Source organism: Hordeum vulgare, chromosome 7H (genome assembly GCF_904849725.1).
Source record: "Hordeum vulgare subsp. vulgare chromosome 7H, MorexV3_pseudomolecules_assembly, whole genome shotgun sequence".
In the NCBI taxonomy this organism is placed as follows: domain Eukaryota; kingdom Viridiplantae; phylum Streptophyta; class Magnoliopsida; order Poales; family Poaceae; genus Hordeum; species Hordeum vulgare.
The window spans coordinates 567,930,573-568,002,661 of NC_058524.1; the positions used below are offsets into that span (position 1 = coordinate 567,930,573).

Sequence of the window (72,089 nt, forward strand, 5' to 3'; positions counted from 1 at the left end):
TCTGGGCGTCGGTCTCGAGCTGTCACACCAGTATTACAAGGTATAAAATTGAGTAACACTCAGTGCCTAGCAACTGCGGAAGATAGAGAACAAATGAGTTCTGTCCCCTATGCTTCAGCCTAGGTTCTATCATGAATGCAATGTTGTGCACTAGACCAGACGTCAGCTTGGCCATAAGTATTGTAGGAAGGTTTCAGAGTAATCCAGGAGTGGATCACTGGACGGTGGTCAAGAATATTCTGAAGTACCTGAAAAGGACTAAGGAAATGTTTCTCGTTTATGGCGGTGACAAAGAGCTCGTCGTAAAAGGTTACGTCGACACAAGCGTTGACACCGGTTTGGATGATTCTAAGTCGCAAACCGGATACGTATTTATTCTTAATGGGGGTGCGGTAAGCTGGTGCAGTTCCAAGCAAAGCGTCGTAGCAGATTCTACATGTGAAGCGGAGTACATGGCTGCCTCGGAGGCAGCAAAAGAGGGTGTCTGGATGAAGCAGTTCATAACGGATCTTGGAGTTGTGCTGAGCGCACTAAATCCAATAACTCTTTTATGTGACAACACTGGTGTCATTGCTTTAGCAAACGAACCAAGGTTTCATAAGAATATCGGGCATATCAAATGACGCTTCAACCTCATCCGCGACTACGTCGAAGGAAAGGACGTGAATATTTGCAAAGTGCACACGGATCTGAATGTAGCAGACCCGCTGACTAAACCTCTTCCACGGGCAAAACAATGAAAACATAGATACATGTGTGGATACATAGACAAAACAATGTCCCTAGCAAGCTTCTAGTTGGCTAGCCAGTTGATCAATGATAGTCAAGGTTTTCTGACTATATGCAAGTGTTGTCACTTGATAACTGGATCATATCATTAGGAGAATCATGTGATGGACTAGACCCAAACTATGAACGTAGCATATTGATCGTGTCGTTTTATTGCTATTGTTTTCTGCGTGTCAAGTATTTGTTCCTATGACCATGAGATCACACAACTCACTGGCACCGGAGGAATACCTTGTGTGGATCAGACGTCACAACGTAACTGGGTGACTATAAAGTTGTTCTATAGGTATCTCCGAGGTCTCCGTTGAGTTAGTATGGATGAAGACTAGGATTTGTCACTCCGTGTGACAGAGAGCTATCTCGGGGCCCACTCGGTAATACAACATCACACACAAGCCTTACAAGCGATGTGACTAAGTGTAAGTCACGTGATCTTGTGTTACGGAACGATTAAAGAGACTTGCCGGTAACGAGATTGAAATAGGTATGCGGATACCGACGATCGAATCTCGGGCAAGTAACATACCTAAGGACAAAGGAAATGACATACGAGATTATATGAATCCTTGACACTGAGGTTCAACCGATAAGATCTTCGGAGAAGATGTAGGATCCAATATGGGCATCCGGGTCCCGCTATGGGATATTGACCGAGGAGTATCTCGGGTCATGTCTACATAGTTCTCAAACCCACAGGGTCTTCACACTTAAGGTTCGACGATGTTTTAGTATATTTGAGTTATATGTGTGGTTACGGAATGTTGTTCGGAGTCCCGGATGAGATCACAGACGTCACGAGGGTTTCCGAAATGGTCCGGAAATGAAGATTGATATATAGGATGGTTTCATTTGGTCACCAGAAAGTTTTGGGCAATTCCGGCAGTGTACCGGGAGTGACGAATGGGTTCCGGGAGTTCATCGGTAGGGACCCACCCACCCGGGAGTGAGCCCAAGGCCCTAGGGTGGCGCCACAAGTCCTTAGTGGGCTGGTGGAATCATCCCAAGGAGTCCATGGCGCCACATAAGAAAATACAAAAAGAAAAGAAAAAGAAAAAGGAAAGAGGGAGGTGGGAAGGAAGAGGATGACTCCTCCTTCCCAAACCAAATTGGAGGAGTCCTTCTCCTCCTCCCTGGCGGCCGGCGCACCCTTGAGGCCTTGTGCCTCAAGGCTAGCCCCTCCCCCTCCCTCCTATATATAGTGGTGGTTTAGGGCTTTTTGATACAAAACTTTGCTAGGTGGAACTCTAGCCTATACCACACAATTTCACCTCTAGATCGGATTTCTGCGGAGCTCGGGCGGAGCCCTGCAGGAGTAGATCATCACCACCACCGGAGCGTCGTCACGCTGCCAGAGAACTCATCTACTTCTCCGTCTTGCTTGTTGGATCAAGGAGGTCGAGATCATCGTCGAGATGTACGTGTGCTGAACGCGGAGGTACCGTCCGTTCGGCCCTAGATCAGAACGGATCGTGGGACGGATTGCGGGACGGTTCGTGGGACGGTTCGAAGGACGTGAAGACGTTACACTACATCAATCGCGTTTCTTAACGCTTCCTGCTGTGCGATCTACAAGGGTACGTAGATCCAAATCTCCACTCGTAGATGGACATCACCATGATAGGTCTTCGTATGCGTAGGAATTTTTTTTATTCCATGCAACGTTACCCAACAATGATGAGGTGGCAGGCCCATCACAGGCTGCTAGTGGGTCGCCTAGTCCACATGCACCAGATCCAAGCCTTGATCGTGAAGTCGTCGAGGGGGATTCGCCCGTATCAGTACGAAGTGGAGGATCTTCTGTGGCGCCGCCTGGAGCTCCCGCGACTACTGATTTGCATGAGCCAGAAAGTAATACACGTGTGACTGAGTCACAACGAGGCATTGTCAAACCTTTGGTGCCAAAGGATGGTACGGTCACGTATAAACATAATATCAAATTTGCAAACTTTGTTGCAACCAATGAACCAGAATATTTGAAAGAAGCACTAAATAATAAAATTTGGAGAAGTGTTATGAATGATGGATATTATGCCTTGATGAAAATGGTACATGGAATTTGGTCCCACCTAAGTCGGGGAGGAATGTTATTGATTGTAAGTTGGTATACAAAATCAAGAAGAAAGTTGATGGCACAATAGATAGATATAAAGCTAGTTAGTAGTTAAAGGGTTCAAACAACGCTATGGCACTGATTATGAGTACACCTTTAGTCCAGTAGTGAAAGTAGCTACTATTATACTTGTTCTATCTATTGATGTTTCCAGGAGATGGAGTCTTCGCCAAGTGGATGTACAGAATGCATTTTCACATGGCGTTCTCAAGGAAGAGGTCTATATGCGTCAACCACCTGGTTTTGGGAACAGTTCCAAGCCATATCATGTGTGCAGGGTGGACAAAGCCTTATATGGTCTGAAAGAGGCACCCAAAGCATGGTATTCAAGGTTGAGTCACAAATTGCAGCAATTGGTTTCCATCCATCAAAGGGGATACTTCATTGTTTTTCTTCAGAAGAGATAAGGTTACCATATTTATATTAATTTATTTTGATGACATAATTGTTCCTAGCTCCTCACAAGAAGCCACTTCAGCCTTGTTACGAAATTTAAGAAGTGAATTTAATTTCAAACACTCGGGAGAGTTACATTACTTTTAGGCATTTAAGTAAAGAAAATGCAAGACAGTATTTTGCTCACTCAAGAAAAGTATGCTTAAGATATACTAAAGAATGTAGCAATGAAGGATTGTAAACGTTCTAGCACACCCATGTCAACTAATGAAAAATTGTCCTTGTATGAGGGAAAATTACTAAGTCCAAAAGAAGGAACTAGGTACCGAAGCATAGTTGGAGCACTTCAGTATCTAACATTGACAAGACCTGATATATCATTTTCTGTTAATAAGATTTGTCAGTTTTTGCATGCACCTACTTCCTTACATTGGACAACAGTAAAAATTATTTTAAGACATATTCAAGGGAATGCTGCAACACGGTTGAAAATGTGTAAGTCTCCATCAACCACACTAAGTGCTTTTTCTGATACAGACTAGGCTAGATGTCCAGATGATAGAAAATCCACAGAAGGCTTTGTTGTTTTTCTTGGCTCTAATCTCATCTCATGGAACGCCATGGGGGTTTGACAAGAAACAAGCAACTATCTCACATTCTAGCACTGAAGCAGAATACAAATCCCTGGCAAATGCTGGCTTGTAGTGTTGAACTGTAGATAAACAACATACAGCTAAAATTTGGGTGGGAGTCTCTACTTTATGCTGGGTAATGGGCCATTTTTTGGAAAAGGAGGTTAAACCCCTGCCTCCACATCAGTCAATGCATGCAATCATCTTTATTAATTATTCCACAAATGTCTGACAACAGCATACATCAATCCACCCGAAGCCACCCCTCACACCTACAAACTCGATAATGTGGAGTGCTCTCACTCCCCATACCTAAAATTGGTGTCGTTGCCAACCCATCCACATAACGTATCGGGACCAACAACCACTGCAACATACCTAAAGCGCACACCACATGCACATGTTTTAGAAGCCACCATCATCATCGGACCATTGACCCATCTTCAGGACATCCTTGTCAGTCCGGACATTCGACGATGCCACCACGACGCCCAATGGTGCCACTGCCCTGCGCTCATCTATCCAGACATGAAGACTTTCAAATAACTGTCGTGCGTAGCACTTGTCAAACAGACATGACTCAGCGTAGCACGTGTCGGCCAGGCATGACTTGACAGCTCCACCAAATCTCCGTGCAAGACGAAGCCGCTCCACCTCCTGCATCTATCATCCAGTGCTACTCCACAAATGATGCTCCCAAGAGAGAAACAACATTGAAGTACCGTCATAGTCTGACCTAGAAGACCCGATCCTAGGGTTTCGCCCGAAGTAGTGCCCACCACCAGTGCAACTGTCAACGACCCACACAGTACCCATCACCACTCAACCCTTGAGACAACGCCTTCAAGAAGATCACGAGATCAAAGACGCCGCCGACGCCCAACAAATTTAGGGTTTTCACCCGAGAGGCAGGTAAGGGAAGTGGAGGAGTACACGAAGACCTACATCTCCAAGAAGAAAAGAGGCGCCCTTCAGCATAGTTGTCGGTGCGGCCTGCTAGGGCCGACCAAGGGGTTTCCCCGAATCTGGATCTCCTCACCAGTTTCAGCTGCGGTCACGGCCAGGGTCCCAGCAAGCAACGGTGGCACCGCCAGGAACCCACAGGAGAGAACCACACCCATCAAGGCTGGAGGACAATAGCAAGATCGACACCATTGGCCGCTAGAGCAGCAACGCCAGGTCCTGGTCCATCAAAGATCCATCAGCCGTCCGACCAGACCCCCAGCACCACGCCAGCCCCGCCGCTCGCCGTAGCATGGAGGGGTCTCGCCGGATGGGCCACCGCCCCAGATCCAATCGCTCTCTAGCGCAAGGAAGAGCAGCAAGGGCCCCACCGCCATAGTCCCCGGCTATGCCACGGGCTTTCCCAGCACCGGCCTCATGCAGCGACAAGAGAGGGAGGGAGAGGAGGTGGCTACGCCGGTGATGGGAGGGGGGTCGCCCGGAGTTGCTCGAGAGCGCTGGACCGTTGGTCTATGGGTGTGACAGCCCGATGCCGACGTTCCAGAAGATTCCCCTTTTCTTTCCGTTTCCGCCGTGTGGCTATTTTATTTTGTTGGTTGCATCATCATATAGTTTGCATCGTCGCATCATGCATGACATCATGTCATCTGTGTTTTTTCGGTGTTGCTTGTTGCTCCGTGTTGTTAGGTGTTAGTGCTTTGTGAGTGTGACGTCGTTTGTTGGCGTGATGAGAATGCGTGTGTGAGAGCCACCGCTAAACCCTTTTGCACCGAGGACCTAAAACCTTTACTCCCCTCCTCTCCTCTTTTATGTGTTTTTGCGGTTGCTAAGATTTCCCGTTTTAAACCTCTACATAAAAAGGGTTTGTCTTCTTCTTTTCAATAAAAGGGTCCTTTTATTAAATGTGGGGGTAACCCTTGGGTTTTATTTTAATTCTCCTTTTGTTTTATTTTAAAACCATCTCATTTTCTTTTCGCTTTTATAGAGCCTTTATTTTAATCTTTAAATAAAAAAGGTTTAATTTTATTCTCTTGTTAAAAAGGGTTTTTTTCTTAAAAGGGTTTCATTTTTATTTGTTTTAAAATGCCCAAGCTATTTTATAGTTGGGGTATTTTTTTTTCAAAAAGCCAAAAGTATTTTTCTATTTTGTTAAAACCTTTTTCATTTTTGTTGGGTTTTCTGTTTTTTAAAAAAAGGGAAAAAACCCAAGAAGAGAGAGGGAAGGAGGAGCCGGCCCAGACCCAGCCAGCCCTCCAACCCTAGCACGACCCCCTCCACTCTTGATCTCTCCTCTGGTTCCCCATGATTCCCTCCCGACCAGCGCCGCCAACACCAGGGAAGCAGCTCCTCGCGCCCATCTCCCATGGCTTCGGCTACCAGTGCCATGGCCTCCTCCGTGGTTGTCTGGTTCCAGCATGAGTCCTCCTTGTCGACACCATCAAGGAGCGCCTCAACCTCCTCTCGCGCCGTTCTTCTCCTCGACCAGGCCGCGCCTCCATGTCCATTCCATTGGCCTCATCGGCTGGAACGCCAGAGCAGCTGTTGCTAGCGACTGAAGCCCTGGCCTCGACCCGTCGCAGCGAGCTCCCCTGCCCGAGCCGATCGTCCTCACCCGGCCGGCGACCTCAACCCGGCCGCTGCCTCCATCAAAATCCACCTGTCGTCTCCACCGCCCTGGCTGTCCCCGGTCGCCGCCGCCAACCCCCGTGAGACGTCGTCCGCCTCGCCCCTCCCCGTACCAAGCTCCCTGCCGGAGACCGAGCTCGCGTGGCCGCCGTCTTCCGCGGCTCCCGCGCCCCGCCATCGCCTGCGTCGTGCCGCCGCGCCGTTCCCCTCGGGGATCCCCTCCAGGCCCCCTTGACCCGAGCGCGTCGCCGCCAAGCTCCCTCCAGGCCGACCTCCTCCTGCCGAGTTGTTGCCTTGCTGCGTCGCTGTTGCCCCTGCTTTAGCGTTTTGCTTGCTGCTGCCATGTGATGTTGCTGCCTGAAGCTGTTGCTGCTGTTGCTGCAGTTAGCTTGCGATTGCTGCTTACTGCTGAAGTTGCTGCCCGGCTGCTAGTTGCTAGGCCGCTGTCGCTGCTAGTTGCCGTGCCTGCTAGTTGCTGCTGTTGCGTTGTGCTGTATGTTGTTACTGTTGACGGATGGTTGGTGTGCTTGCTGTTAGCTGGCCGTAGCTGCAAGCCGTCGCTATTTGTTGCCTTGCTGATGTAGCGTGCCAGCTTGCCTTGTTGTTGCCACGTGCCTTTGCTGCTAGAGTGTTGCTGCTAGATGCTAGCCGCTGCTGCCAGCTAATGTAGCTTGCTGCCGCATCGTTGCTGTGGTGTTGACTGTCGTCGCCGCTTGTTGTTGCCGTGCCCGGCTGCCTGTGGGAACGTCACCGCTTAGACCTTCCCCGCCTGCCGTGGTTCGTCGACAAGTTCGCCGAGAACCACGACATCCTCGACGTACCCCGAACATCGACGGAGACGTGATCGACTTCCGAGTTGAAGACCGTAACCGACGCGAAGACCGTGCACCGACGACAAGAGAACGACTACCGTCGACGAGACCGTGTACTACTACTTCCACGACGACCACTACTTCCACGACATCCCCTATGACCCGATCCTCTCCGATTCGCACGCGTCGAAGGTATAACGATGAGACGTGTCATGTACCGATTGCATGTTGTATGAGATGAATGTATGTTTGTGCAGTATATTATCCCGTTGCACGCTGTCTTCTTTCCGTCGAGCCTCGACACATGGGAACCCGATATACAGGATCACCCCATTCTTTATTTAACGTTCTCGCACGTTTCATATACGTTGGCACGATATCTCGACGAGTTGTCGGGATAGGAACATTGTCGTGGCATCGTTTCCGTTTTGCCGCCATGGTTCCCTCTCGCTCGCCGGGGCGACACATGTTTTCCTTCTCTTCTTACCCGTGATATTTGAACTCCCATGCATGACGCGTTCATGCCATATACATCTTGTGTTGCATGTTCTTGTGCCATAGCTCCGATCTATGCTCCGCGTGTTAACCGAGTAGGATGTCATGTAGGATCATCGCTTCACGCCTTGCCTTGCTAACAACAGTTTAAAATTGTCGTGTAAATAATCGGGAGTAAATTAAATAATTAATCGTGGAGTTTCGTCGATATGCAACCCGTTGCATATCGAGCTTCATTTAATGTGTAGTGTTTGCGTGAGGTGATTTGCCATCCCATCCCGTGCATTTTGATCTGATCATGCATCATAGAAGGTTATGCATCATGTCTTGCTTTTGTCGTGGTGAATATTTGTGTTGATGTTTGTTTCCGGTTTACCCGTCTTGATAGAGTTCCGCAAGCGTGTCGGAATGTGAGGACCCGTTCGACTACGTTGGTTCGCTGACTTCACAAAGTTGTTCTTCTTCCAAGCGGGATCTCAGGAAAGATGACCATTTGCCCAGATACCATTACTATCATTGCCATGCTAGTTTTATCGGTTCTATCATTTATGTCTCGTTGCCTACCACATGTTAAATATCAGTCTCTCAATCGTGCCATGATAACCTTCAACCTGTTCGACCTAGCAAACCACTGATTGGCTATGTTACCGCTTGCTTAACCATGTCGTTAACGTTGCTAGTTGCACGTGCAGTTGCTTCCATGTCATAACATGGGTTCCTTGTCATATCACCATATTTAATGCTATTTAATTTAATGCACCTATATACTTGGTAAAAGGTGGAAGGCTCGGCCTTTCTAGCCTGGTGTTTTGTTCCACCTTTGCCCCCTTAGTTTCGGCTACCGGTGTTATGTTCCATAAATGAGCGCTCCTAACACGATCGGGGTTGTTATGGGGACCCCCTTGATAATTTGTTTTAGATTAAAGCTGGTCCGGCAAGGCCCAACATTGGTTCTACATTTTCCCAACATAATAATTTTGTTAATATTGAAATTCATAGGGCGTCATGAACCCGAGGAGTAATTTTACATAAACAGGGGGGCCAGTGCTGATGGTGTTGGTCCCAAACGGTCTGCCTGCGGGGCCACCACGGGGAAACTCGAGGTTTGGCACCCGTGGCTAGTTCCATCCGTCGTGTCCTGAGAACGAGATACGCGGCTCCTATCGGGATTGTCGACACGCCGGGCGGCCTTGCTGGATTAGTTTTACCTTTGACGAGATATCTTGTGCATCGGGATTCCGGTGATGCTTTGGGTAATCTCAGAGTTGAGGTTTTCCACTAGGGAATCCGACGAGATCGCGAGCTTCGTGATTGAGGATTTCTATGCGGCTTGTGGTAATTTGTGATGGACTAGTTGGAGCACCCCTGCAGGGTTAAATCTTTTCGGAAAGCCGTGCCCGCGGTTATGTGGCAACGTGGAAACTTTGTTTAACACTGGTTCTAGATAACCTGAAGTTAACTTAATTAAAATAAGCCAACTGTCTGCGTAACCGTGACTGTCTCTTTCGTGAGTTCCTTCTCCGATCGAGGACACGGTGGGGTTATGTCTGACGTAGGTAGATGTTCAGGATCATTCATTTGATCATCAGTAGTTCACGTCCGTTATGCGTAGATCTTCCCCCTCTTATTTCTTGTACTCGTAAGTTTAGCCACCAAATATATGCTTAGCCGCTGCAGCAACCTCACCACTTACCATACCTCACCCATTAAGCTTTGCTAGTCTTGATACCTTTGGAAATGAGATTGCTGATTCCCCCGTGGCTCACAAATTACTACAACACCAGTTGCAGGTATATGTAAAGGTTACTTGACGCGAGCGCGTTGATTGTTCATTTGGAGTTGCTTCTTCTTCTTCTTTTTCTTCGTCGATCTAGGATGGGTTTAAGGCCGGCAGCCTGGGATAGCAAGGATGGACGGCGTTCTTCTTTTGTCGTTTGTTTTCGTCCGTAGTCGGACCCTGCTCTTACTCTGGATGATTATGTAATATACTGATGTGACTCTGATGTAGCTTGTGGCGAGTGTAAGCCAACTCTTTATATATCTCTTCTTTTCAGTACATGTACTTGTAACGATATCCATTCTTGCGACACGACGAGATGCGCTTCTATCCCGGACGAGGCCTTCGTGCCAAATTGAGGATAGGGTCGCATCTTGGGCGTGACAATGGGGCATGATCTTAATGAGTTAATTTTTAACAACATACGTGATTTACTTTTTGGTAGGTTATCTTCTTGGTTTATCGATAGATATGTATGTGGTACTGACTGCAATATGTGGAAACGCGACATTATTTGACCTTTGGGTGCAACTAGTCGAAGATGGCAACTCAAGATGTATGCAACAGACAAGCTTGAGCGAGCTTTTATTGTTTTTTGGGGGGAGGGGCAGGGGGCAAACAAAACAACCGGTGCTAAATGCAACGTGGGACACCGTGTGGCACCCCCGTTCCTATGGAGGCCTTGGAGTGTTAAACACGAGAAAAATGCTAGGGATCTCAGGCTACATTCGCTTTGGTTTGAACGGAAAGAACCAACAAAAATGAGGGTTAACTGGAGTAATCCTTATGACACCCAAAACTGATTTTTTTTCTATGGTTCCACAAACATCATCATCGTTAACGGCATGATAACAGCCTTTTGGGATTCCCCTTGGGTGCATGACCGCAAGCTCAAGGACACAACCCCACTAATTTATGAAGTATTCAGTAGAAAATATTGGAAAGTGAGGGAATCACTAAAGGAAGAAGAATAGGTCTCCAACGTCAAAATCTCTTCCACCTTCTCCTTCAAACATTTTTGCCAACTTGTAGAGCTTTGGACAACTATCCAAGATTGCTATCTATTGGAGGCGAAATATGACATTACTTGGACACACGGGGGGTGGTTTGTTAATCCCTTAGAATGATTAGCTCGTCATGGAACATGTGATATGGAAAACTTGGACACCTCCTAAGGTGAAGTTCTTTGCTTGGTTGGCGACACGAAATAGCATTTGGACCATCGATAGATTGGCCAAACGAAGGTGGCCAAAATGTGGCACTTGCCCGCTTTCAAAAGAGATCTAGAATCAATTGACCATCTACTATTGAAATGTCGGTACACCTTAAGATTGTGGCGCTTAATTAAAGCTTGGCTCGGAATTTCTCACATAATACTTTCACATGGCATTTCAGACGATCCCTCAGAGATTGGTTTATCCGAAAGATCGAAATGGCCAGCCCAAATAGGAAGGCCCATGGCCTCCCTAACCATGCTTATCTCATGGTCATCTGGAGTGAGAGGAACGTGGGTGTCTTCTCGACAACATTAAGTAGTAAGCCTCACTTTGGTTGGCCGCGAGCAGTAAGAAACTAGGGGCAATCATGCGGGGAGAGTAGTTTGTTTATTGTATTAGGGGGTGTAATTTTGTAACACAAACTCTTCTCTACTCCTCTCTTAATTTTAACAATTGGACGAAAGTCTAACAATAGGATTTGTGAGACATGAGGTGTGGTATGTAATCCTTATTGGTGGTAGCATGTAATCTATTTATTACAGCCCGTTGGAGATGTGGTTCCATTGTGCTTTAATTTTCTGCCACTCTTAGTATGATACTTTACAATTTGCAACAATATGGCCGTGTGTATACCCAACATAAAGGGCGGCGATTTGCCCTCATTTTCAGGAAAAACATAAACAAAATTGTAATGTTATTATGCCGTTGTATACCTTCATCTTATTCTCAGCACAAAGAAATTATGAAAAGAAATTTAAGTGGATTGTAGAAATACAATATTTCTATTTGAACCGGTGATCAAAATTGTTCTTGTTTCTTCTTTGAACGTTCATTTAATATAATCAAATTTTGGTCCATAATGGTACCAAGACAATAATTCCTCATTCCTATTTTTTAACTTTTCTATGAATCAAAGAGGGGCCTAAATTCGTCTACCTCTATCACATAATATCAGCACATATGTAGGCGGCACAAAATTAAATGATATCAATCAAATGGATTAATGAATGTTTTCACAAGATACTCCCTATAGATTTAGAGGACAATACCAAAAATTCATGTTCGTATTTTTCCAAGATTTAAAGTTTATACATGTAAAAGATGTCTAGAACATGCAAATGCAAAATTTGGTAACGTATATTGAACATTTATGGTTCCTACTAACTTTCATTAACTAACTTATTTTTTTGGGTCGCGTTGGCATAGCCCATGGCTTTAGTAGTTATGGTGCTCTTTTTTTAAGTTCAATAACCCTGTTTAAAAGTTCCAATAAAATCAAAAACAAATCTGTAGAAACTTGTATGTGTTCACTACGGATCCTTGAAATTTTGTTCGAAAAAATGTAATTTGTAAGGTATATAAAAAAATAATATTCCGTCCCAAAAACAAACAAAAAAGGCCCATTTGAAAACACATATATATCTTTCTTTTCTACACTGCACATGAATGTAATATGTTATGAAATTTTGCACATGCGTGATATACGTGTTTGTGTGTGTGCGTGCACGCGTGCGTGTGTATGCTGTGTGTGGGTGTGCGTGCAAAAAAAATATGCTGCAGAAAATGTTTTTTGGTGCCCGGTTAGCATTTGTAATTTTCACGTATATCTGGCACTAATTAGTGTTTCCCACACTTAGGCCCTGTTTGGAATCACAATAGATTATAATAATCTGGATTATGAAGATAAATTATATAATCTGGTTTCTAAAAATAATCTAGATGGACATGTTTGGAGGCCAGATTATATAAACTGTAATCCAGGTTTTATATTGTACAATGACATGTGTGCCCTCTGTTTTTTAGCTGCAAAGGTAATAATCTAGGTGGGCACGTTTGAAGGACGGTGGCGGTGGCAATAGGTAATTATCTTCAAGTTTTCAAGGGTAATGAGTCATTAGTAATCTATAATCTGATTTTAGCCGGGGCAGAGTAGATTATGAGTTTTTAATAATCTGTCCATCTAGCTTTTATAAACTGCACTATAATCTGTCCTGTTTGAGGACATAATAGATTATAAAAATCGGATTTTATAATCTGGGTGGTTCCAAACAGGGCCTTAGATGAATCACTAGTTTACGTGATATCCAGGTGTAAGCTTAGCAAATGTTAACCTTGCTAAGGACAACTATAATATGTCTAGTATTCCAAAGTACAGTCTGAAGATTAGTTATCCAAGATAAATAGACAACCTAAGGCACAAATTCAGGTGGGGTGTATGTTGTATGTTGTGCTATTTCAAATTGTTGTAATGATCCTGTGTTTAAATTAAGCCTTTCAAATTTTCGGCAATTTATCATATGGCTACCCTGTGGATCTATGCAAAGGTGAACGATGTCATGTATGTTAGGTGCATTCATTTGAAGATGGTAGTACAAACTATGTTCAACCGATTTAGATGGTCGTCTATCAATAGGAATATGATGCGTGCAACACAAGTGTATAGTGTGATCTCTTTGGCGATTGCTCGAACTGATATGGGAGTTTGTTTTTCAGTCCCTTTGTACTGATAATAAATGAAGATTATTATGTGCATTAGTCAATCGGAAATTAGATTGCTCGGGTTTCCCTCTTTTTAGAAAGAGAAGTTAGATTCTGCCGGAGATTAATAAAGAACAGATTGAGAATAACAAGCACAAAGCAGTTACCATAGCAATGGCCGGCTCCGGAGCACTGGCTACGTCTTGTGTCGACCATGGTTGTGTCGTCGCTGGGGAGCTGCTGGCAATAGGGCACAGCGCTGCATTTCTTAATCATTTGTTTGAGACGCTTGAGCCCCAAAGCGGGCAGCTCCTCCTTCATCCCCTGCATATATCTCTTGTACTCCTTGGTGAATTTCATGGCTACAATGGAAGACAAGACCCATCACCAGATCGAGATTATGGAAGGAGAACAGAGTTGGTGCACAGCAAGCGATTAGGGACAGTTTAATACCTGGCTGCTTAGCGGCTTAACTGAATTTAGGAAGAGTAATCAGCAGATTACAACGGCACCCTTGTATTTCATAACGCTAGCTTGTATTTCAGAAGAAGCAGGCCATTGCATTTGAATGTCAACGCCAGGTTGTATTTGGAAGAAGAGGCAGGCCCTTGTTGCAAGATCAACGGCTGCGTTGGATGTCCACATTATGTTGTTTATCGAAAGGATGTATGGCGGCAAATATAAAAAGAAAGCATGGATAAGCTTGCGCAATGCTAAGAGTACCTCCAACAGGGACGCTAAAAAATGCGCGGTTTTAACGCACGTGGGACGGAAACGTGCGCTCCAGCGAATGCTGTAAATTAACGCGCGTTGCAAATGATTGCGTGCGGGCGGGAGAAAGCGGACGGCCGCGCGTTAGATTTGGCGCACCGCTTCCGGCGTGCCTATAAATTGCGGCGCTCGCCACGCAGCTGCCCATCACCCTCTTCACTGCCACGCGCGCTCTGACGCTTCCTCTGCTGCTCCGCCACCAACGCGCCCCCACCGAGCCACCACGCCGCCGCGCCGCCGTGGATCTTTGGGCTGCACAGGCGTCCGTGCACGCCCCTTCGGCGTCTACTATGCCGAGATCCGGCCCGGCGACGTCCGCCTCGGCCTCGGCACGTTCTAGACTGCGCACGAGGCCGCCCGCGCGTACGACGCGGGGGTGTGGCACAGTGAGGCCTCGCGCGCAGATGAACTTCCACGACGTCTACACGCACGAGCAGGCGCGGGTCGTCGCCCCTCCGCCTCGTCTGATAACAGACCAGGACCGTGAGGACCACCGTCGGCGGCAGCGTCGCCTCCTCATCGCCGAGGAGGACGAGCGATCCATGGCGGAATGGCGCCGGCGCCACCCAAAGGACGTCGCCGCCGAGAACGCCTTCTGGGCGGAGAGGGCGGCAAGGCGCCACGAAGAGCGGGATGATAGGCGTCGGCGCAAGGCACTAGCCATATCGCAGTGCGAGGTCGTCAACAACGGTGGGACGTCGTTCTTCGGGAATGACGATGAACGTTGGGATAATATTTGCCTCAATACCTCGGACACCGAGGATGATGGTGATGATGATGAGGAGGACGACAGCGAGTAGGTTCTAGTAGTTGCATCGTAGTTTTTATCTAGTTGCACCGTAGTTTCTTATCTATCTATGCCATGTATCGTTTTATCTATGTATTCTGAAATATCTATGTATCATTTTATCTATCTATTTATGAAATATCTATGTATATCTATGTATTGTGCGAGAGTGCACGCGCTATATTTTAACGCGCCTGCTGGAGCTAGGCGCGCGCTGCATTTTACAGCGGCCGCTGAAACCAGCAGTAGTCGCCGCGCCAAAACAGACGAACGACGCGCCGCAAATTCATTTTTAACGCGCCGCGCATTGGGCGGCTGTTGAAGATGCTAGCTGCCAATGAAACTTCCAAGTAATATGAATGAACAGATCGACCGCACTGTTGTGTATATATATATTACCTACATTAAAGCTGCTAAGCAGAGAGCCACCAGGCGCTGGCTTCCCCCGGCCGCCACGTGCCCCGGCAGTAATCCAAACAATGCACCCCGATAAACAATAATATTTGACAAACAGTACCCTTTGTGAATAGTCTTTCTTTTTTTTAAAGAAATAGTGTCCTCTGTTTTCCCCCTTTTTTAACCTCTCTTTTTTCAAAATTAAAATTTAGAAGTTAAAATTTAAAAAAACATTTCTCCGAGTTTCTAAAACAAATATTACACCACTTTTCTGTAACAAATACTAATTTTTTATTTTCTTACCTTCTTTATTTTTAAAACCCCTTCTAAAAATAATCAAAAAGTTAAATATTATTAAAAAAACAATTTGTGGCCGGGGCTCTCCCCTGCACGACATCTTCTTTAAAACTAAAATTAAGGAGATAAAAAGACAAAACAAAAAGAACCCTGCGATGAACAATGACACTTATTTTTTTTCTTTTCCTTAAATATTAAAAACAAATCTAATTTGTGGCCGGGGCTCTCCCCTGCGTGACATCTTCTTTAAAATTAAAATTAAGGAAATAAAAAGACAAAACAAAAATGAACCCTGTGATGAACAATAAGCCTTATTTTTTTTGTTTTCCTTTTAAAATTCCCCTCTTTTTCTAAATTAAAATTTTAAAATTAAAATTTTAAAAAAACGTTTCCCCAAGTTCTAATACAAATATTACACCACTTTTTAAAATTAAGGTGACAAAAATACCAAAAAATGAAAACAAATAAATACATCATTTTTCTACAAAATAGTAATAATAGTCAAACAGTAACTACGAGTGCGATGAACAATACCTCCCCCCCATGAACAACCTACCTCTTTTTTCTCCTTCTTCTTTAAAATTCAAATTAAAGAGATAAAATTCCAAAGAAAAATGAAAACATATATTATTTCTTTTTCCCCTTCTTATTTAAAATTCAAATTAAGGAGATAAAATTCCCAAAAAAATGAAAACATATATTATTTCTCCTTTTTCCCCCTTCTTCATTGAAATTTAAATTATTAAGATTACAAAATTACCAATTTTCCCCTTCTTCTTTAAAACTTCAAATTACCAACAAAAATTGGAAACAAACATTACATCACTTTTTTGTTAAATAGTAATTACAGTCAAAAATAAGCTATGGTTACAACGAATCCACATTTTTCCTCCTTTAAAATTAAACTTAAAAAGCTAAATTTACAAAAAAAACAAATATTAGATCACTTTTTTACAAATAATAATAATAGGTAAACGGCAACTATAACTAACCAATAATTATGACAAACAATTTTTCACACTTCTTTCCAAGTGAAAAGATAATATTACCAAAAAAAATATGAAAACAAATATTACATAAAAAAAAATTTGCTAAATGGCGGGCTTTAACTTGGGTGCCCTACTAGCCCCTGACAAGAGCAACAAAAATAGCTAGTGTTGGGAATGCAGCACGCGTTCAAAGAGTGTGTCGGGTGTGGGTGTGCTGAGTGATCGCGTCGAGTCATAGTCTTGCCATAGTCCGACTTGTGTATGGGCACAGCTCGACTTACAGGCTGTGTACATGCGTGTGTGAGTGTGTCTCTGTTGGCGAGAGTAGCGGTAGATTGCGTGGCGATCGGGTGCAGCCGGCTGCGTAGGACGTGTTTGTGCGCGTCGTGGGCACACCGGGCTTGCAGATCGTGGGCGTTGGATAGTGGAGCGCCGCTCGTGCGTGCGCATACACGTATAAGTCTTATTTTATGTATTTTTTTCAAGAGTATGTCAACAACGTACTATATTTTCATAGAAGGCAGAAGACAATTACAAAGGACCACAACTTGCTGCGAACAGCAAGTGTAACATAAACTCCAGACCCGAGCTTATCCGAAGACAATCAACGCAAATGCTACAACCACAACACAAAGGAACTAGCCCTAAACAGAACAACCAAGCCGCGTCTCGACCAACAACTGTCACCTCGAAGAGCAACAGCTTCAACCGGACGTCCCTTGCCAACGCACCAAATACCCTTGAATGTCTAAAAGAAGATGGCGAGTGGGTGGCGGGACTCAGTCGATCCAGAGAAAAGCCATCGTCTTGGAGTCACCAGCACCGGTGTACATTGCGCCCAAGTAGCTCTACTCAGACCAATGGAAGGCACCGAAGAACCATAACACATAACCATTGGGCCAAGTCTCTAGACACCATGCTTCCATCAGAGGAACGACGCTAAGACACCGCCATCGCTGGTCCGAGAATGAACTAGGCTTTCGCCTCGAGACAACAACCCAAGCTAGGAGGAAGAGATGCCGGCACACCCTAGCGACGCCACCAAGGAGGGAACCGACACCCGCAGGCGTCGTCGCCTCCAACATCGTCCGAAGACGGGCAAGATTTTCATCCGTGTCGAACATGTCCAACCCTACCCATCGGATTGAGGCACACAGTCTGTGATGGGTCACTCCGCCGTCGCCGCAGCACCTCCGCCATCATGACTAGAACGTTGCAGCACAGCACACCAACCCTGCACGGCCGAAGGCAAGCAACCCGACCTCCATCTCCCGCTCGGTTAAGAAAAGATCGTAGCTTTAGACCAGATTCATGGCAGCACGCCAGGGCAGACTGCCCAGCACACAGCTACAAACGATGCCAATCCAGGCACGCGGCCACACAACATATGGCCCAAGGACCCGGTGCTACTTCTCAAACAACAGTGCCAAAAATTGACACGTTGACGGAGACTTGCTTGCGTTGGTTTTTCCCTTGAAGAGGAAAAGGTGATGCAGCACAGGAGCATTAAGTATTCCCTCAGTTTGAGAACCAAGGTATCAATCCAGTAGGAGAATATCGTCAAGTCCAGAGTACCTGCGCAAACACAAAAGAGCTTGCATCCAACGCTATAAAGGGGTTGTCAATCCCTTCAAGATTGATTGCAAAGTGAGATCTGAAGGTGGAAAGTGCAACGAAGTAAAAGAGTAAGGCTGAAAATATGGTGTGAAGTAGATCCGGGGGCCATAGTGTTCACTAGAGGCTTCTCTCAAAATAGCAAATATTACGGTGGGTGAACAAATTACTGTCGAGCAATTGATAGAACCGCACAAAGTCATGACGATATCTAAGGCAATGATCATACATATAGGCATCACGTCCGAGACAAGTAGACCGATACTTTCTGCATCTACTACTATTACTCCACACATCGACCGCTATCCAGCATGCATCTAGTGTATTGAGTTCATGACGAACAGAGTAACGCCTTAAGCAAGATGACATGATGTAGAGGGATAAACTCAAACCAATTATGAAAACCCCATCTTTTTACCCTTGATGGCAACAACACGATGCGTGCCTCGCTACCCCTTCTGTCACTGGGTGAGGTCACTGATAACCCACAAGTGTAGGGGATCGCAACAATTTTCGAGGGTAGAGTATTCAACCCAAATTTATTGATTCGACACGAAGGGAAGTGAAAGAATATTCTCAAGTATTAGCAGCTGAGTTTGTCAATTTCAACCACACCTGAAAGATTAGTGTCTGCAAGCAAAGTATCAGTAGCAAAGTAGTATGATAGCAACGGTGCTAGAAAAGGGTCTGTTGATGGCAGACTATTCCTAACTTGTTGTATCAATGGCGCCTAGAAAATAGCACGTTGACGGGGAACTATTCTTCCCCGGCAACGGTGTCGGAAAAGTCTTGCAGCAGGTAACAGCAAAGTAGCGAGTAACAACAGTAGTGACAGCAGCAGCAAGTAACAACAATAGCAATAGTAGGAAGGAACAGAAGTAACCAGTAGCAGCAGAGTAACAGCAGTAGTAAAAGACTCGTAGGCAGTGGATCGGTGATGGATGAGTAAGACGGATGTGATTCATCATGTAATAGCTATAACACGGAGAGAAATGTAACTAGCTCCCGTTCGTCAATCTAATGTAGGCATGTATTCCGTATGTAGTCATACGTGCTTAGGGAAAAGAACTTGCATGACATCTATTGTCCATCCCTCCCGTGGCAGCGGGGTCCTAATGGAAACTACGGGATATTAAGGTTCTCCTTTTAATAAAGAACCGAACCAACGCATTAACACTTGGTGAATACATGAACTCCTCATACTATGGTCATCTCCGGGAGTGGTTCCGGCTATTGTCACTCCGGGGTTGCCGGGTCATAACACATAGTAGGTGACTACAACTTGCAAGATAGGATCTAAAACACACATATATTGGCGACAACATAATAGGTTCAGATCTGAAATCATGGCACTCGGGCCCTAGTGACAAGCATTAAGCATGGCAAAGTAGTAGCAACATCAATCTCAGAACATAGTGGATACTAGGGATCGATCCCCATCAAAACTAACTCGATTACATGATAGATCTCATCCAACTCATCACCGTCCAGCAAGCCTACGATGAGATTACTCACGAACGATGAAGAGCATCATGGAATTGAAGATGGAGGAAGGTTGATGATGACGATGGCGACGATTTCCCCTCTCCGGAGCCCAAAACGGACTCCAGATCTGCCCTCCAGATGAAGAACAGGAGGTGGCGGCGCCTCCGTATCGTAAAACGCGATGAATCCTCCTCTCTGATTTTTTTTCCGGGCGAGACGGAAGATATAGAGCTGAGTTTGGAGGCGGTGGTGCCACGTGGGCCCCACAAGCCCTAACGGTGCGGCCAGGGGGGGTGGCCGCGGCCTATGGGCTTCTGGCCCACTCGCACACTTCCTCCCGTGGATCTTTGCGCAGTCTTTTTCATTTATTCCAGAAAAATTCTCCGTAAATTTTCAAGACATTCCGAGAACTTTTATTTCTACACAAGAACAACACCATGGCAATTCTGCTGAAAACAGTGTCAGTCCGGGTTAGTTCCATTCAAATCATGCAAATTAGAGTCCAAAACAAGGGCAAAAGAGTTCGGAAAAGTAGATACGATGGAGACGTATCAACTCCCCCAACCTTAAAGCCTTTCTTGTCCTCAAGCAATTCAGTTGACAAACTGAAAGAGATAAAAGGAAAACTTTGACGAACTCTGTTTGATCTTGTTGTTGCAACTATGTCTAACTCATATTCAGAGTTTCAGCAAGATCACAAGCAAACCACATAAGCAAATGACATCTTGGTCACACGGTAAACTCATATGAATGGCATAATCAACTAGAGAGCAAATAATAATAAGCCTCAAGTGTCAACACTTCAATCAAAACAACATGAAGCAGTACGAATAGATGGTATCTCGCTAGCTCTTTCATAGACCGCAAAACATAAATGCAGAGCACCTTCAAAGACCAAGGGCTGACTAAACATTGTAATTCAAGGCAATGAAGATCCAGTCACAGTCATACTCAACACATTTAAAAGCAAAGCATAAAAATGAGAGAGGTGCTCTCTAATTGGTGCTTTTATAAGAGGAGGATGACTCAACAGGAACATAAATAGACAAGCCCTTCGCAGAGGGAAGCATTGATTTGCAGAGGTGCCAGAGCTCAAGCTTTCAAAACAGAGATAATAATTTTGGGTGGCATGCTTTCATTGTCAACGCAATGACTAAGAGTTTTCAACATCTTCCACGCTACATATGCTATAGGCGGTTCCCAAACAGAAAAGTAAACTTTTGACTCCCCCACCACCAATCAATCACACTCCACAGCAAGCCGAGTCCTCGGGTACCGTCCATACCAACATCAATCCTGGGGGAGTTTTGTTTGTAATTATCTTTTCGATTTGAGCATGGAACCGGGAATTCCAATTATCGGCCCCTTTCTCGTGAATGATAGTGAATAAACACATATCGAGGATAACACGCCTAGCATGGAAGATACCAATAGCCCCCTGTCACCACATGAGCGGTTCGGGCATGCAAAACAAATTATTTATTGAAGATTTAAAGAGTGGCACATGCAAATTTACTTGGAACGGCAGGTAGATACTGCACATAGGTAGGTATTGTGGACTCATATGGCACAATTTGGGTTTATGGAGGTGGATTCACAAGCAGTATTCCTGCTTAGTACAAGTGAAGGCTAGCAAAAGACTGGGAAGCGACCAACTAGAGAGCGACAACAGTCATCAAAATGCATTGAGATTAACTAACATTGAGTGCAAGCATGAGTAGGACATAAATCACCATGAACATGAACATCATAGAGGCTATGTTGATTTTGTTTCAACTACATGTGTGAACATGCGCCAAGTCAAGCCACTTGAAACATTCAAAGGAGGATACCATCCTATCATACTACATCATAGTCATCTCAACATTCATGTGGGCATCCAAGTCAAACCATTATAAGCTCGTAGCTAAGTAAGCATGGCATACGCAACTATGATCTCTAAGTTGTCACTGCAAACATGTTTCTCTCACAACAAAGCTGAACTTGGAACAGTGAGCTAGTCATATTTACAAAAACAAAATAGACCGAGTTCATACCAGCTTTTCCAAGCTCAGTCACTTCATCATATATCGTCATTATTGCCTTTCACTTGCACGACCGAACGATGTGAACAATAATAAGCGTGCTCGTGCATTGGACTAAAGCTGGTATCTACAGGCAAACACAAAGGAGAAGACAAAGTAGTATGGCTCTTTGAAAGCTAAACAGGTATGCATGCAAGAGCCACTAAACATTGTAACCATGGTCTTCTACCTTGACCCAAAGAAAAAGAAAACTATCTACACGGGAAAGCTCCCAACAAGCAAAAGAAGAAAATAAAATCTTTTTGGTTCTTCTCAAACTAGACAGACACACGAAAAGAAAACGAGAAAAATAAAATAAACTAGCATGGATGATACAGTGGCAAAGTGTGAACACCGGCTAACAAAGTGAAAGCATAAGCAAGAATGTAAAGTCGGTGAGAACACGTACTCCCCCAAGCTTAGGCTTTTGGCATAAGTTGGTTTACTCCCAAGGAGGGAAATAACCAGCTCCGGGGTACTTTTCAACCGGACGCTAATACATAAAACAGGGAAAACTAAACTAAATCTATCATTTTTCTTCTAAGCAACCTAGAGTGAAAGCTTGGAACAGAGGTTTGTGACTCCTCGATTCATCCATCTCATGGTCATCGATAGAAAATCCGCCAATGAGGTTGATCAAGTCTCCTCGACAAACCTTTTCGAATCGCAAAAGAAGACGGAGAATTTTCGAATAGTCACTAGGTCACTGTTGCTGGCTACGCCTATAGGGATTTCCTTGGCAAATATGCAAAGGATTCCCCCGCGGCCTTGGAGCCTTGCGTTGGTGTTCCCTTGAAGAGGAAAGGGTGATGTAGCACAGCGACGTTAGTATTTCCCTCAGTTTGAGAACCAAGGTATCAATCCAGTAGGAGGATCGCGTCAAGTCACAAGTACCTGCACAAACACAAAGAGCTTGCACCCAACGCTATGAAGGGGTTGTCAATCCCTTATAGATTGTTTGCAAAGTGAGAACTGAAAGCAAAAATTAAACAAAGCAAAGTAAAACTAAAAGCGGAGATGATAATTATGAATAGACCCGGGGGCCGTAGTGTTCACTAGTGGCTTCTCTCATGAAAGCAAGTAGACGGTGGGTGAACGAATTACTGTCGAGCAAGAACCGCGCAAAGTCATGACATTATCTATGGCAATGATCATACGTATAGGCATCACGTCCAAAACAAGTAGACCGATACTTTCTGTATCTACTACTATTACTCCACACGTCGACCGCTATCCAGCATGCATCTAGTGTATTGAGTTCATAAGAACAGAGTAACGCCTTAAGCAAGATGACATGATGTAGATGGACAATCTCAAATCTATGATGAAAGCCCATCTAGTTACCCTTAATGGCAACAACACGATGCGTGCCTTGCTGCCCCTTCTGTCACTGGGAAAGGTCACCGCACGGTATGAACCCAAAACCAAGCACTTCTCCCATTGCAAGAATCATAGATCTAGTTGGCCAAACAAAACCCAAGACTCGGACATACTTACAAGGATATCAAATCATGCATATAAGAAATCAGCAAAGACTCAAATATAATTCATAGATAATCTGATCACAAATCCATAATTCATCGGATCTCCACAAACACACCGCCAAAGAGGATTACATCAGATAGATCTCCATGAAGATCATGGAGAACTTTGTATTGAAGATCCAAGAGAGAGAAAAAGCCATCTATCTACTAACTACGGACCCGTAGGTCTGAAGTGGACTACTCACGAGTCATTGGAGAGGAAATGATGTTGATGTAGAAGCCCTCCAGCTCCAAAGTCCCCTCCGGCAGGGCACCGAGAAGGGTCTCCAGATGAGATCTCGTGGAAACGGAAGCTTGCGGCGGCCAAAAAGTGGTTTCGTGGACGCCCTTATTTTTTCTGGGATTTTAGGGAATAAATAGGCCAAAGGGCTAGGGCAGGGGAGCTCCAGGGGGGCCACAAGCCTAGTAGCCGCGGCCCCCTGGCCGCGGCTACAGGGCTTGTGGGCTCCATGTGGGCCTCCTGCCTTGGCCCTCAAGTCCCCCGATCTTCTTCTGTTCTGGAAAAATTCATTTCCGGGATTTTATTCTGTTTGGACTCCGTTCCAAAATCAGATCTGAAAAGAGTCAAAAACACAGAAAAAACAGGAACTGGCACTTGGCACTGAATTAATAAGTTAGTCCCAAAAAAGATATAAAAGCTATATAAAACATCCAAAGTTGACAAGATAACAGCATGAAACCATCAAAAATTATAGATACGTTTGAGACGTATCAAGCATCCCCAAGCTTAACTCCTGCTCGTCCTCGAGTAGGGAAGTGATAAAGAATGAATTTTTGATGTTTTCATGCTACCTAGCGTAGATTTCCTTTGTAACTCCTCTTATGTGACATGAGTGTTCAGATCCGTTAGATTCAAAACAATAGTTTGCTATTGACGTGGAGACAATAATACTTCAAGCAAACTAGCAAGGTAATCATGAACTTTCAAAATAACAAGGCCAAAATAAAGTTATCCCTACAAAATCATATAGTCTCGCTATGCTCTATCATCCTTGGACAACGAATTTAAATCATGCACAACCTCGGTATTGCCGAAGTAATTGTTTTCACACCTTTACTTTCTCAACCATTTTCAACTCTCACGCAATACATGAGCGTGAGCCATGGTTTTAGCACTATAAGTGGAATGGAGTGTGGTGGAGGTTGCAAGGCAAAAAAGGAGAAGATGGTCACATTTACTAGGTATATCAATGAGTTGTGGAGATGCTCATCAATAGATATCAATGTGAATGAGTAGGGATTGCCATACAAATGATGCACTAGAGCTAAGAGTAAGTGAAAGCTCTTTAAAGAAAACTGGTGGGTGTGCATCCAACTTGCTTGCTCACGAAGACCTAAGGCAATTTTGAGGAAGCCCATCATTGGAATATACAAGCCAAGTTATATAATGAAAATTTCCCATGCTATATGGTGGTGACAAAACGAGAGACTCTCAACCATGAAGATCATGGTGCTTAATATGAAGCACAAGTGTGGAAAGGAGATAGTAGAATTGTCCCTTCTCTCTTTTTCTCTCATTTTTTTGGTGGGCTCTTTGGCCTCTTTTTTTTGGTGGGCATCTTCGGCCTCTTTTTTTTTGGTGGGCATCTTCACTGGCTCTTTTATTTCCTCACATGGGACAATGCTCCATCAATGATGATCATCACACTTACAACTCAAAACTTAGAGCAATGATGACTCTATATGAAATGCCTTCGGTAGTGTACCGTGACAATGATCTAGCATGGCATAGACATCAATGAAAACATCATGCTAGCTATATTATGATCATGCAATGGCAATGTAGAAGATGTGGCACATGTCATGGTGGTAGTTGCATGGCAATATATCTCGGAATGGCTTTGAAAAAGCCATAGTAGGTAAGTATGGTGGCTGTTTTTTTGGGGGAACGTCGCATGGGAAACAAAAAATTTCCTACGCGCAAGAAGACCTATCATGGTGATGTCCATCTACGAGAGGGGATATTCGATCTACGTACCCTTGTAGATCGCACAGCAGAAGCATTAAGAAACGCGGTTGATGTAGCGGAACGTCCTCACGTCCCTCGATCCGCCCCGCGAACCGTCCCGCGATCCGTCCCACGATCTAGTGCCGAACGGACGGCACCTCCGCGTTCAGCACACGTACAGCTCGACGATGATCTCGGCCTTCTTGATCCAGCAAGAGAGACGGAGAGGTAGATGAGTTCTCCGGCAGCGTGACGGCGCTCCGGAGGTTGGTGGTGATCTAATCTCAGCAGGGCTCCGCCCGAGCTCCGCAGAAACGCGATCTAGAGGTAAAACCGTGGAGATATGTGGTCGGGCTGCCGTGGCAAAGTTGTTTCAAATCAGCCCTAAAACCTCCGTATATATAGGTGGGAGAGGGGGGGGGCTTGCCTTGGGGCTGAAGGAGCCCCAAGGGGTTCGGCCGAGCCAAGGGGGGGAGTCTTCCCCTTCCAAACCGAATCCAACTAGGTTTGTCCTTCCCCTTTTTCCCACCTCCTCTTTTTTCTCTTTGATTTTATTCCTATGGCGCATAGGGCCTTCTTGGGCTGTCCCACCAGCCCACTAAGGGCTGGTGCGCCACCCCCAAGGCCTATGGGCTTCCGCGGGGTGGGTTACCCCCCCCCCCCCCCCGGTGAACACCCGGAACCCATTCGTCATTCCCGGTAACTCCGAAAACCTTCCGGTAATCAAATGAGGTCATCCTATATATCAATCTTCGTTTCCGGACCATTCCGGAAACACTCGTGACGTCTGTGATCTCATCCGGGACTCCGAACAACATTAGGTAACCAACCATATAACTCAAATACGCATAAAACAACGTCGAACCTTAAGTGTGCAGACCCTGCGGGTTCGAGAACTATGCAGACATGACCCGAGTGACTCCTCAGTCAATATCCAATAGCGGGACCTGGATGCCCATATTGGATCCCACATATTCTACGAAGATCTTATCGTTTGAACCTCAGTGCCAAGGATTCATATAATCCCGTATGACATTCCCTTTGTCCTTCGGTATGTTACTTGCCCGAGATTCGATCGTCATTATCCGCATACCTATTTCAATCTCGTTTACCGACAAGTCTCTTTACTCGTTTCGTAATACAAGATCCCGCAACTTACACTAAGTCACTTTGCTTGCAAGGCTTGTGTGTGATGTTGTATTACCGAGTGGGCCCCGAGATACCTCTCCATCACACGGAGTGACAAATCCCAGTCTCGATCCATACTAACTCAACGAACACCTTCGGAGATACCTGTAGAGCATCTTTATAGTCACCCAGTTACGTTGTGACGTTTGATACACACAAAGCATTCCTCCGGTGTCAGTGAGTTATATGATCTCATGGTCATAGGAACAAATACTTGACACGCAGAAAACAGTAGCAACAAAATGACCCGATCAACATGCTACGTCTATTAGTTTGGGTCTAGTCCATCACGTGATTCTCCTAATGACGTGATCGAGTTATCAAGCAACAACACCTTGTTCATAATCAGAAGACCCTGACTATCTTTGATCAACTGGCTAGCCAACTAGAGGCTTGCTAGGGACAGTGTTTTGTCTATGTATCCACACATGTATATAAGTCTTCATTCAATACAATTATAGCATGGATAATAAACGATTATTTTGATACAGGAATTATAATAATAACTATATTTATTATTGCCTCTAGGGCATAATTCCAACAGTCTCCCACTTGCACTAGAGTCAATAATCTAGCCCTCACATCATCATGCGAATTACATTGTAATAAATCTAACACCCATACAGTTCTGGTGTTGATCATGCTTTGCCCGTGGAAGAGGTTTAGTCAGCGGGTCTGCTACATTCAGATCCGTGTGCACTTTGCATATATTTACGTCCTCCCCTTCGACGTAGTCGCGGATGAGGTTGAAGCGTCGTTTGATGTGTCTGGTCTTCTTGTGAAACCGTGGTTCCTTTGCTAAGGCAATGGCACCCGTGTTGTCACAGAACAAGGTTATTGGATTCAGTGCGCTTGGCACCACTCCATGATCCGTCATGAACTGCTTCATCCAGACACCCTCCTTAGCCGCCTCCGAGGCAGCCATGTAGTCCGCTTCACATGTAGAATTTGCTACGACGCTTTGCTTGGAACTGCACCGGCTTACCGCACCCCCATTAAGAATAAATACGTATCCGGTCTGCGACTTAGAGTCGTCCGGATTTGTGTCAAAGCTTGCATCGACGTAACCCTTTATGGCGAGCTCTTCGTCACCTCCATAGACGAGAAACATCTCCTTAGTCCTTTTCAGGTACTTCAGGATATTCTTGACCGCCGTCCAGTGATCCACTCCTGGATTACTCTGGAACCTGCCTGCCATACTTATGGCCAGGCTAACGTCCGGTCTTGTGCACAACATTGCATACATGATAGAACCTATGGCTGAAGCATAGGGGACGGTGCTCATATGCTCTCTATCCTCATCAGTTGCTGGGCACTGAGTCTTACTCAATCTCGTACCTTGTAAAACTGGCAAGAACCCTTTCTTGGACTGTTCCATTTTGAACCTCTTCAAAACTTTATCAAGGTACGTGCTTTGTGAAAGTCCTATCAGGCGTTTTGATCTATCCCTGTAGATCTTAATGCCTAGAATGTAAGCAGCTTCTCCTAGGTCCTTCATAGAGAAACTTTTATTCAAGTAATCCTTTATGCTCTCCAAAAACTCTATGTTGTTTCCAATCAGCAATATGTCATCCACATATAATATTAGAAACGCCACAGAGCTCCCACTCACTTTCTTGTAAATACAAGATTCTCCAACCACTTGTATAAACCCAAATGCTTTGATCACCTCATCAAAGCGTTTGTTCCAACTCCGAGATGCTTGCACCAGTCCATAAATGGATCGCTGGAGCTTGCACACCTTGTTAGCATTCTTAGGATCGACAAAACCTTCGGGTTGCATCATATACAACTCTTCCTTAAGGAAACCGTTAAGGAACGCCGTTTTGACATCCATCTGCCAGATTTCATAATCGAAAAATGCAGCTATTGCTAACATGATTCTGACGGACTTAAGCATCGCTACGGGTGAGAATGTCTCATTGTAGTCAACTCCTTGAACTTGTGAAAAACCCTTTGCCACAAGTCGAGCTTTATAAACGGTCACATTGCCGTCAGCGTCCGTCTTCTTCTTAAAGATCCATTTGTTCTGAATAGCCTTGCGGCCCTCAGGTAGTACTTCCAAAGTCCACACTTTGTTCTCATACATGGATCCTATCTCGGACTTCATGGCCTCTAGCCATTTGTTGGAATCTGGGCCCACCATTGCTTCTTCATAATTTGCAGGTTCATTGTTGTCTAACAACATGATTGACAAAACGGGATTACCGTACCACTCTGGAGCAGCACGTGGTCTCGTCGACCTGCGTGGTTGACAGGAACTTGAACCGGAGTTTCATGATCATCATCATTAACTTCCTCCTCAACCGGCATCACAACGACAGAGGTTTCCCCTTGCCCTGCGCCACCATCTAGAGGGATGAGAGGTTCGACAACCTCATCAAGTTCTATCTTCCTCCCACTCAATTCTCTCGAGAGAAATTCCTTCTCGAGAAAAGCTCCGTTTTTAGCAACAAACACTTTGCCCTCGGATTTGAGATAGAAGGTGTACCCAACTGTCTCTTTTGGGTAACCTATGAAGATGCACTTTTCCGCTTTGTGTTCCAGCTTTTCAGGCAGAAGCTTTTTGACATAAGCATCACATCCCCAAACTTTAAGAAACGACAACTTTGGCCTTTTGCCATACCACACTTCGTATGGTGTCATCTCAACGGATTTTGATGGTGCCCTATTTAAAGTGAATGCAGCTGTGTCTAATGCATAACCCCAAAATGATAACGGCGAATCGTTAAGAGACATCATAGATCGCACCATCTCTAATAAAGTACGATTACGACGTTCGGACACACCATTACGCTGTGGTGTTCCAGGCGGTGTCAACTGTGAAACAATTCCACATTGTCTTACGTGAGCACCAAACTCAAAACTCAGATATTCACCCCCACGATCAGACCGTAGGAACTTGATCTTCTTGTTACGATGATTTTCAACTTCACTCTGAAATTGCTTGAACTTTTCAAATGTTTCAGACTTGTGCTTCATTAAGTAGACATAACCATATCTACTCAAATTGCAAGTGAAGGTGAGAAAATAACGATATCCGCCGCGTGCCTCTACGCTCATCGGACCGCACACATCAGTATATATGATTTCCAACAAGTCACTGGCACGCTCCATTGTTCCGGAGAACGGAGTTTTAGTCATCTTGCCCATGAGGCATGGTTCGCACGTTTCAAGTGAATCAAAGTCAAGTGACTCCAAAAGTCCATCGGCATGGAGTTTCTTCATGCGTTTTACACCAATATGACCTAAGCGGCAGTGCCACAAAAAAATGGCGCTATCATTGTTAACTCTAACTCTTTTGGTCTCAATGTTATGTATATGTGTATCACTATCAAGATTCAATATGAACAATCCTCTCACATTGGGTGCATGACCATAAAAGATGTTACTCATAGAAATAGAACAACCATTATTCTCTGACTTAAAAGAGTAACCGTCTCGCAATAAACAAGATCCAGATATAATGTTCATGCTCAACGCAGGCACTAAATAACAATTATTCAAGTTCATAACTAATCCTGATGGTAACTGAAGTGAAACTGTGCCGACGGCGATAGCATCAACCTTGGAACCATTTCCTACGCGCATCGTCACTTCATCTTTCGCCAGCCTTCGTCTATTCCGCAATTCCTGTTTCGAGTTGCAAATATGAGCAACAGAACCGGTATCGAATACCGAGGCACTACTACGAGAGCCGGTTAAGTACACATCAATAACATGTATATCAAATATACCTGATTTTTCTTTGGCCGCCTTCTTATCAGCCAGATACTTGGGGCAGTTGCGCTTCGAGTGACCCATACCCTTGCAATAGTAGCACTCTGTTTCAGGCTTAGGTCCAGCTTTGGGTTTCTTCGTCGGATTGGCAATAGGCTTGCAGCTCTTCTTTGAATTACCCTTCTTGCCTTTGCCATTTCTCTTGAAACTAGTGGTGTTATTCACCATCAACACTTGATGCTCTTTACGGAGTTCAGACTCTGCGACTTTCAACATCGCAAACAACTCGCCGGGTGACTTGTTCATCCCTTTCATGTTGTAGTTGAACACAAAGCCCTTATAGCTTGGCGGCAGTGATTGAAGGATTCTGTCAGTGATAGCCTCTTGCGGGAGTTCAATCCCCAGCTCAGCTAGACGGTTTGAGTACCCAGACATTTTGAGCACATGTTCACTGACAGACGAATTCTCCTCCATCTTGCAAGCATAGAATTTATCGGAGGTCTCAGACCTCTCGATCCGGGCGTTCTTCTGAAAGATAAACTTCAACTCCTAGAACATCTCATATGTTCCATGACGCTCAAAGCGACGTTGAAGTCCCGGTTCTAAGCCATACAAGACTGCACATTGAACTACTGAGTAGTCCTCCTTACGTGTTAACCAAGCGTTCTTAACATCCTGGTCGGCCGTAGCGGGTGGTTCATCTCCTAGCGCAGCATTAAGGACACAATCCTTCTTCCCAGCTTGTAATATTGGCTTAAGATTACGAGCCCAGTCTACAAAGTTGCTTCCATCATCTTTCAACTTAGCTTTCTCTAGGAACGTATTAAAATTCAGGGTGACTGTCGCGTGAGCCATGATCTAGAACACAAATATATTCAAAGTGGACTTAGACTATGTTCAAGATAATTAGAGTTTAACTTAATCAATTTACTTGCTAAACTCCCACTCAAAAAGTACATCTCTCTAGTCATTTGAGTGGTTCATGACCCACTTACACTAGCTCAAGTCCGATCATCACGTGAGTTGAGTATAGTTTCAGTGGTAAGCATCCCTATGCTAATCATATCATCTATATGATTCATGATCGACCTTTCGGTCTCATGTGTTCCGAGGCCATGTCTGCACATGCTAGGCTCGTCAAGCTTAACCCGAGTGTTCCGCGTGTGCAACTGTTTTGCACCCGTTGTATGTGAACGTTGAGTCTATCACACCCGATCATCACGTGGTGTCTCGAAACGATGAACTGTAGCAACGGTGCACAGTCGGGGAGAACAAAATTTCGTCTTGAAATTTTAGTGAGAGATCACCTCATAATGCTACCGTCGTTCTAAGCAAAATAAGGTGCATAAAAGGATTAACATCACATGCAATTCATAAGTGACATGATATGGCCATCATCACGTGCTCCTTGATCTCCATCACCAAAGCACCGGCACGATCTTCTTGTCACCGGCACCACACCATGATCTCCATCAACGTGTCGCCATCGGGGTTGTCGTGCTACTCATGCTATTACTATTAAAGCTACATTCTAGCAAAATAGTAAACGCATCTACAAGCACAAACGTTAGTTTAAAGACAACCCTATGGCTCTTGCCGGTTGCCGTACCATCGACGTGCAAGTCGATATTATCTATTACAACATGATCATCTGATACATCCAATATATCGCATCACATCATTGGCCATATCACATCACAAGCATACCCTGCAGAAACAAGTTAGACGTCCTGTAATTTTGTTGTTGCATGTTTTACGTGGTGACCTTGGGTATCTAGTAGGATCGCATCTTACTTACGCAAACACCACAACGGGGATATATGAATCGCTATTTAACCTTATACAAGGACCTCCTCGGTCAAATCCGATTCAACTAAAGTTGGAGAAACCGATACTTGCCAGTCATCTTTGAGCAAGGGGGTTACTCGTAGCGATGAAACCAGTCTCTCGTAAGCGTACGAGTAATGTCGGTCCAAGCCGCTTCAATCCAACAATACCGCGGAATCAAGAAAAGACTAAGGAGGGCAGCAAAACGCACATCACCGCCCACAAAAACTTTTGTATTCTACTCGAGAAGACATCTACGCATGAACCTGGCTCTGATACCACTTTTGGGGAACGTCGCATGGGAAACAAAAAATTTCCTACGCGCACGAAGACCTATCATGGTGATGTCCATCTACGAGAGGGGATATTCGATCTACGTACCCTTGTAGATCGCACAGCAGAAGCGTTAAGAAACGCGGTTGATTTAGTGGAACGTCCTCACGTCCCTCGATCCGCCCCGCGAACCGTCCCGCGATCCGTTCCACGATCTAGTGTCGAACGGACGGCACCTCCGCGTTCAGCACACGTACAGCTCGACGATGATCTCGGCCTTCTTGATCCAGCAAGAGAGACGGAGAGTTATATGAGTTCTCCGGCAGTGTGACGGTGCTCCGGAGGTTGGTGGTGATCTAATCTCAGCAGGGCTCCGCCCGAGCTCCGCAGAAACGCGATCTAGAGGTAAAACCATGGAGATATGTGGTCGGGCTGCCGTGGCAAAGTTGTTTCAAATCAGCCCTAAACCCAAAGTTGTTTCAAATCAGCCCTAAAACTTCCAAAGTCCACACTTTGTTCTCATACATGGATCCTATCTCGGACTTCATGGCCTCTAGCCATTTGTTGGAATCTGGGCCCACCATTGCTTCTTCATGATTTGCAGGTTCATTGTTGTCTAACAACATGATTGACAAAACGGGATTACCGTACCACTCTGGAGCAGCACGTGGTCTCGTCGACCTGCGTGGTTCGACAGGAACTTGAACTGGAGTTTCATGATCATCATCATTAACTTTGTTGCTACTGCTGTCACTGCTGCTACTGGTTACTGTTGCTATTCCCGCTATCACCCTACTTTGCTACTGATACTTTCTTGTAGATACTAAGTCTTTCAGGTGTGGTTGAATTGACAACTCAACTGCTAATACTTGAGAATATTCTTTCGCTTCCCCTTGAGTCAAAACAATAAATTTGGGTTGAATACTCTACCCTCGTAAACTGTTGCGATCCCCTATACTTGTGGGTTATCAAGACCTTTTTCCGGCGCCGTTGCCGGGGAAGCATAGCTGTATTCTCTGGGTCACTTGGGATTTACGTCTGCTGGTCACTATAAAGAATCTTAGAGATCCAAGAACTAAAGTATTGCCCTCAACTACGAGGACAGGTAAGGAACTGCCATCTAGCTCTGCACTTGATTCACCTTCAATTATGAGTAAGTTTGCGACACCACCTCCTGCTAGAAATCCTCATATGTCGCATCTGCTTGATGATGCTGCTTCTGCTGCCCATGATGCTTATGATGATGCTATGATTGATACTGCTTTGCCTGATGATGCTATGCTTGATACTGCTTTGCCACTACGTGCTTTCCTTGATGCACAAATTGCTAGAGTTGCAGCTAGATGTGATGATACTTCTGAAACTTCTGATACTATTGAAGTAGAACCTGCTATTATGCCTGAATTGCCTGTTATGCCTGAGCATTATGTTATGGAGGGAGAGATAGCTGAGGATTTTCTTGCGTGTAAGGATAGCTATGATGTTGAGAATTTACTGTGCAAGTGGAAAGAGAAATTTCTGAACGCTAGGATGAAATACGACCCGAAGTTTGCTACTTCGCCTATCTTTGTGACCGATAAGGATTATGAATTCTCTGTCGACCCTGAGTTAATCACTCTGGTAAAATCTGATCCTTTTCACGGTTATGAGTCTGAAAGGGTCGTAGCACATCTTACCAAACTGCGCGATATAGCCACCCTATTCACTTGTGAGGAAAAGATCCGCGAGTACTATATCCTCAAGTTGTTTCCTTTCTCGCTAAAGGATGATGCTAAGACCTGGTTCACTTCTCTTGCTCCTGGTTGTGTGTGTAGCCCCCGGGATATGGTCTACTACTTCTCTGAAAAATATTTGCCTGCCCATAAGAAGCAAGCTGTCTTGCAGGAAATAAACAACTTTGCTCAAGCTGAAAAAGATAGTCTCCCACAAGCTTGGGGGAGGCTCGTCCAGCTGTTGAATGCTTTGCATGATCACCCTCTTGAGAAGAATGAAATACTTGATATCTTCTATAATGGACTTACCGATGCTTCCAAAGACCACCTAGATAGTTGTGCCGGTTGTGTTTTTAGGGAACGAACTGTAGAACAAGCTGAGATTCTACTAAATAACATCTTGTGCAATGAGAATGCTTGGACTATTCCCGAACCACCTCCTAAGCCAACTCCGAATAAAAGAGGTATTCTATTCCTCAGTCCTGAAGATATGCAAGAAGCTAAGAAATCTATGCGAGATAAAGGCATTAAATCTAAATATTTCAAAAATCTACCACCTATCGAAGAGATTCGTGGTCTTGATAACCCGATACAGGTAGTATAAGTAAATTCTCTGCGTAGGTTTGATGAGAGTGATATTCCTTTTGATAAACCCGCTAGCTTATGCTTGGATGAATTTGATAACTTTGTTGCCAAACAACAAAGTTTCAATGATTATGTTAGCAGACAATTGGAACAGAATGCTCGTATGCTTAGTCATTTAAGTGCTTGTTTGGACAGAAATGTCAATGATCTTAAGCTTCTGAGTAAACATGCCTCTATGGTTACCACTCAGGTAGAACAAGTACTTAAAGCTCAGAATGACTTGCTCAATGAGTTGAATGACAATTCTGTCAGAGTCGTCACTAGAGGCGGTAGAATGACTCAGGAACCTTTGTATCCTGAGGGTCATCCGAAGAGAATTGAACAAGATTCTCAAGGAGTTAGCACTGATGCACCTAGTCATCCTAGAAAGAAGAAGAAAGATGATAGGAACCTGCACGCTAGAAACCCTGTTGCTGCTACACCTGAGAGTCCAAACAATGTGTGTGTCTCTGATGCCGAAACACAATCTGGTGATGAACATGAGCCTAATGATAATACCAATAGTGATGTTCATGATGATGCTCAACCTAGCACTGATAAGGATGTGGAGATTGAACCTGATCTTGATAACCCACGGCCTAAGAATAAGAGATACGATAAGAACGACTTCACTGCTAGGAAGCATGGTAAAGAAAGGGAACCATGGGTTCAGAAACCCATGCCCTTTCCTCCCAAACCATCCAAGAAAAAGGATGATGAGGATTTTGAGCGATTTGTTGAAATGATCAGACCTGTCTTTCTGCAAATGCGTTTGACAGATATGCTCAAAATGTCTCTGTATACTAAGTACATGAAAGATATTGTGACTAACAAGAGGAGGATACCTGAGGTTGAGATTTCCACCATGCTCGCTAATTATACCTTCAAGGGTGGAACTCCTAAGAAACTAGGTGATCCCGGTGTGCCCACTATACCTTGCTCCATTAAAGGCAACTACGTTAGAACTGCTTTATGCGACCTTGGAGCCGGTGTTAGTGTTATGCCTCTCTCTCTTTATCGTAGACTTGAACTGGATATGTTGACACCCACTGAAATTTCTCTGCAAATGGTCGACAAATCAACGGCTTTCCCTATCGACATTTGCGAGGATGTGCCTGTTGTGGTTGCCAACGTCACTATCTTAACAGACTTTGTTATTCTGGGTATTCCCGAGGACGATGCCATGGCGGTCATCCTTGGAAGACCCTATTTAAACACTGCAGGGGCTGTTATAGATTGCAACAAAGGCAATGTCACTTTCCATGTCAACAGTAATGAGCATACGGTGCACTTTCCGAAGAAACAATATCGAGTACATTCCATCAATGCTATCGAAAAAACTTCATCAATTCTTATTGGGAGCTTTGAATGCCCTATTCCTCCTGTTAAGATGAAGTAGATTTGCTTGTTGGGGAGATTCACATCCCCATTGAGGTTACTGCTACTTCTCAAACAACAGCGCCAAAAATTGACATGTTGACGGAGACTTGCTTGCGTCGGTTTTTCCCTTGAAGAGGAAAGGGTAATGCAGCAAAGGAGCAGTAAGTATTTCCCTCAATTTGAGAACCAAGGTATCAATCCAGTAGAAGAATCTCGTCAAGTCCAGAGTACCTACACAAACACAAAGAGCTTGCACCCAACGCTATAAAGGGGTTGTCAATCCCTTCAAGATTGATTGGAAAGTGAGATCTGAAGGCGAAAAGGGCAACGAAGTAAAAGAGTAAGGCTGAAAATAAGGTGTGGAGTAGACCCGGGGGCCATAGTGTTCACTAGAGGCTTCTCTCAAAATAGCAAATATTACGGTGGGTGAACAAATTACTGTCGAGCAATTGATAGAACCGCGCAGAGTCATGATGATATCTAAGGCAATGATCATACATATAGGCATCACATCCGAGACAAGTAGACCGATACTTTCTGCATCTACTACTATTACTCCACACATCGACCGCTATCCAGCATGCATCTAGTGTATTGAGTTCATGACGAACAGAGTAACGCCTTAAGCAAGATGACATGATGTAGAGGGATAATCTCAAACCAATGATGAAAACCCCATCTTTTTACCCTTGATGGCAACAACACCATGCGTGCCTCGCTACCCCTTCTGTCACTGGGTGAGGTCACCGCACGGTATGAACCCAAAATTAAGCACTTCTCCCATTGCAAGAATCATAGATCTAGTTGGCCAGACAAAACCCACAACTCGAAGAGAATTACAAGGATATGAAATAATGCATAAGAGAGATCAGAAGAAACTCAAATAAGATTCATAGATAATCTGATCATAAATCCACAATTCATCGGATCTCGACAAACACACCGCAAAAGAAGATTACATCGGATAGATCTCCATGAAGATCATGGAGAACTTTGTATTGAAGATCCAAGAGAGAGAAGAAGCCATCTAGCTACTAGCTATGGACCCGTAGGTCTATGGTGAACTACTCACGCATCATCGGAGGGGTCATGGTGTTGATGAAGAAGCCCTCCGTGTCCGAATACCCCCTCCCGCACGGCATCAGAACGTGCCCCAGATGGCATCTTGCGGAGACAGAAGCTTGCGGCGGCGGAAAAGTACTTTCGATGATCTCCTCATTTTTTTTGGGATTTTACGGAATTTATAGGCGAAAGTCCTAGGGTAGAGGTGGCCTAGGGAGCCCACAAGCCTGGGAGGCGCGGGCCCCCTGGCCGCGGCTAGGGGGCTTGTGGGGTCCGTGCAGGCCCCCTGCCCTGATTCTCAGGCTTCCCAATCTTCTTCTGTTTCAGAAAATATGTTTTTGGCAGTTTCGTTCCGTTTGGACTCCGTTTAAAATCCTCCTCCGAAAGGGGTCAAAAACATGGAAAAAACAGGAACTGGCACTTGGCATTGAGTTAATAAGTTAGTCCCAAAAAAATATATAAAAGGCATGCAAAACATCAAAGTTTGACAAGATAATAGCATGCAACCATCAAAAATTATAGATACGTTGGAGAAGTATCAGTTACCTAGTGACTATTCGAAAATTCTCCGTTCTCTTTTGCGATTTGAAAAAGTTTATCAAGGAGACTTGATCAACCTCATTGATGGATTTCTTTCGATGACCATGAGATGGATGAATCGAGGAGTCACAAACCTCTGTTCCAAGCTTTCACTTTCGGTTGCTTAGAAGAAAAATGATAGATTTAGTTAGTTTTCCCAGTTTTCTGTTTTAGCATCCCGTGGAAAAGTACCGCGAAAATAAAAGTTCTCCGAACATCCTGAAAATCAAGTATGATTTTTTCTGGAATTGTTGAAAAATACTGAGACAAAGAGCTAGTCTGGGGGCTGCACCAGTGGGCCACAAGCCCTGGAGGCGCGGGCACCCCCCCCCCCTGGCCGCGCCTACCAGGCTTGTGGGGCCCACGTGCACCCCCTCCACTCATTCTAGCTCTCATATGCTTCTCCTACCTACAGAAAAAATCGTTTCGCAGCTCAAACCCGTGTTCTTGCTCTTCTTGCTCGGATTTTTGATCTCCTTGCTCAAAGCACCATCCTCCGAACTGTTTTGGGGAAATTGCTCCTTGGTAAGTGACTCCTCCATTGGTCCAATTAGATTTTCCTCTAGTGCCTTATACTTCGCGTATTTTTGCTACCTTGGTGACCCTGTTCTTTAGCTTTGCATGCTAATTTTAGCTGGTCCCAACTAGTTTTGATGCATAATATGTCCTTTAGGCACTTGTGGGAGTAGTTGCTACGAGTTTTGTTGAGCTTTGTTCACTTTTCCTTAGAGTCACTAAAAATTTCAGAAATTTTCAGAGATAGAAAGGGGTAAAGATGAGGAGGTTCTTAAGAGGCTCTTCAAGCCGTGACCCCAAGGATGATGGAAGTGAGAAGAAGCCCAAGTATCCGGTCCCTCGAGTCGCAGAAGTTCGAGTGTGCGAGTGCCCAAGCGATGTGTTCTTACGCGCCACCAGACTTTATGAGGACTTTTATTACTTGGTGGAGAACGCAGGCCTTACCGCCTTCGTTGAAGATAAGTGTCCGCAATACCTCCTCCTCACTAATATTTTCGTGCAAAGCTTTAACTTCTATCCGAGGAAGAATCCTCCTATGGTCGAGTTCAAATTATATGATATCCCCCAGCGCATGTCACTTCAGGATTTTTGCAATGTTTGCAAATTACCTTATGTTGGGGATATTCATGAACCTCGTCCACGGGACTTGGAAGCTTTCATAGATACAATTGTTGTACGAGAGGAGAGAGGAGTGTCTCGCGCTAGAGCTGCTAGCATTCATTTTCCCGTACTTCGGTACTTCTCACTTCTTGCGCTAGAGCTGCTAGCATTGATTGGTCGTGGGAAAGCTGGGTCCCTTAGTTCCCCATATCTTGTGGTCAAGCGCGAAGCCCTTTATAATGATAAAACTTATAGCTTGGGCGCTATAGTAGCTCAACGGTTGAACATGAACTGTTCTAAAGGTGTTATCTATGGAGGTATCTATGCTACTCGTCTTGCTAGACATTTTGAGATACCTATTAGACTGGACGAGGAAGAAGAGATTCTTCTTCCCGAGAGATATCTCGATTATGATAGGATGGTTCGCCATGACTTTCTTGATAGAGATATAAATAGAAGGATGATTTATAACCTGGTATTTAGTCAGGGTACTCGTGAGACTATTACTTTGCCTGCTCCTTCTTTGTTCAATCTTCATGCAGGCAGATACATTATTATGCCCTCGGACATCTACGCATATTGGGGCTTAGCCCAACCACAGGTGCCCGTGCCCGAGCCACCAGTCGAGTACCAGACGCCAGTTTATCAGTGGGAGCCAGAGGAGCTCACACAACAGTAGCATCCTCAGTCCACTCCGAAGTACCCCGGAGCTGGTTATTTCCGTCCATGGGAGTAGACCAACTTAGGCAAAAGCCTAAGCTTGGGGGAGTACGTGTTTCTCACCGACTTTACATTCTTGCTTATGCTTTCACTTTATTCGTCGGTGTTCACACTTTGCCACTGTATCATCCGTGCTAGTTTATTTTCTTTTTCTCGTTTTCTTTTCATGTGTCTGTCTAGTTTGAGAAAACCCAAAATGATTTTCGTTTTCTTCTTTTGCTTGTTGGGAGCTTTCCCATGTAAATAGTTTTATTTTTCTTTGGGTCAAGGTAGAAGACCATGGTTACAATGTTTAGTGGCTCTCGCATGCATACATGTTTAGTTGTCAAAGAGCCATATTACTTTGTCTTCTCCTTTGTGTTTGCCTGCAGATTCCAGCTTAGTCCAATGCACAAGCACTCTTATTATTGTTCACATCACTCGGTCGTGCAAGTGAAAGGCAATAATGACGATATATGATGAAGTGACTGAGCGTGGAAAAGCTGGTATGAACTCGATCTATTTTGTTTTTGTCAATATGACTAGCTCACTGTTTCTAGTTCAGCTTTGTTGTGAGAGAAACATGTTTGCAATGACAACTTCGAGATCATAGTTTCTCATGCCATGCTTAATTAGCTAGTAGCTTATAATGGTTTGCCTTGGATGCCAACATGAATTTTGAGATGACTATGATGTAGTATGATAGGATGGTATCCTCCTTTGAATGTTTCAAGTGGCTTGACTTGGCGCATGTTCACCCATGTAGTTGAAACAAAATCAACATAGCCTTTATGTTATTCATGTTCATGGTGATTTATGTCCTAATCATGCTTGCACTCAATGTTAGTTAATCTCAATGCATTTTGATGACTATTGTCGCTCTCTAGTTGGTCGCTTCCCAGTCTTTTGCTAGCCTTCACTTGTAATAAGCGGGAATACTGCTTGTGCATCCACTTCCATAAACCCAAAGTTGTTCCATATGAGTCCACCATACCTACCTTTATGCGGTATCTACCTGTCGTTCCAAGTAAATTTGCATGTGCCACTCTCTAAATCTTCAAGAAATAATCTGTCTTGCATGCCTGAACCGCTCATGTGGTGATAGGGGGCTATCAGTATCTTCCATGCTAGGCGTGTTATCCTCGATATGTGTTTATTCACTATCATTCACGAGAAAGGGGCCGGTAATTGGAATTCCCAGTTCCATGCTCAAATCGAAAAGAAATGGGGCCGGTATGGACGATACCCGAGGATTCGGCTAGCCGTGGAGTGTGATTGATTGGTGGTGGGGGAGTCAAAACTTTACTTTTCTGTTTGGGAACTGCCTATAGCATGTGTAGCGTGGAAGATGGTGAGAACTCTTAGTCATTGCGTTGACAATGAAAGCATGCCACCCAAAATTATTATCTCTGTTTTCAAAGCTTGAGCTCTGGCACCTCTGCAAATCAATGCTTCCCTCTGCGAAGGGCATGTCTATTTATGTTCCTATTGAGTCATCCTCCTCTTGTAAAAGCACCAATTAGAGAGCACCTCTGTCATTTTTATGCTTTGCTTTTAACTGTGTTGAGTATGACTGTGACTGCATCATTTTTGCCTTGAATTACAATGTTTAGTCAGCCCTTGGTCTTTGAAGGTGCTCTGCATTTATGTTTTGCGGTCTCAGAAAGAGCTAGCGAGATACCTTCTATTCGTACTTCTTCATGATTGTTTTGATTGAAGTGTTGACGTTTGAGACTTATTATTATTTGCTCGCTAGTTGATTATGCCATTGATATGAGTTTACCGTGAGACCTAGATGTCATTTTCTTATGTGGTTTGCTTGTGATCTTGCTGAAACTCCGGGTATGACGTTAGACATAGTTGCAACAACAAGATCAAACAGAGTTCGTCAAAGTTTTTCTTTTGTCTCTTTCAGTTTGTCAACGGAATTGCTTGAGGACAAGCAAGGCTTTAAGCTTGGGGGAGTTGATACGTCTTTGTCGTATCTACTTTTCCGAACTCTTTTGCCCTTGTTTTGGACTCTAATTTGCATGATTTGAATGGAACTAACCCGGACTAACGTTGTTTTCAGCAGAATTGCCATGGTGTTGTTTTTGCACAGAAATAAAAGTTCTTGGAATGACCTGAAAATTTACGGAGAATTTTTCTGGAATTAATGAAAAATACTGGAGCAAGAATCAGCAGAGGATGTGGAGCGTGGAGCCCACAAGCCCACCAGGCGCGGCCCCCCTGGTCACGCCTGGCAGGCTTGTGGAGCCCACGACGCTCCACCGCCTCCAATCTCAGCTCTATTTAGTCTGTCTCGCCCGGAAAAAAATCAGGGAGAAGAGTTCATTGCGTTTTATGATACGGAGGCGCCGCCACCTCCTGTTCTTCATCTGGAGGGCAGATCTAGAGTCCGTTTTGGGCTCCGGAGAGGGGAGATCGTCGCCATCGTCATCATCAACCTTCCTTCATCGCCAATTCCATGATGCTCTTGACCGTTCGTGAGTAATCTCATTGTAGGCTTGCTGGACAGTGATGGATTGGATGAGATCTATCATGTAATCGAGTTAGTTTTGACGGGGATTGATCCCTAGTATCCACTATGTTCTGAGATTGATGTTGCTACTACTTTTCCATGCTTAATGCTTGTCACTAGGGCCCGAGTGCCATGATTTCATATCTGAACCTATTATGTTGTCGCCAATATATGTGTGTTTTAGATCCTATCTTGCAAGTTGTAGTCACCTACTATGTGTTATGACCCGGCAACCCCGGAGTGACAATAGCCGGAACCACTCCCGGAGATGACCATAGTATGAGGAGTTCATGTATTCACCATGTGTTAATGCGTTGGTCCGGTTCTTTATTAAAAGGAGAACCTTAATATCACGTAGTTTCCATTAGGACTCCGCTGCCACGGGAGGGATGGACAATAGATGTCATGCAAGTTCTTTTCCCTGAGCACGTATGACTACATACGGAATACATGCCTACATTAGATTGATGAACTCGAGCTAGTTACTGATCTCTCCGTGTTATAACTGTAGCATGATGAATCACATCCGGCATAATCATCCATCACCGATCCAATGCCTACAAGTCCTTTACTACAGGTCCTTGCTATGTTACTTTGCTCCTACTGATGTCACTGCTGCTACTGGTTACTGTTGCTACTGCTGCTATCACCCTACTTTGCTACTGATACTTTCCTGCAGATACTAAGTCTTTCAGGTGTGGTTGAATTGACAACTCAACTGCTAATACTTGAGAATATTCTTTCGCTTCCCCTTGAGTCGAATTAATAAATTTGGGTTGAATACTCTACCCTCGAAAACTGTTGTGATCCCCTATACTTGTGGGTTATCAAAGTTTCATTCTGTTTGGACTCCGTTTAAAATCCTCCTCTGAAAAAAGGGTCAAAAACACGGAAAAAACAAGAACTGGCACTTGGCACTGAGTTAATAAGTTAGTCCCAAAAAGATATAAAAGGCATGCAAAACATCCAAAGTTTGACAGGATAATAGCATGAAACCATCAAAATTTATAGATACGTTGGAGATGTATCACCTGGCCCGGTCAGATCCGGAACGCACGCCACCACCGCCATCTCCCATCTCCGGCGCCAAGTGAGGGCACCACCGCATGCTTGACACCGCTGCTATACCCGACCGCTGCCGATGCAGCATCTCCTGGCTGGGCTCGCAGCGCCATGCCCACCTCCAGAACCCTCGCTGGCGCCACCTCGTCCCAGCCACGCCACAACCTCCAGGACCCTTCCCGGCGCCGCTCAGAGCCCGAACTCGTGCGCCAAGGCCTCCGCTGCTACTCCCCTGCCGAGCTCCGCCACTCCGCTACGCCCCCGGTCGTGCGCTGCCTGTTGGGGAACGTTGCATGGGAAACAAAAAATTTCCTACGCACACGAAGATCTATCACGGTGATGTTCATCTACCAGAGGGAGATTGGATCCACATACCCTTGTAGATCGCTAAGCGGAAGCGTTAATAAATGCGGTTGATGTAGGGGTACATCTTCATGATCCGTCCCTCGAACCGACCCACGATCCGTCCCACGAACCGTCTCGCAATCTGTCCCACGATCCGTTCCGATCTAGCGCCGAACGGACGGCACCTCCGTGTACAGCACACGTACAGCTCGATGACGATCTCGGCCTTCTTGATCCAGCAAGAGAGACGGAGAAGTAGATGAGTTCTCCGGCAGCGTGGTGGCGCGCCGGTGTTCGTGATGATCTATTCCTACAGGGCTTCGCCCAAGCTCCGCAGAAATCTAATCTAGAGGAAGAACTATGAGGTGTAGGTTTGAGTTGCACGTGGCAAAGTTGTGTCTCAAAAGCCCTAAACCTCTAGTATATATAGGAGGAGGGGAGAGGCAGCCTTGGCGCACCAAGGAAACCATCCTTGGGTCGGCCGAAGTGGGACGGAGGAGTCCTTCTCCAATCCCACTTGGATTAGGACTCCTTCCTTATTTTCCCACCTCTTTTGGTTTTTCCACTTTTTCTTCATGCGCTTTCTTTGGATGACTTTGTTAGCCCATTATACCTTATTTTACATCCAATAAACCCACGTAGACCCCTTGGGGCGTCGTGCATGTTGGGTAACGTAGCAAAAATTCAAAATTTTCCTACGCCATATTCAGATCTTCCTATGGAGAGACCAGCAACGAGAGAGGGGTGAGAGGATCTTCATACCTTTGAAGATCGCTAAGCGGAAGCGTTGCTAGAAAGTGGTTGATGGAGTCGTACTCGCTGCGATTCAGATCGCGGTGTGATTCTGATCTAGTGTTGAACCACGACACCTCCGTGTTCAACACATGTGCAGCCCTGTGACATCTCCCGCACCTTGATCCAGCAAGGAGGAGGGAGAGGTTGGGGAAGAGCTCCGGCAGCATGACGGCATGGTGACGATGGAGCATGAGGTCTCCCGGCAGGGCTTCGCCAAGCACCATGGGAGAGGAGGAAGAAGAGAGACAGGACTGCGCCGAGAGAGAGAGAGAAATTCCCGTGTCTCCAATGGCCAAAACCCCCACTATATATAGGGGGGAGGGGAGAGTGGTGCCCCCTTAGGCTCTGTTCGGTACGGGTGTATTTTCACACCCAATACGCTTGAGGATTGGAGGGAATTTGGTGATCCCCTCCCCTCCACCAAATCCCCTCAATTCCCCAATAATCCCCCACCCTAGACCTTATTTGGTACTAGAGTTTTCTAGTTTCATGTGTTCATAAAACAACATAGTATAAGTTGCAATAGCTGTCCTACATTATGATAAGATGAAAAATAAAAATCAAACCTTTTAACAATCCGGTCAATTGTGCCAACGGCAACAACAAAGCACAAATCAGAACAACACAACAACCACAAAGATAATTGGATAATAAAAATAAAAATATGATCTTTGCGGATCATCACATCAACAACTTAATTTTGCATAACTTAGAATCACTATCTCATCATAGCAACAATAGTCTCACAGTCATGACACAATTTTGCAAAAGTGATAATGCAATCCTTATGAAAGAACCCCACAATGTTTCCTCTAAATAAAACTTCAAAGTGCCTTTCTTCTGAATCATTTCCATTTAGCACTCTCTTCCGCTGTAGTAAATGCATCGTTGAGCACATCAACGGTAGACCGAGACTCATCCTCCTGCAAGGCAGAGATATCAAGAGTAAATGCTGCGGACCGAAACATAGATGTTGAAACTTTCCCTTATCCAAAAGATGTCTGATAACTTAAGTAAAAGAGAAACTAAAGTCAGATTGTTACGGTCTCAACACTAATTGTAAGAATGCTAAAGCTGAACAAATTAATGTGCAAACAACGGCAGACCTGGGAAACAACAAGCAAAAAACCACACGTCGCAGCACATAGAGACCCTCGGGAGAAAAAAAACGACCAGAAGAAATCAAAACAAAGGCACAACAATAATGATCCCTATGATCAACCAATTATTTGACAGTCTCCAGGAACTTCAGTTCATATAGCAGATTCAGTTTGAAATTTAAACTCAATTGTTTCCAGCATTCCTTGGAGACAAGAAAAGACACTTTATTTGGCACGTTTCACAGAAATTATAATTATTAAGAGATATCGTACAGTAGTATGGCTATCAACACAACAGATACTCCAGATATAGAGTGTAAGTCGAAATAACTGTGTTCCGGAGGACAGCAAAGCTGCTCGCCCAGGAGAACGAGCAGCTCCAAGCCCACCTCAAGCTCAGATAGCAGCTTTTCTACCAGTCCCTTGGTTAATTAGTGTGTGTACTACTACTCGAACAGATCGTACATTAGAACTGGCACGCATACACAAGCTGGTTGTAGTAAGTATTGGATGATTTACTTTTGGTGATTTAGCAAGAGGACATGGTAGTGATGGCAGCTATGAACTAGTTACGTCTGCAAAAATCTGTACGAGACTGTAGATTACGTCTGCAAAAATCTATACCAGGCATCTACAGTCAAACATGTCTAATAGCACTTAGCTTATAGTTGCAGCAATAAAGCATCATCGTTTCAACATAATCTACAGTCAGGTACAGATTTTTGCAGACTGTAACTTATAGTTGCGGCAATAAAAGCATCATCGTTTGAACAATCGAAAATGTTTCTCTAAATCATGGTTTAGCCGAACCTAGATTCGACTCTATCACAGAATTATATAACAAGGAAGTTATGTCTGCAATTTTTACCACGAAAATGTTTCTCTACAGAGATGTAATATACCATCAACTATCACAGAATCTATTCAGAAGCCGTTTATGTGTAGATTTACTGAACCTATTCAGATGTCGTTTTAATCAACCTTAGTGCTGAGAAAATAGCACCTACTACTAACTGAACCCATATTAAAAACAGAATTAACAAGTATGAGTTGTTCTTGATCTTGATATAAATTCAACAAAGGAAGGCATCACCTCTGTAATCAAAGATGTAAGTGCATCTTAACTAGAAGCTGCACACCAAAGCTAGCCACAAACATATTCGCAAGAACTAAGAATACACAAGGCTGTCAAAGAATCATAGGAGCGTCGGACTGCCGTCAGGATGTGATAGGGGCTGAGGTGGAACCCTAGACAGAGGGGAGGAGAGGGGTGGGGTGGAACCAGTCCATACCGGCAAAAATGACACGTTTTCGGAAGGATCTGCCGTCGGAGGTGATAGGGGTTGAGGCAGCACAGACGACAGCGGCAACAGAGGCCAAGAAACCAAGAGGCCTCGGCCCGAACGGCAGCGGCAGCGGCAACGACGACGTCAAGAGCCAAGAGGCCTCAGGATCTGAGGCAGCATCTGGCTCGGCTTGGACGGAGTTGAGGAAGAGAGCAAACCGGCGGCGAACTACGGGAGGGAGGAGGGCGAAGGAGGCGGCGTCGTCACAGCCGGAGGAGAAATTTCACGAGGGTTAGGTCATGTCTCCTCTCACACGAATACTGGAGGGTTTGGGGTGTAATTTTCGGGAAGGGCCGGTCCAATACCGTGGTACCGAATGGGCCTGATAGGAATTTTCGGGATTACTATACCGATCGGGAAAATACACGTTGAAGCCTCAAATACACCGCTGCCGAACGAGGCCTTAGGGTTCCCACCCCAAAGGGGTGCGGCAGCTCTAGATGGGGCTGGAGGTGGCGGCCAGGAGGGGAGAGGGGGGTGGCGCACCCCTAGTGGGCCTTAGGCCCACCTATCTTAGGGTTTCCACCCTTCCCTCTCTAGGCGCCTTGGGCTGGGTGTGGGGGGCGCACCAGCCCACCCAGGGGCTGGTTCCCTCCCACACTTGGCCCATGTAGCCTCCTGGGGCTTGTGGCCTCTCCCGGTGGGCCTCCTGAACCCTTCCGGTGGTCCTGACAATTTGCCGGTGGTGCCTGAAACATTTCTGGCGTCCAAACCCATCCAACCTATATATCAATCTTTACCTCCGGACCATTCCGGAGCTCCTTGTGACGTCCGGGATCTCATCCGGGACTCCGAACAACCTTCGGTAACCTCGTATAACAATTCCCTATAACCCTAGCGTCATCGAACCTTAAGTGTGTAGACCCTACAGGTTCGGGAGGAATGCAGACATGACCGAGACACCTCTCCGGCCAATAACCATCAGCGGGGTCTGGATACCCATGGTGGCTCCCACATGTTCCACGATGATCTCATTGGATGAACCACGATGTCAAGGATTCAATCAATCCCGTGTACAATTCCCTTTGTCTGTCGGTATAGAACTTGCCCGAGATTCGATCGTCAGTATCCTTATACCTTGTTCAATCTTGTTACCGGTAAGTCTCTTTACTCGTTCCGCAGCACATCATCCCGTGACTAACACCTTAGTCACATTGATCTCATTATGATGATGTTCTACCGAGTGGACCCAGAGATACCTCTCTGTCACACGGAGTGACAAATCCCGATCTCGGTTCGTGCCAACCCAACACACACTTTCGGAGATACCCGTAGTGCACCTTTATAGTCACCCAGTTATGTTGTGACATTTGATACACCCAAAGCACTCCTACGGTATCCAGGAGTTGCACAATCTCACGATCGAAGAAAAAGACACTTGACATTAGAAAAGCTTTAGCATACGAACAACACGATCTAGTGCTATGCTTAGGATTGGGTCTTGTCCATCAAATCATTCTCCTAATGATGTGATCCCGTTATCAATGACATCCAATGTCCATGATCAGGAAACCATGATCATCTATTGATCAATGAGCTAGCCAACTAGAGGCTTGCTAGGGACACATTGTGATCTATTTATTCACACATGTATTACTACTTCCTGTTAATACAATTATAGCATGAAGAATAGATGATTATCATGAACAAGGAAATATGATAATAACCATTTATTATTGCCTCTAGGGCATATTTCCAACAGCGGGCCCACCTAGTGGGCCCCCGGAACCCATTCGTCACTCCCGGTACACTGCGGGCAATGCCCGAAAACTTTCTGGAATCCAAACACCAACTTCCTATATATCAATCTTAGTTTCCGGACCATTCCGGAAACTCTCGTGACGTTCGTGATCTCATCCGGGACTCCGAACAACCTTCCGTCACCAACACATATTACTCAACTATACTAAAACGTCACTGAACCTTAAGTGTGCAGACCGTGCGTGTTCGAGAACTATGTTGATATGACCCGAGACACTTCTCGGTCAATATCCAATAGCGGGACCTGGATGCCCATATTGGATCCTACATATTCTACGAAGATCCTATCGGTTGAACCACTGTGCCAAGGATCCATATAATCCCGTATAACATTCCCTTTGTCCTTCGATATGTTACTTGCCCGAGATTTGATTATCGGTATCCCTATACCTATTTCAATCTCGTTACCGGCAAGTCTCTTTACTCGTTCTATAATACAAGATCCCGTGACTTATACTTGAGTCACATTGCTTGCAAGGCTTGTGTGTGATGTTGTATTACTGAGTGGGCCCCGAGATACCTCTCTGTCACACGGAATGACAAATCCCAGTCTTGATCCATGCTAACTCAACGGACACCTTCGGAGATACCTGTAGAGCACCTTTATAGTCACCCAGTAATGTTGTGACGTTTGATACACACAAGGCATTCCTCCGGTGTCAGTGAGTTACATGATCTCATGGTCATAGGAATGAATACTTGACATGCAGAAAACAATAGAACCAAAATAAAACGATCACATGCTACGTTTATAATTTGGGTCTTGTCCATCAAATGATTCTCCCAATGATGTGATCCCGTTATCAAGTGACAACGCTTGTCAATTGTGAGGAAACCTTGACCATCTTTGATCAACGAGCTAGTCAACTAGATGCTTACTAGGGACAATGTTTTTTCTATGTATCCACACATGTATTTGTGTTTCCAATCAATACAATTATAGCATGGATAAAAAACGATTATCATGAACAAAGAAATATAATAATAACTAATTTATTATTGCCTCTAGGGCATATTTCCAACAGTCTCCCACTTGCACTAGAGTCAATAATCTAGTTCACATCACCATGTGATTTTAACGAATCCAACACCCATACAGTTCTGGGGTTTGATCACGTCTTGCTCATGAGAGAGGTTTTAGTCAACGGTTCTGAATCTTTCAGATCCGTGTGTGCTTTACAAATCTTTATGTCATCTTATAGATGCTGCTACTACGTGCTATTCGGAAACACTCCAAATATCTACTCTACTATACGAATCCGTTTTACTACTCTGAGTTATTCGGATTGGTGTCAAAGCTTGCACCTACGTAACCCTTTACGGCGAACTCTTTAATCACCTCCATAATCGAGAAAAGATTCCTTAGTCCACTTGTTACTAAGGATAACTTTGACCGATGTTCAGTGATTCAATCCTGGATCACTCTTTGTACCTCTTGACAGACTCATGGCAAGGCACACATCAGGTGCGGTACACAGCTTGGCATACTTTTAGAGTCTACGGCTAAGGCATAGGTGACGACCTTCGTCCTTTCTCTTTCTTCTATCATGGTCGGGCTTTTGAGTCTTACTCAAATTCACACCTTACAACACAGCCAAGAACTCCTTCTTTGCTGATCTATTTTGAACTCCTTCAAAAACTCGTCAAGGCATGCATTTCATTGAAAGTTCTATTAAGCGTTTTGACCTATCTCCATAGATCTTAATGCTCAATGTTTCAAGTAGCTCTATCCAGGTTTTTCTTTGAAAAACTCCTTTCAAACAACCCTTTATGCTTCCCAGAAATTCTATATTACTTCCGATCTACAATATGTCAACCACATATACTTATCAGAAATTCTATAGTGCTCCCACTCACTTCTTTGGAAATACAAGTTTCTCATAAACCTTGTACAAACCCAAAAGCTTAGATCATCTCATCCAAGCGTATATTCCAACTCCGAGAAGCTTGCACCAGTCCATAGAAGGATCACTGGAGCTCGCATACTTGTTAGCATCCTTAGGATCGACAAAACCTTCTGATTGTATCACCACAACCTTTTCTCAAGGAAACCGTCGAGGAAACAATGTTTTGACATCCTATGTGCAATATTTCATAAATAATGCAGCAATTGCTAACATAATTCAAACATACTTTTAGCATCGCTACGAGTGAGTAAGTCTCATCATAGTCAACTCTTTGATCTTGTCGGAAACATCCTTGCGATAAGTCAAGCTTTTCTTAATGGTGACTTTTCACCATCATCGTTTGTCTTCCTTTTAAAGATCCATCTATACTTAATTGTCTTACGACCATTAAGTAGTTCTTCCAAAGTCTACACTTTGTTTTATACACGGATCCTCTCTCAGATTTCATGGCTTCCAGCCATTTGTCGGAATCCGGGCCCACCATCGCTTCTCCAAAGCTCGTAGGTTCATTGTTGTTCAACAACATGACCTCCAAAACAGGGTTACCGTACCACTCTGTAGTAGTACGCGACCTTGTTGACCTACGAGTTTTGTAGTAACTTGATCTGAAGCTTAATGATCACCATAATCAGTTTCCACTTCAATTGGTGTAGGCGCCACATGAACAACTTCCTGCGCCCTGCTACACACTGGTTGAAGTGACGGTTCACTAACCTCATCAAGTTCCACCACACTCCCACTCAATTCTTTCGAGAGAAACCTCTCCTCGAGAAAGGACTTGTTTCTAGAAACAAACAATTCGCTTCCGGATCTGAGATAGGAGATGTACCCAGCTGTTTTGGATATCCTATGAAGATGCATTTATCCGCTTTGGGTTCGAGCTTATCAGACTGAAACTTTTTCACATAAGCATCGCAGCCACAAACTTTTAAGAAACGACACCCTAGGTTTCTCCAAACCATAGTTTATACTGTGTCATCTCAACGGAAATACGAGGTGCCCTATTTAAAGTGAATGCGGTTGTCTCTAATGCATAACCCAAAAACGATAGTGGTAATTCGATAAGAGACATCATAGTATGCACCATATCAAATAGGGCGCGTCTATGACGTCCGGACACACCATCACACTATGGTGTTCTAGGTGGCATGAACTGCGAAACAATTTCCACATTGTCTTAACTGTGCACCAAAACTCGCAACTCAGATATTCATCTCTATGATCATATCGTAGACAGTTTATCCTCTTGTCACAATGATCTTTACTCTGAAATAGCTTTGAACTTTTCAATATTTCAGACTTGTGATTCATCAAGTAAATACTCGTGTATCAACTCAAATCATCTATGAAGTAAGAACATAACAATATCCACTGCGTGCCTCACCACTCATTGGACTGCACACATCAAAAATGTATTGCATCCAACAAGTTACTTTATTGTTCCATGTGGTATGATTTTGCATGTCTCAAGTGATTTAAAATCAAGTGAGTCCAAAGGATCCATCTGCATGGAGTTTCTTCATGCATTTATACCAACAGGTATGGTTTGCATGTCTCAAACGTTTCAAAAATGAGTGAGTACAAAGATCCATCAACAGAGAGCGACTTCATGCATTTTAATCCAACATGACTCAAGCGGCAGTGCCACAAGTAAGTGGTACTATCATTATTACTTTGTATCTTTTGGCACCAATATTATGAACATGTGTAACACTACGATCGAGATTCAATAAACCATTGAAGGTAATTATTCAAGCAAATAGAATAACCATTATTCTCTTTAAATGAATAATTGTATTGCAATAAACACGATCCAATCATGTTCATGCTCAACGCAAACACCAAATAACAATTATTTAGGTTTAACACCAATCCCGATGGTAGAGGGAGCATGCGATGTTTGATCACATCAACCTTGGAAACACTTCCAACACTTATTGTCAACTCGCCTTTAGCTAGTCTCCGTTTATTCCGTAGCTTTTATTTCAAGTTACTATTCACTTAGCAATCGAACCGGTATCTAATACTCTCGTGCTACTAGGAGTACTAGTAAAGTACACATCAATATCATGTATATCAAATATACTTCTGTTGACTTCGCCATCCTTCTCATCTACCAAGTATCTAGGGTATCTCCTCTTCAGTGGCCGTTCCCCTCATAACAGAAGCACTTAGTCTCGGGTTTGGGTTCAATCTTGGGTTTCTTCATTAGAGCAGCAACTGGTTTGTCGTTTCATGAAGTATCCCTTCTAGCCCTTGCCCTTATTGAAACTAGTGGTTTTACTAACCATCAACAATTGATGCTCCTTCTTGATTTGTACTTTCGCAGTGTCAAACATTGTGAATCGCTCAAGTATCATCATATCTATCCTTGATATGTTATAGTTCATCACGAAGCTCTAGCAGCTTAGTGGCAGTGACTTTGGAGAACCATCACTACCTTATCTCGACGATTAACTCCCACTTGATTCATGCGATTGATGTACTCAGACAATCTGAAAACATGCTCAATGATTGAGCTTTTCTCCTTTACTTTGTCGAGACAAAGAATCTTGTCGGAGGTCTCATACCTCTCAACAAGGGCACGAGCATGAAATCTCAATTTCATCTCTTAGAACATCTCTTATGTTTCGTGACATTTCAAAATGTCTTCGGCGCCTTCCTTCTAAGCCATTAAGTATTACACACTGAACTATCACGTAGTCATCAGAAACGTGTATGTCAGATGTTCGCAAAATCCACACACAACGCTCGAGGTGCAGAATACCGAGTTGTGCATTAAGTACATAAGCCTTCTGCGCAGCAATGAGGACAATCCTCGGTTTTACGGACTCAGTTTGCAAAGTTGCTACTATCATCTTTCAACTAAATTTTCTCTAGGAACATATATAAACAGTAGAGCTATAGCGCAAGCTACATCATAATTCGCGAAAACCTTTTGACTGTGTTCATGATAATTAGTTCAATTAATCATATTACTTAAGAACTCCCACTCAAAAAGTACATCCCTCTAGTCATTTGAGTGGTACATGATCCAAATCCCCTAACTCAATTCCGATCATCACGTGAGTTGAGTATACTTTCAGTGGTAAGCATGTATATGCTAATCATATCAACTATATGATTCATGCTCGACCTTTCGGTCTCATGTGTTCAGAGGCCATGTCTGCACATGCTAGGCTTGTCAAGTTTAACCTGAGTGTTCCGCGTGTGCAACTATTTTGCACCCGTTGTATGTGAACGTTGAGTCTATCAGACCCGATCATCATGTGGTGTCTCGAAACAGCGAACTGTCGCAACGGTGCACAGTCGGGGAGAACACAATTTCATGCTGAAATTTTAGTGGATCACTTTATAATGCTACCGTCGTTCTAAGCAAAATAAGGTGCAACAAAGGATTAACATCACATGCAATTCATAAGTGACATGATATGGCCATCATCTTGTGCTTCTTGATCTCCATCACCAAAGCACCGGCATGATCTTCTTGTCACCGGTGCCACACCATGATCTCCATCATCGTTCCGCCATCGAGGTTGTCGTGCAATCTATGCTATTACTACTAAAGCTACGACCTAGCAATATAGTAAACACATCTACAAACACAAACGTTAGTTTAAAGACAACCCTATGGCTCCTGTCGGTTGCCGTAGCATCGACGTGCAAGTCAATATTAACTATTACAACATGATCATCTCATACATCCAATATATCACATCACGTCATTGGCCATATCATATCACAAGCATACCCTGCAAAAACAAGTTAGTCGTCCTCTAATTTGTTGTTGCATGTTTTACGTGGCTGCCATGGGTATCTTGTATGATCGCATCTTACTTACGTAAAAGCGACAACGGAGATGTGCAAATTGCTATTTAACCTGTCTCCAAGGACCGCCTCGGTCAAAACCAATTCAACTAAGGTTCAAGAAACAGGCACCCGCCAGTCATCTTTATGCAACGAGTTGCATGTTAGTCGATGAGACCAGTCTCTCGTAACCGTACGAGTAATGTCGGTCCGGGCTGCTTCAATCCAACAATACCACCGAATCGAGAAAAGACTAAGGAGGGCAGCAAATCGCACATCAACGTCCACAAAACCTTTTGTGTTCTACTCGATATAATATCTACGCATGAAGCAAGCTCATGATGCCACTGTTGGGGAACGTTGCATGGGAAACAAAAAATTTCCTACGCACACGAAGACCTATCATGGTGATGTTCATCTACGAGAGGGAGATCGGATCCACATACCCTTGTAGATCGCTAAGCGGAAGCGTTAATAAACGCGGTTGATGTAGTGGTACGTCTTCACGATCCGTCCCTCGAACCGTCCCACGATCCGTCCCACGAACCGTCTCGCGATCCGTCCCATGATCCATTCCGATCTACCGTCGAACGGACGTCACCTCCGCGTTCAGCACACGTACTGCTCGATGGCGATCCCGGCCTTCTTGATCCAGCAAGAGAGACGGAGAAGTAGATGAGTTCTCCGGCAGCGTGACGGCGCGCCGGTGTTGGTGATGATCTATTCTTGCAGGGCTTCGCCCGAGCTCCGCAGAAATCTAATCTAGAGGAAGAACTATGACGTGTAGGTCTGAGTTGCACATGGCAAAGTTGTGTCTCAAAAGCCCTAAACCTCTAAAATATATAGGAGGAGGGGAGATGTAGCCTTGGGCAGCTTGCCGCACCAAGGAAACCATCCTTGGGTCGGCCGAAGTGGGAAGGAGGAGTCCTTCTCCAATCCCACTTGGATTAGGACTCCTTCCTTATTTTCCCACCTATTTTGGTTTTTCTACTTTTTCCTCATGGGCTTTCCTTGGATGACTTTGTGAGCCCATTATACCTTATTGTACATCCAATAAACCCATGTGGACCTCTTGGGGCATGGTGGGTTGATACGTCTCCAACGTATCTATAAATTTTTATGGTTCCATGCTATTATCTTGTCAAACTTTGGATGTTTTGTATGCCTTTTATATCATTTTTCGGACTAACTTATTAACTTAGTGCCAAGTGCCACTTCCTGCTTTTTCCGTGTTTTTGACCCTTTTCAAAGGAGAATATTAAATGAAGTCCAAACGGAATAAAACCTCCGAAAAGATTTTTTTTCTGGAACAGAAGATATGCAGGAGCTTGAGAACCAAGGCAGAGGGCGCCAAGGGAGGCCACAAGCCCCCTAGCCGCGGCCTGGGGGGCGCACCTAGTAGGCTTGTGGCCCCCCTGTGGCTACTTTGCCCTACTTCTTCCGCCTATAAATCCCCGAAAAGTCCAAAACCACGGGAGAGAGCCACGAAAATACTTTTCCGCCGCCGCAAGCTTCTGTCTCCGCAAGATCCCATCTGGGGAACGTTCTGGTGCCCTGCCGGAGGGGGGGATTTGGATACGGAGGGCTTATTCATCAACACCATGGCCTCTCTGATGATGCGTGAGTAGTTCACCATAGACCTTCGGGTCCATAGCTAGTAGCTAGATGGCTTCTTCTCTCTCTTGGATCTTCAATGCAAAGTTCTCCATGATCTTCATGGAGATCTATCCGATGTAATCTTCTTTTGCGGTGTGTTTGTCGAGATCCAATGAATTGTGGATTTACGATCAGATTATCTATGAATCTTATTTGAGTTTCTTCTGATCTCTTAGATGCATGATTTCATATGCTTGTAATTCTCTTCGAGTTGTGGGTTTTGTTTGGCCAACTTGATCTATGATTCTTGCAATGGGAGAAGTGCTTCGTTTTGGGTTCATACCGTGCGGTGACCTCACCCAGTGACAGAAGGGGTAGCTAGGCACGCATCATGTTGTTGCCATCAAGGGTAAAAAGATGGGGTTTATATCTATTACATGCATTTATCCCTCTACATCATGACATCTTGCTTAAGGCATTACTTTGTTTGTCATGAACTCAATACACTAGATGTGACGCCCCCGGTTTAATCGTACGCTAATCATACACGCAAATGTGTACGATCAAACCCAAGGACTCACGGGAAGATATCACAACACAACTCTAGACACAAATAAAATAACATCAGCTTCATATTACAAGCCAGGGGCCTCGAGGGCTAGAATACAAAAGCTCGATAAACACACGAGTCAGCGGAAGCGACAAATATCTGAGTACAGACATAAAACATGGGGTGCCTTAGAGAAGGCTAGCAGAAAAGATACAATGATCGAACGAGGCGAGGCCTCCTGCCTGGGAACCTCCTAACTACTCCTGATCATCAGCGGCCTCGACGTAGTAGTAGGCACCGTCGGGGTAGCAGTCGTCGTCGGCGGGGACCTCCATCTCCTAGGCTCCAACATCTGGTCGCAGCAAACGGATCAAGGGGACAAGGGGGAGCAAAGCAGCGGTGAGTACTCATCCAAAGTACTCGCAAGTCTTACATCAGATCTATTCTAAGTATGCATTAGTATCAAAGCAGGGGGGTTATGTGGGGTAAGGTCGCATGGGAAACAAAAAATTTCCTACGCGCACGAAGACCTATCATGGTGATGTCCATCTACGAGAGGGCATGAGTGATCTACGTACCCTTGTAGATCGTACAGCAGAAGCGTTAGTGAACGCGGTTGGTGTAGTGGAACATCCTCACGTCCCTCGATCCGCCCCGCGAACAATCCCGCGATCAGTCCCACGATCTAGTACCGAACGGACGGCACCTCCGCGTTCAGCACACGTACAGCTCGACGATGATCTCGGCCTTCTTGATCCAGCAAGAGAGACGGAGAGGTAGAAGAGTTCTCCGGCAGCGTGACGGCGCTCCGGAGGTTGGTGATGACCTTGTCTCAGCAGGGCTCCGCCTGAGCTCCGCAGAAACGCGATCTAGAGGAAAAACCGTGGAGGTATGTGGTCGGGCTACCGTGGAAAAGTCGTCACAAATCAGCCCTAAAACCTCCGTATATATAGGTGGGAGGGAGGGGACCTTGCCTTGGGGCTCAAGGAGCCCCAAGGGGGTCGGCCGAGTCCAAGGGGGGAGGACTCCCCCCCCCAAACCGAGTTGGACTTGGTTTGGTGGGAGGGAGTCCCCCTTCCTTCCCACCTCCTCCTTTTTTTTTCTTTCTCTTTGATTTTTATCTCTATGGCGCATAGGGCTCTTTTGGGCTGTCCCACCAGCCCACTAAGGGCTGGTGTGCCTCCCTCAAGGCCTATGGGCTTCCCCGGGGTGGGTTGCCCCCCCCCCCGGTGAACTAACGGAACCCATTCGTCATTCCCGGTAACTCCGAAAACCTTCCGGTAATCAAATGAGGTCATCCTATATATCAATCTTCGTTTCCGGACCATTCCGGAAACCCTCGTGACGTCCGTGATCTCATCCGGGACTCCGAACAACATTCGGTAACCAACCATATAACTCTAATACGCTTAAAACAACATCGAACCTTAAGTGTGCAGACCCTGCGGGTTCGAGAACTATGTAGACATGACCCGAGAGACTCCTCGGTCAATATCCAATAGCGGGACCTGGACGCCCATATTGGATCCTACATATTCTACGAAGATCTTATCGTTTGAACCTCAGTGTCAAGGATTCATATAATCCCGTATGTCATTCCCTTTGTCCTTCGGTATGTTACTTACCCGAGATTCGATCGTCAGTATTCGTATACCTATTTCAATCTCGTTTACCGGTAACTCTCTTTACTTGTTCCGTAATACAAGATCCCGCAACTTACACTAAGTTACATTGCTTGCAAGGCTTGTGTGTGATGTTGTATTACCGAGTGGGCCCTGAGATACCTCTCCGTCACACGGAGTGACAAATCCCAGTCTTGATCCATACTAACTCAACTAACACCTTCGGAGATACCTGTAGAGTATCTTTATAGTCACCTAGTTACGTTGCGACGTTTGATACACACAAAGCATTCCTCCGGTGTCAGTGAGTTATATGATCTCATGGTCATAGCAATAAATACTTGACACGCAAAAAACAGTAGCAACAAAATGACACGATCAACATGCTACGTCTATTAGTTTGGGTCTAGTCCATCACGTGATTCTCCTAATGACGTGATCCAGTTATCAAGTAACAACACCTTGTTCATAATCAGAAGACACTGACTATCCTTGATCAACTGGCTAGCCAACTAGAGGCTTGCTAGGGACGGTGTTTTGTCTATGTATCCACACATGTAAATGAGTCTTCATTCAATACAATTATAGCATGGATAATAAACGATTATCTTGATACAGGAATTATAATAATAACTGTATTTGTCATTGCCTCTAGGTCATAATTCCAACAGTCTCCCACTTGCACTAGAGTCAATAATCTAGCCCTCACATCATCATGTGAATTACATTGTAATAAATCTAACACCCATACAGTTCTGGCGTTGATCATGCTTTGGCCGTGGAAGAGGTTTAGTCAGCGGGTCTGCTACATTCTGATCCATGTGCACTTTGCATTTATTTACGTCCTCTCCCTCGACGTAGTCGCGGATGAGGTTGAAGCGTCGTCTGATGTGTCTGGTCTTCTTGTGAAACCGTGGTTCCTTTGCTAAGGCAATGGCACCCGTGTTGTCACAGAACAAGGTCATTGGATTCAGTGCGCTTGGCACCACTCCAAGATCCGTCATGAACTGCTTCATCCAGACACCCTCCTTAGCTGCCTCCGAGGCAGCCATGTACTCCGCTTCACATGTAGAATCTGCTACGACGCTTTGCTTGGAACTGCACCAGCTTACCGCACCCCCATTAAGAATAAATACGTATCCGGTTTGCGACTTAGAGTCGTCCGGATCTGTGTCAAAGCTTGCATCGACGTAACCTTTTACGGCGAGCTCTTCGTCACCTCCATACACGAGAAACATCTCCTTAGTCCTTTTCAGGTACTTCAGGATATTCTTGACCGCTGTCCAGTGATCCACTCCTGGATTACTCTGGAACCTACCTGCCATACTTATGGCCAGGCTAACATCCGGTCTAGTGCACAGCATTGCATACATGATAGAACCTATGGCTGAAGCATAGGGGACGGAGCGCATCTGCTCTCTATCTTCATCAGTTGCTGGGCACTGAGTCTTACTCAATCTCGTACCTTGTAGAACTGCAAGAACCCTTTCTTCGATTGTTCCATTTTGAACCTCTTCAAAATTTTATCAAGGTATGTGCTTTGTGAAAGTCCTATCAGGCGTTTTGATCTATCCCTATAGATCTTAATGCCTAGAATGTAAGCAGCTTCTCCTAGGTCCTTCATAGAGAAAATTTTATTCAAGTAATCCTTTATGCTTTCTAAAAACTCTACGTTGTTTCCAATCAGTAATATGTCATCCACATATAATATTAGAAACGCCACAGAGCTCCCACTCACTTTCTTGTAAATACAAGATTCTCCAACCACTTGTATAAACCCAAATGCTTTGATCACCTCATCAAAGCGTTTGTTCCAACTCCGAGATGCTTGCACCAGTCCATAAATGGATAGCTGGAGCTTGCACACCTTGTTAGCATTCTTAGGATCGACAAAACCTTCGGGTTGTATCATATACAACTCTTCCTTAACGAAACCGTTAAGGAACGCTGTTTTGACATCCATCTGCCAGATTTCATAATCGAAAAATGCAGCTATTGCTAACATGATTCTGACGGACTTAAGCATCGCTACGGGTGAGAAAGTGTCATCGTAGTCAATTCCTTGAACTTGTGAAAAACCCTTTGCCACAAGTCGAGCTTTTTAAAAGGTCACATTACCGTCAGCGTCCGTCTTCCTCTTAAAGATCCATTTGTTCTGAATGGCCTTGCGGCCCTCAGGCAGTACCTCCAAAGTCCACACTGTGTTCTCATACATGGATCCTATCTCGGACTTCATGGCTTCCAGCCATTTGTTGGAATCTGGGCCCACCATTGCTTCTTCATAATTCGCAGGTTCATTGTTGTCTAACAACATGATTGATAAGACGGGATTACCGTACCACTCTGGAGCAGCACGTGGTCTCGTCGACCTGCGTGGTTCGACAGAAACTTGAACTGGAGTTTCATGATCATCATCATTAACTTCCTCCTCAACCGGCGTCGCAATGACAGAGGTTTCCCCTTGCCCCGCGCCACCATCCAGAGGGATGAGAGGTTCGGTAACCTCGTCAACTTCTTTCTTCCTCCCACTCAATTCTCTCGAGAGAAACTCCTTCTCGAGAAAAGCTCTGTTTTTAGCAACAAACACTTTGCCCTCGGATTTGAGATAGAAGGTGTACCCAACTGTCTCTTTTGGGTAACCTATGAAGACGCACTTTTCCACTTTGGGTTCCAGCTATTCAGGCTGAAGCTTTTTGACATAAGCATCACATCCCCAAACTTTAAGAAACGACAACTTTGGCCTTTTGCCGTACCACAGTTCGTATGGTGTCGTCTCAATGGATTTTGATGGTGCCCTATTTAAAGTGAATGCAGCTATTTCTATTGCATAACCCCAAAACGATAACGGCAAATCAGTAAGAGACATCATAGATCGCACCATCTCTAATAGAGTACGATTACGACGTTCGGACACACCATTACGCTGTGGTGTTCCAGGCGGTGTTAACTGTGAAACAATTCCACATTGTCTTAAGTGAGTACCAAACTCGAAACTCAGATATTAACCCCCACGATCAGACCGTAGGAACTTGATCTTCTTGCTACGATGATTTTCCACTTCACTCTGAAATTGCTTGAACTTTTCAAATGTTTCAGACTTGTGCTTCATCAAGTAGACATAACCATATCTACTTAAATCGTCAGTGAAGGTGAGAAAATAACGATATCCTCCGCGTGCCTCCACGCTCATCGGACCACACACATCGGTATGTATGATTTCCAACAAGTCACTTGCATGCTCCATTGTTCCGGAGAACGGAGTCTTAGTCATCTTGCCCATGAGGCATGGTTCGCACGTGTCAAGTGAATCAAAGTCAAGTGACTCCAAAAGTCCATCAGCATGGAGTTTCTTCAAGCGCTTTACACCAATATGACCTAAGCGGCAGTGCCATAAAAATATGGCGCTATCATTGTTAACTCTAACTCTTTTGGTCTCAATGTTATGTATATGTGTATCGTTATCAAGATTCAATATGAACAATCCTCTCACATTTGGTGCATGACCATAAAAGATGTTACTCATAGAAATAGAACAACCATTATTCTCTGACTTAAAAGAGTAACCGTCTCGCAATAAACAAGATCCAGATATAATGTTCATGCTCAACGCAGGCACTAAATAACAATGATTTAAGTTCATCACTAATCCCGACGGTAGCTGAAGTGACACTGTGCCGACGGCGATTGCATCAACCTTGGAACCATTTCCTACGCGCATCGTCACTTCATCTTTCGCCAGCCTTCGTCTATTCCGCAGTTCCTGTTTCGAGTTGCAAATGTGAGCAACAGAACCGGTATCGAATACCCGGGCACTACTACGAGAGCCGGTTAAGTACACATCAATAACATGTATATCAAATATACCTGATTTTTCTTTGCCCGCCTTCTTATCTGCCAGATACTTGGGGCAATTGCGCTTCCAGTGACCCATACCCTTGCAATAGTAACACTCCGTTTCCGGCTTAGGTCCAGCTTTGGGTTTCTTCGTCGGATTGGCAACAGGCTTGCCGCTCTTGTTCGAATTGCCCTTCTTGCCTTTGCCGTTTCTCTTGAAACTAGTGGTCTTATTCACCATCAACACTTGATGCTCTTTACGGAGTTCAGACTCTGCGACTTTCAGCATCGCAAACAATTCGCCGGGAGACTTGTTCATCCCTTGCATGTTGTAGTTCAACACAAATCCTTTATAGCTTGGCGGCGGTGATTGAAGGATTCTGTCAGTGATAGCCTCTTGCGGGAGTTCAATCCCCAGCTCAGCTAGACGGTTTGAGTACCCAGACATTTTGAGCACATGTTCACTGACAGACGAGTTTTCCTCCATCTTGCAAGCATAGAATTTATCGGAGGTCTCATACCTCTCGATCCGGGTGTTCTTCTGAAAGATAAACTTCAACTCCTGGAACATCTCAAATGCTCCACGACGCTCAAAGCGACGTTGAAGTCCCGGTTCTAAGCCATACAAGACTGCACATTGAACTATTGAGTAGTCCTCCTTACGTGCTAACCAAGCGTTCTTAACATCCTGATCAGCCGTAGCGGGTGGTTCATCTCCTAGCGCAGCATTAAGGACATAGTCCTTCTTCCCAGCTTGTAAGATTGGCTTTAAGATTACGAGCCCAGTCTACAAAGTTGCTTCCATCATCTTTCAACTTAGCTTTCTCTAGGAACGTATTAAAATTCAGGATGACTGTCGCGTGAGCCATGATCTACAACACAAATATATTCAAAGTGGACTCAGACTATGTTCAAGATAATTAGAGTTTAACTTAATCAAATTATTCGCTAAACTCCCACTCAAAAAATACATCTCTCTAGTCATTTGAGTGGTTCATGATCCAATTACACTAGCTCAAGTCCGATCATCACGTGAGTTGAGTATAGTTTCAGTGGTAAGCATACCTATGCTAATCATATCATCTATATGATTCATGATCGACCTTTCGGTATCATGTGTTCCGAGGCCATGTCTGCACATGCTAGGCTCGTCAACCTTAACCCAAGTGTTCCGCGTGCGCAACTGTTTTGCACCCGTTGTATGTGAACGTTGAGTCTATCACACCCGATCATCACGTGGTGTCTCGAAACGACGAACTGTAGCAACGGTGCACAGTCGGGGAGAACACAATTTCGTCTTGAAATTTTAGTGAGAGATCACCTCATAATGCTACCGTCGTTCTAAGCAAAATAAGGTGCATAAAAGGATTAACATCACATGCAATTCATAAATGACATGATATGGCCATCATCACGTGCTTCTTGATCTCCATCACCAAAGCACCGGCACGATCTTCTTGTCACCCGCACCACGCCATGATCTCCATCAACGTGTTGCCATCGGGGTTGTCGTGCTACTCATGCTATTACTACTAAAGCTACATCCTAGCAAAATAGTAAACGCATCTGCAAGCACAAACGTTAGTATAAAGACAACCCTATGGCTCCTGCCGGTTACCGTACCATCGACGTGCAAGTCGATATTTCTATTACAACATGATCATCTCATACATCCAATATATCACATCACATCGTTGGCCATATCACATCACAAGCATACCCTGCAAAAACAAGTTAGACGTCCTCTAATTTTGTTGTTGCATGTTTTACGCGGTGACCATGGGTATCTAGTAGGATCGCATCTTACTTACGCAAACACCACAACGGAGATATATGAGTTGCTATTTAACCTCATCCAAGGACCTCCTCGGTCAAATCTGATTCAACTAAAGTTGGAGAAACCGGCACTTGCCAGTCATCTTTGAGCAACGGAGTTACTCGTAACGATGAAACCAGTCTCTCGTAAGCGTACGAGTAATGTCGGTCCAAGCCGCTTCAATCCAACAATACCGCGGAATCAAGAAAAGACTAAGGAGGGCAGCAAGACGCACATCACCGCCCACAAAAACTTGTGTGTTCTACTCGAGAAGACATCTACGCATGAACCTAGCTCATGATGCCACTGTGGGGTAAGGTCGCATGGGAAACAAAAAATTTCCTACGCGCACGAAGACCTATCATGGTGATGTCCATCTACGAGAGGGGATGAGTGATCTACGTACCCTTGTAGATCGTACAGTAGAAGCGTTAGTGAACGCGGTTGATGTAGTGGAACGTCCTCACGTCCCTCGATCCGCCTCGCGAACAATCCCGCGATCAGTCCCACGATCTAGTACCGAACGGACGGCACCTCCGCGTTCAGCACACGTACAGCTCGACGATGATCTCGGCCTTCTTGATCCAGCAAGAGAGACGGAGAGGTAGAAGAGTTCTCCGGCAGCGTGACGGCGCTCCGGAGGTTGGTGATGACCTTGTCTCAGCAGGGCTCCGCCCGAGCTTCGCAGAAACGCGATCTAGAGGAAAAACCGTGGAGGTATGTGGTCGGGCTGCCGTGGAAAAGTCGTCACAAATCAGCCCTAAAACCTCCGTATATATAGGTGGGAGGGAGGGGACCTTGCCTTGGGGCTCAAGGAGCCCCAAGGGGGTCGGCCGAGTCCAAGGGGGGAGGACTCCCCCCCCCAAACCGAGTTGGACTTGGTTTGGTGGGAGGGAGTCCCCCTTCCTTCCCACCTCCTCCTTTTTTTTTCTTTCTCTTTGATTTTTATCTCTATGGCGCATAGGGCTCTTTTGGGCTGTCCCACCAGCCCACTAAGGGCTGCTGTGCCTCCCTCAAGGCCTATGGGCTTCCCCAGGGTGGGTTGCCCCCCCCCCCCCCGGTGAACTCCCGGAACCCATTCGTCATTCCCGGTAACTCCGAAAACCTTCCGGTAATCAAATGAGGTCATCCTATATATCAATCTTCGTTTCCGGACCATTCCGGAAACCCTCGTGACGTCCGTGATCTCATCCGGGACTTCGAACAACATTCGGTGACCAACCATATAACTCTAATACGCTTAAAACAACGTCGAACCTTAAGTGTGCAGACCCTGCGGGTTCGAGAACTATGTAGACATGACCTGAGAGACTCCTCGGTCAATATTCAATAGCGGGACCTGGACGCCCATATTGGATCCTACATATTCTACGAAGATCTTATCGTTTGAACCTCAGTGTCAAGGATTCATATAATCCCGTATGTCATTCCCTTTGTCCTTCGGTATGTTACTTACCCGAGATTCGATCGTCAGTATCCGTATACCTATTTCAATCTCGTTTACCGGTAAGTCTCTTTACTCGTTCCGTAATACAAGATCCCGCAACTTACACTAAGTTACATTCTTGCAAGGCTTGTGTGTGATGTTGTATTACCGAGTGGGCCTCGAGATACCTCTCCGTCACACGGAGTGACAAATCCCAGTCTTGATCCATACTAACTCAACTAACACCTTCGGAGATACCTCTAGAGCATCTTTATAGTCACCCAGTTACGTCGCGACGTTTGATACACACAAAGCATTCCTCCGGTGTCAGTGAGTTATATGATCTCATGGTCATAGGAATAAATACTTGACACGCAAAAAACAGTAGGAACAAAATGACACGATCAACATGCTATGTCTATTAGTTTGGGTCTAGTCCATCACGTGATTCTCCTAATGACGTGATCCAGTTTTCAAGTAACAACACCTTGTTCATAATCAGAAGACACTGACTATCCTTGATCAACTGGCTAGCCAACTAGAGGCTTGCTAGGGACGGTGTTTTGTCTATGTATCCACACATGTAAATGAGTCTTCATTCAATACAATTATAGCATGGATAATAAACGATTATCTTGATACAGGAATTGTAATAATAACTACATTTATCATTGCCTCTAGGGCATAATTCCAACAGGTTATATGTGGACTGACTGCAGCAATGCGAGAATAGAGAGAGAAGGCCTAGTCCTATCGAAGACTAGCATCTTTAGGGTCTTGCAGCAATAGACGAGAGTAGAACACAGGGGGTAAAACATTAATAGGCATATTGTTGCAGCAATATTAAAGTGAGGTCACGCCTAAAGATCCTCCCTCGACTCCCTGCGAGGAAGCAATCCCGAGGCAAACTAATTCCAGTTCAGTAACAATTGTAGTTGTATAAGATCAGGGCACAACTCCAAGTCGTCCTGTAACCATGGACACGGCTATCCGAATAGTTAATTTTCATCCCTACAGGGGTGCACCACATGTCCCGTCACGCTCGATAACACTCTGGCCGGACATACTTTTCTGGGTCCTGCCCGGCCTCGGAATATCGACACGTCGCAGCCCCACCTAAGACTAATCAGAGAGGCCACCCCGCCGGTCTAAATCCTAAGCGCAAAGGGTTCATGGGCCCAGTTCCCCTCCACGCTCCTGCACGATGCGAGGGCGGCCAACATCAGTCCTAGCATCCCTTAATCACAAGCGCAATGCATCTCGGGACCACTTGGGCGCGCGCCACTACGATTGCTGACATCTGAAAAGCTTCGGCTGATACCGCGATGCCGAGTACCCATAATTCTTCCTGCATAGCCGGTTAGTGCGAAAAGGTATCCGACCAACCCAGATCAAATACCCAAATCCATTAACATTTTAATTAGGCCAACAACACAGTCTCACGGGAATCCACCCGTCTTACAACTAATCACCAAAGATCCCAGTAACATGGTCGAGTAACTGTGTGGTTGTAACATCGGGGGGAATCCGAGGTATCACCCTCGTTGGATTCCAAACGATGTATCCGTCAAGGTGGGCTTAGAGGAATCACCCTCGGGGGGGTGTTGCACGACAGGGGGCACCGTCGGGAATGGTGAAAGAGGAATCACCCTCGATAACCACGACCGACTAGATATACTACAGAGATATCATCTGGAGTACTTAGCGAGATGTCACCCTCGGTACCCGATAGTATCTCTGTAGCGTCGTACAACTAAGGGGGTGTATGTGCTGTGTCAGGGCTGGCTCGTCGATCAGGGATCGAGATTTGAAAACAAGCGGGGCAACTGAACTACGGGGTCAGAGGGGATGACTGCTCCACGTATACTAGGCATATTAAAGGTACAGGACTGAAAGTAGCAGTTCATCAAAAATAGGCTATGCATCAGATATAGGAGCTAACTACAACAGTAGCAAAATACTAATGCAAGCAGTACGAAGAAAGACATAGGCGATATAGGAATGATCAAGGGGGGGTTTGCTTGCCTTGCTGCTCTGCGGCAAAGGACTGATCGGCAGGGTCTTAGATGTACCCGGCAACAGCGTCAGTCTTGGGGTCTACCGGTAAGAAGATGGGCAAGAAACAATAAATAATAACAACGGTGCAACACAAAGCATGACATGGCAAGATGCAGGCTAGACATGAGCTAACGCAGCAACATCCGTCATAGACGGGTCGGAAGAATATTTGACGATATTTTCCGGGTCTCAGGCTACTACCGGTCAGACTGGAAACGATGGAAAATGTTCCATGTTTGCTATGCTAGGGACGCGTGACAAACGAATGGACCGTGTATCCGGGTTCGTCTCGTTCTGCTGATCAACTTTCATGTTGAAAATATTTTGATCTGACTTACGGATTATTTAATATTAATTTTTAAAGTTTTATTAATAATTTAAGAATTAAAAACATATTTAATTATTTTAATAAAATCCTATTATGACATCATCACGATGTTAGTGCTGACATCAAAGTTGACTAGTCAACTGACCAGTGGGTCCCATGCGTCATAGACTCAAGTTTTAATTAAGATTAAATATTAATTAATCCATTTAATTAAATGGGGGACCCACGTGTCATACTCTAATTAATCTAATTACTTAATTAACCATTTAATTAATTAACTAATTAATTAAATAATATATTTATTTAATAAAGATATATTTTTATTTTTATAATTTAATTTTTATTTTATTTTCATTATCGCGTGGGGCCTCCGTGTCATAGACAGCGGGTGCGTTGGCCCCACCGGTAAGTGACTTTTAAGCCAAATACTTATTTTTCCCACAAATACATAATCATGCAATTATCGTATTCCTCCAAATACCTATATACGCAAATACATACATCGCATCTCATACATACATACATACACACGTAAATACAACGTTTATTTTTATTTCTTTCTCACATCTCACATCTCTCTCACAACTCTCTCTGTTAACAAAGAGAGAGTCTCTGTGCTAACTCAACATGGAAGAACCGAATGTTCAATCCTTCCTACCGGTCACTACCGTCGACGGATCGGAGTCCCGTTTGCCGGAACGGAACCGGGGCGGTGAGGGGAACGCGATGGTGGGAGGAGCCCGAGGAGGGGCTCACCAACGTTGATGAGACGGCCCGGTGAAGCCGGAGTTCGCGGGAAGGCGGAGGTGACGGAGAGGAGGAAGACGATGCGGTGCCGGTGGTGGCGCGGTGGTGGTGATGCCGGTGGTGACGGCGGTGACGGTGCCGGCGAGGTCGGTCGGTGAGGAAGAGGCCCTCCCGGAGGGGGGCGGTCGAGGTGAGGCCGGCCGGCGGGTTGGCTCGCCGGAGTTGGTGAGTTGAGGAGGGGGAGCTTCGGGTTGGAGAGGGGGGCGGTGGGGAGGGGTCGGCCGAGATGGGGAGGCTCGCCGACTGGTGGGGGAGCCGGCGATGGAGGGAGATGCGAGGGGAGGGGGAGAGTGGATCTGGGGGGCGACGGGAGGTTGGGAGCCTCCTAGTCTCTCGGTGGTTGGAGGTTCGAGAGAGAGATGGGAGGTGTCGGTAGGGTGGGTGAACGAGAGGAGTAGGTGGGAGCCTCTCGGTGGGGGGGGGGATAGGACCGAGAGAGAGAGAGGAGATCGATGGGGGGGCCACGTGGGGGTAGCGAGAGGGAGAGTTGTCGGTGGGAGGGGGGCCCCACGAGGGGAGTTGGCTGCGGGATCGAGGGCAGGAGCCCTGGCGGCGGCGCTAGTGGGAGGGGAGGGAGCAAGGCACGGGGGCTCCCTCGCCCTAGGGTTTCAAGGGCGGTGGGCCGGCTCGGCTGGGCCACTTTGGCCCAGTCGGCCAAGGGGGTGGGGAGTTTCGTTTTCTTCTTTTTTTCTTTTTTTTGTTTTGTTTTGTTTTGTTTTTCTTTTTCTATTATTTCTTCTTTCTATTTTTTTTAATTTTTTCTCTTTTCTTTCTTTTATTATTATTACTTTTAATACTTTCTTTTTATACATATCTTCCTTTAATAGTTAATATGAATTTATAAATATACTTTTCTTTTGTTTTCAATTTCTGAATCCGGATAGAAATTCAATGCGGGTCAACGACGGTAATTCTCGATGATGTGGCATCATTAGCGGGTGATCACTCTAGCTTAATTACAATATTTACTGTAGCAAAAGTCGAGGATGTCACAATTCTCCCCTACTAATAAGAATTCTTGTCCCGAGAATTAAGAGGTAGAAGGAAAGAGCTGGGGGTATTCATCACGAAGATGATCCTCGCGTTCCCAAGTGGCCTCATCTTCAGAATGATTTGACCACTACACTTTAAGGAACTTGGTGACCTTGCGACAAGTCTTACGTTCAGCTTGGTCGAGAATGCGGACCGGATGCTCTTTATAAGAGAGGTCTTGTTGTAGCTCAAGCATATCGTGATCCACTGCTCGAATAGGGTCCTTGAAGCAGCGACGGAGCTGAGAAACATGGAAGACATCATGAACCTGAGAAAGGTTCGCCGGCAGTTCCAATTGATAAGCCACTCTTCCACGCCTTTCGAGAACAGTGAAAGGACCAATATAACGAGGAGCTAACTTTCCCTTGATTCCGAAACGGTGTGCACCTCTCATTGGTGTGACACAAAGATAAGCCTTTTCGCCAGGTTGATAGACCATATCTTGATGATGATGGTCATACTGACTCTTCTGACGAGACTAAGGAGCCTTCAGATTCTCATGAATAATGCGGACTTGATCTTCGGCATGTTGAATAATATCCGGACCAAAGAGTGATTGTTCCCCAGTTTCTGACCAATTCAGAGGAGTTCGACACCTTCGTCCATACAATACTTCGAAAGGGGCCATATTCAGACTAGCTTCATAGCTATTGTTGTAAGAGAACTCGGCATACGGGAGAGATTCCTCCCATTTCTTACCGAAAGAAATGACACAAGCTCGAAGCATGTCCTCGAGAATTTGGTTGACTCGTTCAACTTGTCCCTGGGATTGAGGATGAAATGCAGTGCTGAAGGACAGATGAGTCCCCATAGCCTTCTGAAAACTTTCCCAGAATTTTTAAGTGAACAAACTGCCACGGTCCGAACTGATTACCAACGGAATACCGTGAAGTGAAACAACTCTTGACATATAAAGATCTGCCAGCTGACTAGCATTAATTGTTTCTTTAACGGCCAGGAAATGTGCAACTTTGGATAGTCAATCAATGATGACAAGAATAGCATCATTACCTTTCTGAGATCTGGGGAAACCAGTGACAAAGTCCATTTCAACATGATCCCATTTCCACTCAGGAATAGAGATAGGTTGCAGAGTTCCAGCAGGCTTTTGGTGTTCTGCTTTGATACGCCGGCATATATCACATTCTGCCACATAGCATGCAATGTCTTGTTTCATATTGGGCCACCAGAATCTTTGCCGGATGTCTTGGTACATCTTGGTACTACCCGGGTGAATAGACATGGTGTGTCATGAGCTTCTTCCATCACCTTCCCAGTCATCCTGAGATTTTCCTTCTTATTTGGGACGAATAGGCGACCCTTTAAATACAAGGCGCCATCTTCATCAACAGTGAAAAAGGAGGGTTTACCCTTCGCATTATAGCTCTTAATCCTGTCGACATCATCATCAAAGCCTTGCAGATTATTTATGGAGCTCACAAGATCTGGTTCAACCACTAGGTTACTGAGGGAACCCTGATTAACAACACGAAGGTTCATCTTTTGACACTCTTTGGGAGGGGGAACAAGGTAACCCTGAGGAACAATGTGGAGGTTCAGCTTACGGAATTCCTCTTGCAGACGATCGTGAACCTTATGAACCTGGAGGTGGTTGCAGTATGACTTGCAACTCAAGGCATTAGCCATTACGTTAGCCTTGCCAGGGGTATATGATATACTACAGTCAAAATCTGCTATACGCTCCATCCATCTTTGTTGACGTAGGTTCAGCTCCGGTTGAGTGAACAAGTACTTCAGACTTTGATGGTCGGTGTAGATTTCACAGCGATTACCGACAAGGTATTGTCGCCATTCCTTCAATGCATGAATGACTGTGGCAAGCTCAAGATCATGAACTGGGTAGTTCTCTTCATGAGCACGCAGTTGACGTGAAGCATAAGCGATCACCTTGCGATCCTGCATCAGGACACAACCTATTCCTTGACGAGAAGCATCACAGTATATGATGAAATCCCTTTTCGTATCCGGAGGAGCAAGTACTGGAGCGGATGTCAGTTTGTCCTTGAGCGCCTGGAAACTTTCCTGACATTTATCAGTCCACTCATACTTAACACCCTTGTGGAGCAGGTTGGTTAAGGGCTTCGCAATCTTGGAGAAGTTCTCGACGAATCGACGACAATAGCTGGCGAGTCCGAGAAAACTTCTGACTTGCTTGACATTCTTCGGGGGAGTCCAGTCAAGAATAGCTTGAATTCGTTCGGGGTTGACTGCAATACCATCCTTGGAAATCACATGACCAAGGTAAGTCACTTCTTCTAGCGAGAACTCACATTTGGAATACTTCCGCATAGAGTTTATGCTCCCGAAGCTTATCCAGTACAAGACGAAGATGTTCAGCATGCTCTTCTTTGTTCTTCGAAAATACCAGAATATCATCCAGATATACCACGACAAATTTGTCGAGGTAGTCCATGAATATATAATTCATCAATCGATAGAAGGTTGCCGGTCCATTGGTTAAGCCGAACGACATGACGGTGTACTCGTATGATCCATATCAAGTAACAAAGGCGGTCTTTGGAATATCCTCCTTGCGAACATGGATCTGGTGGTATTCCAATCTCAAGTCGAGCTTAGAGAAGACGGTGGAACCAGCAAGTTGATCATACAAATCATTTATCCGAGGAAGAGGATATTTGTTTTGAATAGTGGCCTGGTTGATAGGACGGTAGTCTTGAACCAATCGATTTGTCCCATCCTTCTTCTTAACAAAGAGAGAAGGTGCTCCCCAAGCAGAGGAACTCGGACGGATGAAACCCAGACAGAGCGAGTTATCAATTTCTTGCTTAAGTTCAAGGAGTTCATGTGGTGGCATTTTATAAGGGCGCTTGGCAATAGGAGTGGTACCGGGTACCAAGTCAATGACAAACTCAACAGCTCGAGCAGGGGGAATCCCCGGAAGTTCTTCTGGGAAGACATCTTGAAATTCTCGGACCACTGGAATGTTTTCAATCCCTTCAAGAGGCGACACGTTTAATGCATTCAA

At 45.0% G+C, this 72,089-nt stretch overlaps 1 pseudogene; it reads left to right on the forward strand.

Annotated features, from left to right (window-relative positions):
• The first annotated feature begins 6,863 nt into the window (after positions 1-6,863).
• On the forward strand, positions 6,864-14,866 carry LOC123409323 (annotated as a pseudogene).
• The last annotated feature ends 57,223 nt before the right edge of the window (positions 14,867-72,089 follow it).